This window comes from Lissotriton helveticus, chromosome 11 (assembly GCF_964261635.1).
Source record: "Lissotriton helveticus chromosome 11, aLisHel1.1, whole genome shotgun sequence".
Taxonomy (NCBI): Eukaryota; Metazoa; Chordata; class Amphibia; order Caudata; family Salamandridae; genus Lissotriton; species Lissotriton helveticus.
The window spans coordinates 944,946,761-945,018,849 of record NC_136072.1 but is presented as its reverse complement, the minus strand read 5'-3'; positions in this window follow the sequence as shown (position 1 = coordinate 945,018,849).

Sequence of the window (72,089 nt, the reverse complement as noted above, 5' to 3'; positions counted from 1 at the left end):
AAAAAGTGTGGAATTTCGAAGAACGACGTAAACGCATGAACATGAACTACATACCAATTTGAAATTTATATATTGTAACTTTGGACATAATGACACCTTGTAATGTTTCACTTGTTTGATTCTGTTTAAATGTTTTGCATATTCACTAGTTTGTGCCGAATAACAGTCATTGTGTTAACAGCGTAGCGATTAAACATCCGAGGGTAGGGCGGGGCAAAGAATGGCACTGAAGGTGGTTGGATCACGGCATGACCCGAGTTAGAAGGGATACAATGGGGCCAAGAATACGTGGTATATGGGTAGGTTTCAACCCGGTTAGAAAATACGCAGTTAACAACCAGGTGAATAATGTGGGCGGGATTTAGGTGTTAAAAACAAGAGACGAAACTAGAGAAGGACTAGAACTGGAATCGGGAGAGAGGATTCAGAGCGTTATGTTCGCAGTTGATGAGTCAGGAAAGGTACGTCATTATACCGTTTGTTCATCGGCCGTATGTCGGTAGTAAAGACTGTTATTGAAAATTTAGAAGTATAGAGGGCATAACTTATGAAACCACTCCAGTAGGTCATGTAGACGGCACTTTTTGCACATAGAGGGAAAACGCTGGCTATGGCGAGGTATAACAGGGTATGCAATGGGCTATTAAAAACTGCTAGACAATTTATATTGACATGTGAACATGGGTTCAAAATATAAATGGTAATATATTTGATTTCAACTTTACAGATATGAACCCCTGAGGAAGGGCCAGAACGGCTTGAAATGCATTGGGTTAAATCATATTTCATGGAGCAAGGGATTTTACATGCTGTATTTAAAGGCCGTTGGGCATTATACATGCATTTGAAAATTGAAATCACCTTGGTTTGAACATATCAACAAAAGAACAATAAACTGTTTTAAATTTGGAACAAAAAATGGACTGTGGATTAATCGGTTTATGAGCAAGGTTACCAACCTGTACGATGTGATGCATCCTGGAACTGATAGTACCTTACTCATCAGTGTTCCGTTTTGATTTATATGCTCGGCGCTTTGTGGATGAAAGCGTTCCCCAGGATAGCTCCATAAGTGAATTAATTAAGATGAACTTGTTTAAATAGGTGTGCGAGTCTCCATCTCAACTTATTCGTCTGAACTGTCATCCTACTAGACTCAGCACCCGTAAAAAGTGTGGAATTTCGAAGAACGACGTAAACGCATGAACATGAACTACATACCGATTTGAAATTCATATATTGTAACTTTGGACATTATGACACCTTGTAATGTTTCACTTGTTTGATTCTGTTTAAATGTTTTGCATATTCACTAGTTTGTGCCGAATAACAGTCATTGTGTTAACAGCGTAGCGATTAAACATCCGAGGGTAGGGCGGGGCAAAGAATGGCACTGAAGGTGGTTGGATCACGGCATGAACCGAGTTAGAAGGGATACAATGGGGCCAAGAATACGTGGTATATGGGTAGGTTTCAACCCGGTTAGAAAATACGCAGTTAACAACCAGGTGAATAATGTGGGCGGGATTTAGGTGTTAAAAACAAGAGACGAAACTAGAGAAGCACTAGAACTGGAATCGGGAGAGAGGATTCAGAGCGTTATGTTCGCAGTTGATGAGTCAGGAAAGGTACGTCATTATACCGTTTGTTCATAGGCCGTATGTCGGTAGTAAAGACTGTTATTGAAAAGTTAGAAGTATAGAGGGCATAACTTATGAAACCACTCCAGAGGGTCATGTAGACGGCACTTTTTGCACATAGAGGGAAAACGCTGGCTATGGCGAGGTATAACAGGGTATGCAATGGGCTATTAAAAACTGCTGGACAATTTATATTGACATGTGAACATGGGTTCAAAATATAAATGGTAATATATTTGATTTCAACTTTACAGATATGAACCCCTGAGGAAGGGCCAGAACGGCTTGAAATGCATTGGGTTAAATCATATTTCATGGAGCAAGGGATTTTACATGCTGTATTTAAAGGCCGTTGGGCATTATACATGCATTTGAAAATTGAAATCACCTTGGTTTGAACATATCAACAAAAGAACAATAAACTGTTTTAAATTTGGAACAAAAAATGGACTGTGGATTAATCGGTTTATGAGCAAGGTTACCAACCTGTACGATGTGATGCATGCTGGAACTGATAGTACCTTACTCATCAGTGTTCCGTTTTGATTTATATGCTCGGCGCTTTGTGGATGAAAGCGTTCCCCAGGATAGCTCCATAAGTGAATTAATTAAGATGAACTTGTTTAAATAGGTGTGCGAGTCTCCATCTCAACTTATTCGTCTGAACTGTCATCCTACTAGACTCAGCACCCGTAAAAAGTGTGGAATTTCGAAGAACGACGTAAACGCATGAACATGAACTACATACCAATTTGAAATTTATATATTGTAACTTTGGACATAATGACACCTTGTAATGTTTCACTTGTTTGATTCTGTTAAATGTTTTGCATATTCACTAGTTTGTGCCGAATAACAGTCATTGTGTTAACAGCGTAGCGATTAAACATCCGAGGGTAGGGCGGGGCAAAGAATGGCACTGAAGGTGGTTGGATCACGGCATGACCCGAGTTAGAAGGGATACAATGGGGCCAAGAATACGTGGTATATGGGTAGGTTTCAACCCGGTTAGAAAATACGCAGTTAACAACCAGGTGAATAATGTGGGCGGGATTTAGGTGTTAAAAACAAGAGACGAAACTAGAGAAGGACTAGAACTGGAATCGGGAGAGAGGATTCAGAGCGTTATGTTCGCAGTTGATGAGTCAGGAAAGGTACGTCATTATACCATTTGTTCATCGGCCGTATGTCGGTAGTAAAGACTGTTATTGAAAAGTTAGAAGTATAGAGGGCATAACTTATGAAACCACTCCAGTGGGTCATGTAGACGGCACTTTTTGCACATAGAGGGAAAACGCTGGCTATGGCGAGGTATAACAGGGTATGCAATGGGCTATTAAAAACTGCTAGACAATTTATATTGACATGTGAACATGGGTTCAAAATATAAATGGTAATATATTTGATTTCAACTTTACAGATATGAACCCCTGAGGAAGGGCCAGAACGGCTTGAAATGCATTGGGTTAAATCATATTTCATGGAGCAAGGGATTTTACATGCTGTATTTAAAGGCCGTTGGGCATTATACATGCATTTGAAAATTGAAATCACCTTGGTTTGAACATATCAACAAAAGAACAATAAACTGTTTTAAATTTGGAACAAAAAATGGACTGTGGATTAATCGGTTTATGAGCAAGGTTACCAACCTGTACGATGTGATGCATGCTGGAACTGATAGTACCTTACTCATCAGTGTTCCGTTTTGATTTATATGCTCGGCGCTTTGTGGATGAAAGCGTTCCCCAGGATAGCTCCATAAGTGAATTAATTAAGATGAACTTGTTTAAATAGGTGTGCGAGTCTCCATCTCAACTTATTCGTCTGAACTGTCATCCTACTAGACTCAGCACCCGTAAAAAGTGTGGAATTTCGAAGAACGACGTAAACGCATGAACATGAACTACATACCAATTTGAAATTTATATATTGTAACTTTGGACATAATGACACCTTGTAATGTTTCACTTGTTTGATTCTGTTTAAATGTTTTGCATATTCACTAGTTTGTGCCGAATAACAGTCATTGTGTTAACAGCGTAGCGATTAAACATCCGAGGGTAGGGCGGGGCAAAGAATGGCACTGAAGGTGGTTGGATCACGGCATGACCCGAGTTAGAAGGGATACAATGGGGCCAAGAATACGTGGTATATGGGTAGGTTTCAACCCGGTTAGAAAATACGCAGTTAACAACCAGGTGAATAATGTGGGCGGGATTTAGGTGTTAAAAACAAGAGACGAAACTAGAGAAGGACTAGAACTGGAATCGGGAGAGAGGATTCAGAGCGTTATGTTCGCAGTTGATGAGTCAGGAAAGGTACGTCATTATACCGTTTGTTCATCGGCCGTATGTCGGTAGTAAAGACTGTTATTGAAAAGTTAGAAGTATAGAGGGCATAACTTATGAAACCACTCCAGTGGGTCATGTAGACGGCACTTTTTGCACATAGAGGGAAAACGCTGGCTATGGCGAGGTATAACAGGGTATGCAATGGGCTATTAAAAACTGCTAGACAATTTATATTGACATGTGAACATGGGTAGGCCGTTGGGCATTATACATGCATTTGAAAATTGAAATCACCTTGGTTTGAACATATCAACAAAAGAACAATAAACTGTTTTAAATTTGGAACAAAAAATGGACTGTGGATTAATCGGTTTATGAGCAAGGTTACCAACCTGTACGATGTGATGCATGCTGGAACTGATAGTACCTTACTCATCAGTGTTCCGTTTTGATTTATATGCTCGGCGCTTTGTGGATGAAAGCGTTCCCCAGGATAGCTCCATAAGTGAATTAATTAAGATGAACTTGTTTAAATAGGTGTGCGAGTCTCCATCTCAACTTATTCGTCTGAACTGTCATCCTACTAGACTCAGCACCCGTAAAAAGTGTGGAATTTCGAAGAACGACGTAAACGCATGAACATGAACTACATACCAATTTGAAATTTATATATTGTAACTTTGGACATAATGACACCTTGTAATGTTTCACTTGTTTGATTCTGTTTAAATGTTTTGCATATTCACTAGTTTGTGCCGAATAACAGTCATTGTGTTAACAGCGTAGCGATTAAACATCCGAGGGTAGGGCGGGGCAAAGAATGGCACTGAAGGTGGTTGGATCACGGCATGACCCGAGTTAGAAGGGATACAATGGGGCCAAGAATACGTGGTATATGGGTAGGTTTCAACCCGGTTAGAAAATACGCAGTTAACAACCAGGTGAATAATGTGGGCGGGATTTAGGTGTTAAAAACAAGAGACGAAACTAGAGAAGGACTAGAACTGGAATCGGGAGAGAGGATTCAGAGCGTTATGTTCGCAGTTGATGAGTCAGGAAAGGTACGTCATTATACCATTTGTTCATCGGCCGTATGTCGGTAGTAAAGACTGTTATTGAAAAGTTAGAAGTATAGAGGGCATAACTTATGAAACCACTCCAGTGGGTCATGTAGACGGCACTTTTTGCACATAGAGGGAAAACGCTGGCTATGGCGAGGTATAACAGGGTATGCAATGGGCTATTAAAAACTGCTAGACAATTTATATTGACATGTGAACATGGGTTCAAAATATAAATGGTAATATATTTGATTTCAACTTTACAGATATGAACCCCTGAGGAAGGGCCAGAACGGCTTGAAATGCATTGGGTTAAATCATATTTCATGGAGCAAGGGATTTTACATGCTGTATTTAAAGGCCGTTGGGCATTATACATGCATTTGAAAATTGAAATCACCTTGGTTTGAACATATCAACAAAAGAACAATAAACTGTTTTAAATTTGGAACAAAAAATGGACTGTGGATTAATCGGTTTATGAGCAAGGTTACCAACCTGTACGATGTGATGCATCCTGGAACTGATAGTACCTTACTCATCAGTGTTCCGTTTTGATTTATATGCTCGGCGCTTTGTGGATGAAAGCGTTCCCCAGGATAGCTCCATAAGTGAATTAATTAAGATGAACTTGTTTAAATAGGTGTGCGAGTCTCCATCTCAACTTATTCGTCTGAACTGTCATCCTACTAGACTCAGCACCCGTAAAAAGTGTGGAATTTCGAAGAACGACGTAAACGCATGAACATGAACTACATACCGATTTGAAATTCATATATTGTAACTTTGGACATTATGACACCTTGTAATGTTTCACTTGTTTGATTCTGTTTAAATGTTTTGCATATTCACTAGTTTGTGCCGAATAACAGTCATTGTGTTAACAGCGTAGCGATTAAACATCCGAGGGTAGGGCGGGGCAAAGAATGGCACTGAAGGTGGTTGGATCACGGCATGACCCGAGTTAGAAGGGATACAATGGGGCCAAGAATACGTGGTATATGGGTAGGTTTCAACCCGGTTAGAAAATACGCAGTTAACAACCAGGTGAATAATGTGGGCGGGATTTAGGTGTTAAAAACAAGAGACGAAACTAGAAAAGCACTAGAACTGGAATCGGGAGAGAGGATTCAGAGCGTTATGTTCGCAGTTGATGAGTCAGGAAAGGTACGTCATTATACCGTTTGTTCATAGGCCGTATGTCGGTAGTAAAGACTGTTATTGAAAAGTTAGAAGTATAGAGGGCATAACTTATGAAACCACTCCAGAGGGTCATGTAGACGGCACTTTTTGCACATAGAGGGAAAACGCTGGCTATGGCGAGGTATAACAGGGTATGCAATGGGCTATTAAAAACTGCTGGACAATTTATATTGACATGTGAACATGGGTTCAAAATATAAATGGTAATATATTTGATTTCAACTTTACAGATATGAACCCCTGAGGAAGGGCCAGAACGGCTTGAAATGCATTGGGTTAAATCATATTTCATGGAGCAAGGGATTTTACATGCTGTATTTAAAGGCCGTTGGGCATTATACATGCATTTGAAAATTGAAATCACCTTGGTTTGAACATATCAACAAAAGAACAATAAACTGTTTTAAATTTGGAACAAAAAATGGACTGTGGATTAATCGGTTTATGAGCAAGGTTACCAACCTGTACGATGTGATGCATGCTGGAACTGATAGTACCTTACTCATCAGTGTTCCGTTTTGATTTATATGCTCGGCGCTTTGTGGATGAAAGCGTTCCCCAGGATAGCTCCATAAGTGAATTAATTAAGATGAACTTGTTTAAATAGGTGTGCGAGTCTCCATCTCAACTTATTCGTCTGAACTGTCATCCTACTAGACTCAGCACCCGTAAAAAGTGTGGAATTTCGAAGAACGACGTAAACGCATGAACATGAACTACATACCAATTTGAAATTTATATATTGTAACTTTGGACATAATGACACCTTGTAATGTTTCACTTGTTTGATTCTGTTTAAATGTTTTGCATATTCACTAGTTTGTGCCGAATAACAGTCATTGTGTTAACAGCGTAGCGATTAAACATCCGAGGGTAGGGCGGGGCAAAGAATGGCACTGAAGGTGGTTGGATCACGGCATGACCCGAGTTAGAAGGGATACAATGGGGCCAAGAATACGTGGTATATGGGTAGGTTTCAACCCGGTTAGAAAATACGCAGTTAACAACCAGGTGAATAATGTGGGCGGGATTTAGGTGTTAAAAACAAGAGACGAAACTAGAGAAGGACTAGAACTGGAATCGGGAGAGAGGATTCAGAGCGTTATGTTCGCAGTTGATGAGTCAGGAAAGGTACGTCATTATACCATTTGTTCATCGGCCGTATGTCGGTAGTAAAGACTGTTATTGAAAAGTTAGAAGTATAGAGGGCATAACTTATGAAACCACTCCAGTGGGTCATGTAGACGGCACTTTTTGCACATAGAGGGAAAACGCTGGCTATGGCGAGGTATAACAGGGTATGCAATGGGCTATTAAAAACTGCTAGACAATTTATATTGACATGTGAACATGGGTTCAAAATATAAATGGTAATATATTTGATTTCAACTTTACAGATATGAACCCCTGAGGAAGGGCCAGAACGGCTTGAAATGCATTGGGTTAAATCATATTTCATGGAGCAAGGGATTTTACATGCTGTATTTAAAGGCCGTTGGGCATTATACATGCATTTGAAAATTGAAATCACCTTGGTTTGAACATATCAACAAAAGAACAATAAACTGTTTTAAATTTGGAACAAAAAATGGACTGTGGATTAATCGGTTTATGAGCAAGGTTACCAACCTGTACGATGTGATGCATGCTGGAACTGATAGTACCTTACTCATCAGTGTTCCGTTTTGATTTATATGCTCGGCGCTTTGTGGATGAAAGCGTTCCCCAGGATAGCTCCATAAGTGAATTAATTAAGATGAACTTGTTTAAATAGGTGTGCGAGTCTCCATCTCAACTTATTCGTCTGAACTGTCATCCTACTAGACTCAGCACCCGTAAAAAGTGTGGAATTTCGAAGAACGACGTAAACGCATGAACATGAACTACATACCAATTTGAAATTTATATATTGTAACTTTGGACATAATGACACCTTGTAATGTTTCACTTGTTTGATTCTGTTTAAATGTTTTGCATATTCACTAGTTTGTGCCGAATAACAGTCATTGTGTTAACAGCGTAGCGATTAAACATCCGAGGGTAGGGCGGGGCAAAGAATGGCACTGAAGGTGGTTGGATCACGGCATGACCCGAGTTAGAAGGGATACAATGGGGCCAAGAATACGTGGTATATGGGTAGGTTTCAACCCGGTTAGAAAATACGCAGTTAACAACCAGGTGAATAATGTGGGCGGGATTTAGGTGTTAAAAACAAGGGACGAAACTAGAGAAGCACTAGAACTGGAATCGGGAGAGAGGATTCAGAGCGTTATGTTCGCAGTTGATGAGTCAGGAAAGGTACGTCATTATACCGTTTGTTCATAGGCCGTATGTCGGTAGTAAAGACTGTTATTGAAAAGTTAGAAGTATAGAGGGCATAACTTATGAAACCACTCCAGAGGGTCATGTAGACGGCACTTTTTGCACATAGAGGGAAAACGCTGGCTATGGCGAGGTATAACAGGGTATGCAATGGGCTATTAAAAACTGCTGGACAATTTATATTGACATGTGAACATGGGTTCAAAATATAAATGGTAATATATTTGATTTCAACTTTACAGATATGAACCCCTGAGGAAGGGCCAGAACGGCTTGAAATGCATTGGGTTAAATCATATTTCATGGAGCAAGGGATTTTACATGCTGTATTTAAAGGCCGTTGGGCATTATACATGCATTTGAAAATTGAAATCACCTTGGTTTGAACATATCAACAAAAGAACAATAAACTGTTTTAAATTTGGAACAAAAAATGGACTGTGGATTAATCGGTTTATGAGCAAGGTTACCAACCTGTACGATGTGATGCATGCTGGAACTGATAGTACCTTACTCATCAGTGTTCCGTTTTGATTTATATGCTCGGCGCTTTGTGGATGAAAGCGTTCCCCAGGATAGCTCCATAAGTGAATTAATTAAGATGAACTTGTTTAAATAGGTGTGCGAGTCTCCATCTCAACTTATTCGTCTGAACTGTCATCCTACTAGACTCAGCACCCGTAAAAAGTGTGGAATTTCGAAGAACGACGTAAACGCATGAACATGAACTACATACCAATTTGAAATTTATATATTGTAACTTTGGACATAATGACACCTTGTAATGTTTCACTTGTTTGATTCTGTTTAAATGTTTTGCATATTCACTAGTTTGTGCCGAATAACAGTCATTGTGTTAACAGCGTAGCGATTAAACATCCGAGGGTAGGGCGGGGCAAAGAATGGCACTGAAGGTGGTTGGATCACGGCATGACCCGAGTTAGAAGGGATACAATGGGGCCAAGAATACGTGGTATATGGGTAGGTTTCAACCCGGTTAGAAAATACGCAGTTAACAACCAGGTGAATAATGTGGGCGGGATTTAGGTGTTAAAAACAAGAGACGAAACTAGAGAAGGACTAGAACTGGAATCGGGAGAGAGGATTCAGAGCGTTATGTTCGCAGTTGATGAGTCAGGAAAGGTACGTCATTATACCATTTGTTCATCGGCCGTATGTCGGTAGTAAAGACTGTTATTGAAAAGTTAGAAGTATAGAGGGCATAACTTATGAAACCACTCCAGTGGGTCATGTAGACGGCACTTTTTGCACATAGAGGGAAAACGCTGGCTATGGCGAGGTATAACAGGGTATGCAATGGGCTATTAAAAACTGCTAGACAATTTATATTGACATGTGAACATGGGTTCAAAATATAAATGGTAATATATTTGATTTCAACTTTACAGATATGAACCCCTGAGGAAGGGCCAGAACGGCTTGAAATGCATTGGGTTAAATCATATTTCATGGAGCAAGGGATTTTACATGCTGTATTTAAAGGCCGTTGGGCATTATACATGCATTTGAAAATTGAAATCACCTTGGTTTGAACATATCAACAAAAGAACAATAAACTGTTTTAAATTTGGAACAAAAAATGGACTGTGGATTAATCGGTTTATGAGCAAGGTTACCAACCTGTACGATGTGATGCATGCTGGAACTGATAGTACCTTACTCATCAGTGTTCCGTTTTGATTTATATGCTCGGCGCTTTGTGGATGAAAGCGTTCCCCAGGATAGCTCCATAAGTGAATTAATTAAGATGAACTTGTTTAAATAGGTGTGCGAGTCTCCATCTCAACTTATTCGTCTGAACTGTCATCCTACTAGACTCAGCACCCGTAAAAAGTGTGGAATTTCGAAGAACGACGTAAACGCATGAACATGAACTACATACCAATTTGAAATTTATATATTGTAACTTTGGACATAATGACACCTTGTAATGTTTCACTTGTTTGATTCTGTTTAAATGTTTTGCATATTCACTAGTTTGTGCCGAATAACAGTCATTGTGTTAACAGCGTAGCGATTAAACATCCGAGGGTAGGGCGGGGCAAAGAATGGCGCTGAAGGTGGTTGGATCACGGCATGACCCGAGTTAGAAGGGATACAATGGGGCCAAGAATACGTGGTATATGGGTAGGTTTCAACCCGGTTAGAAAATACGCAGTTAACAACCAGGTGAATAATGTGGGCGGGATTTAGGTGTTAAAAACAAGAGACGAAACTAGAGAAGGACTAGAACTGGAATCGGGAGAGAGGATTCAGAGCGTTATGTTCGCAGTTGATGAGTCAGGAAAGGTACGTCATTATACCGTTTGTTCATCGGCCGTATGTCGGTAGTAAAGACTGTTATTGAAAAGTTAGAAGTATAGAGGGCATAACTTATGAAACCACTCCAGTGGGTCATGTAGACGGCACTTTTTGCACATAGAGGGAAAACGCTGGCTATGGCGAGGTATAACAGGGTATGCAATGGGCTATTAAAAACTGCTAGACAATTTATATTGACATGTGAACATGGGTAGGCCGTTGGGCATTATACATGCATTTGAAAATTGAAATCACCTTGATTTGAACATATCAACAAAAGAACAATAAACTGTTTTAAATTTGGAACAAAAAATGGACTGTGGATTAATTGGTTTATGAGCAAGGTTACCAACCTGTACGATGTGATGCATCCTGGAACTGATAGTACCTTACTCATCAGTGTTCCGTTTTGATTTATATGCTCGGCCCTTTGTGGATGAAAGCGTTCCCCAGGATAGCTCCATAAGTGAATTAATTAAGATGAACTTGTTTAAATAGGTGTGCGAGTCTCCATCTCAACTTATTCGTCTGAACTGTCATCCTACTAGACTCAGCACCCGTAAAAAGTGTGGAATTTCGAAGAACGACGTAAACGCATGAACATGCACTACATACCAATTTGAAATTTATATATTGTAACTTTGGACATTATGACACCTTGTAATGTTTCACTTGTTTGATTCTGTTTAAATGTTTTGCATATTCACTAGTTTGTGCCGAATAACAGTCATTGTGTTAACAGCGTAGCGATTAAACATCCGAGGGTAGGGCGGGGAAAAGAATGGCACTGAAGGTGGTTGGATCACGGCATGACCCGAGTTAGAAGGGATACAATGGGGCCAAGAATACGTGGTATATGGGTAGGTTTCAACCCGGTTAGAAAATACGCAGTTAACAACCAGGTGAATAATGTGGGCGGGATTTAGGTGTTAAAAACAAGAGACGAAACTAGAGAAGGACTAGAACTGGAATCGGGAGAGAGGATTCAGAGCGTTATGTTCGCAGTTGATGAGTCAGGAAAGGTACGTCATTATACCATTTGTTCATCGGCCGTATGTCGGTAGTAAAGACTGTTATTGAAAAGTTAGAAGTATAGAGGGCATAACTTATGAAACCACTCCAGTGGGTCATGTAGACGGCACTTTTTGCACATAGAGGGAAAACGCTGGCTATGGCGAGGTATAACAGGGTATGCAATGGGCTATTAAAAACTGCTAGACAATTTATATTGACATGTGAACATGGGTTCAAAATATAAATGGTAATATATTTGATTTCAACTTTACAGATATGAACCCCTGAGGAAGGGCCAGAACGGCTTGAAATGCATTGGGTTAAATCATATTTCATGGAACAAGGGATTTTACATGCTGTATTTAAAGGCCGTTGGGCATTATACATGCATTTGAAAATTGAAATCACCTTGGTTTGAACATATCAACAAAAGAACAATAAACTGTTTTAAATTTGGAACAAAAAATGGACTGTGGATTAATCGGTTTATGAGCAAGGTTACCAACCTGTACGATGTGATGCATCCTGGAACTGATAGTACCTTACTCATCAGTGTTCCGTTTTGATTTATATGCTCGGCGCTTTGTGGATGAAAGCGTTCCCCAGGATAGCTCCATAAGTGAATTAATTAAGATGAACTTGTTTAAATAGGTGTGCGAGTCTCCATCTCAACTTATTCATCTGAACTGTCATCCTACTAGACTCAGCACCCGTAAAAAGTGTGGAATTTCGAAGAACGACGTAAACGCATGAACATGAACTACATACCAATTTGAAATTTATATAATGTAACTTTGGACATTATGACACCTTGTAATGTTTCACTTGTTTGATTCTGTTTAAATGTTTTGCATATTCACTAGTTTGTGCCGAATAACAGTCATTGTGTTAACAGCGTAGCGATTAAACATCCGAGGGTAGGGCGGGGCAAAGAATGGCACTGAAGGTGGTTGGATCACGGCATGACCCGAGTTAGAAGGGATACAATGGGGCCAAGAATACGTGGTATATGGGTAGGTTTCAACCCGGTTAGAAAATACGCAGTTAACAACCAGGTGAATAATGTGGGCGGGATTTAGGTGTTAAAAACAAGAGACGAAACTAGAGAAGCACTAGAACTGGAATCGGGAGAGAGGATTCAGAGCGTTATGTTCGCAGTTGATGAGTCAGGAAAGGTACGTCATTATACCGTTTGTTCATCGGCCGTATGTCGGTAGTAAAGACTGTTATTGAAAAGTTAGAAGTATAGAGGGCATAACTTATGAAACCACTCCAGTGGGTCATGTAGACGGCACTTTTTGCACATAGAGGGAAAACGCTGGCTATGGCGAGGTATAACAGGGTATGCAATGGGCTATTAAAAACTGCTAGACAATTTATATTGACATGTGAACATGGGTTCAAAATATAAATGGTAATATATTTGATTTCAACTTTACAGATATGAACCCATGAGGAAGGGCCAGAACGGCTTGAAATGCATTGGGTTAAATCATATTTCATGGAGCAAGGGATTTTACATGCTGTATTTAAAGGCCGTTGGGCATTATACATGCATTTGAAAATTGAAATCACCTTGGTTTGAACATATCAACAAAAGAACAATAAACTGTTTTAAATTTAGAACAAAAAATGGACTGTGGATTAATCGGTTTATGAGCAAGGTTACCAACCTGTACGATGTGATGCATCCTCGAACTGATAGTACCTTACTCATCAGTGTTCCGTTTTGATTTATATGCTCGGCGCTTTGTGGATGAAAGCGTTCCCCAGGATAGCTCCATAAGTGAATTAATTAAGATGAACTTGTTTAAATAGGTGTGCGAGTCTCCATCTCAACTTATTCGTCAGAACTGTCATCCTACTAGACTCAGCACCCGTAAAAAGTGTGGAATTTCGAAGAACGACGTAAACGCATGAACATGAACTACATACCAATTTGAAATTTATATATTGTAACTTTGGACATTATGACACCTTGTAATGTTTCACTTGTTTGATTCTGTTTAAATGTTTTGCATATTCACTAGTTTGTGCCGAATAACAGTCATTGTGTTAACAGCGTAGCGATTAAACATCCGAGGGTAGGGCGGGGCAAAGAATGGCACTGAAGGTGGTTGGATCCCGGCATGACCCGAGTTAGAAGGGATACAATGGGGCCAAGAATACGTGGTATATGGGTAGGTTTCAACCCGGTTAGAAAATACGCAGTTAACAACCAGGTGAATAATGTGGGCGGGATTTAGGTGTTAAAAACAAGAGACGAAACTAGAGAAGGACTAGAACTGGAATCGGGAGAGAGGATTCAGAGCGTTATGTTCGCAGTTGATGAGTCAGGAAAGGTACGTCATTATACCGTTTGTTCATCGGCCGTATGTCGGTAGTAAAGACTGTTATTGAAAAGTTAGAAGTATAGAGGGCATAACTTATGAAACCACTCCAGAGGGTCATGTAGACGGCACTTTTTGCACATAGAGGGAAAACGCTGGCTATGGCGAGGTATAACAGGGTATGCAATGGGCTATTAAAAACTGCTAGACAATTTATATTGACATGTGAACATGGGTTCAAAATATAAATGGTAATATATTTGATTTCAACTTTACAGATATGAACCCCTGAGGAAGGGCCAGAATGGCTTGAAATGCATTGGGTTAAATCATATTTCATGGAGCAAGGGATTTTACATGCTGTATTTAAAGGCCGTTGGGCATTATACATGCATTTGAAAATTGAAATCACCTTGGTTTGAACATATCAACAAAAGAACAATAAACTGTTTTAAATTTGGAACAAAAAATGGACTGTGGATTAATCGGTTTATGAGCAAGGTTACCAACCTGTACGATGTGATGCATCCTGGAACTGATAGTACCTTACTCATCAGTGTTCCGTTTTGATTTATATGCTCGGCGCTTTGTGGATGAAAGCGTTCCCCAGGATAGCTCCATAAGTGAATTAATTAAGATGAACTTGTTTAAATAGGTGTGCGAGTCTCCATCTCAACTTATTCGTCTGAACTGTCATCCTACTAGACTCAGCACCCGTAAAAAGTGTGGAATTTCGAAGAACGACGTAAACGCATGAACATGAACTACATACCAATTTGAAATTTATATATTGTAACTTTGGACATAATGACACCTTGTAATGTTTCACTTGTTTGATTCTGTTTAAATGTTTTGCATATTCACTAGTTTGTGCCGAATAACAGTCATTGTGTTAACAGCGTAGCGATTAAACATCCGAGGGTAGGGCGGGGCAAAGAATGGCACTGAAGGTGGTTGGATCACGGCGTGACCCGAGTTAGAAGGGATACAATGGGGCCAAGAATACGTGGTATATGGGTAGGTTTCAACCCGGTTAGAAAATACGCAGTTAACAACCAGGTGAATAATGTGGGCGGGATTTAGGTGTTAAAAACAAGAGACGAAACTAGAGAAGGACTAGAACTGGAATCGGGAGAGAGGATTCAGAGCGTTATGTTCGCAGTTGATGAGTCAGGAAAGGTACGTCATTATACCGTTTGTTCATCGGCCGTATGTCGGTAGTAAAGACTGTTATTGAAAATTTAGAAGTATAGAGGGCATAACTTATGAAACCACTCCAGTAGGTCATGTAGACGGCACTTTTTGCACATAGAGGGAAAACGCTGGCTATGGCGAGGTATAACAGGGTATGCAATGGGCTATTAAAAACTGCTAGACAATTTATATTGATATGTGAACATGGGTTCAAAATATAAATGGTAATATATTTGATTTCAACTTTACAGATATGAACCCCTGAGGAAGGGCCAGAACGGCTTGAAATGCATTGGGTTAAATCATATTTCATGGAGCAAGGGATTTTACATGCTGTATTTAAAGGCCGTTGGGCATTATACATGCATTTGAAAATTGAAATCACCTTGGTTTGAACATATCAACAAAAGAACAATAAACTGTTTTAAATTTGGAACAAAAAATGGACTGTGGATTAATCGGTTTATGAGCAAGGTTACCAACCTGTACGATGTGATGCATGCTGGAACTGATAGTACCTTACTCATCAGTGTTCCGTTTTGATTTATATGCTCGGCGCTTTGTGGATGAAAGCGTTCCCCAGGATAGCTCCATAAGTGAATTAATTAAGATGAACTTGTTTAAATAGGTGTGCGAGTCTCCATCTCAACTTATTCGTCTGAACTGTCATCCTACTAGACTCAGCACCCGTAAAAAGTGTGGAATTTCGAAGAACGACGTAAACGCATGAACATGAACTACATACCGATTTGAAATTCATATATTGTAACTTTGGACATTATGACACCTTGTAATGTTTCACTTGTTTGATTCTGTTTAAATGTTTTGCATATTCACTAGTTTGTGCCGAATAACAGTCATTGTGTTAACAGCGTAGCGATTAAACATCCGAGGGTAGGGCGGGGCAAAGAATGGCACTGAAGGTGGTTGGATCACGGCATGACCCGAGTTAGAAGGGATACAATGGGGCCAAGAATACGTGGTATATGGGTAGGTTTCAACCCGGTTAGAAAATACGCAGTTAACAACCAGGTGAATAATGTGGGCGGGATTTAGGTGTTAAAAACAAGAGACGAAACTAGAGAAGCACTAGAACTGGAATCGGGAGAGAGGATTCAGAGCGTTATGTTCGCAGTTGATGAGTCAGGAAAGGTACGTCATTATACCGTTTGTTCATCGGCCGTATGTCGGTAGTAAAGACTGTTATTGAAAAGTTAGAAGTATAGAGGGCATAACTTATGAAACCACTCCAGAGGGTCATGTAGACGGCACTTTTTGCACATAGAGGGAAAACGCTGGCTATGGCGAGGTATAACAGGGTATGCAATGGGCTATTAAAAACTGCTGGACAATTTATATTGACATGTGAACATGGGTTCAAAATATAAATGGTAATATATTTGATTTCAACTTTACAGATATGAACCCCTGAGGAAGGGCCAGAACGGCTTGAAATGCATTGGGTTAAATCATATTTCATGGAGCAAGGGATTTTACATGCTGTATTTAAAGGCCGTTGGGCATTATACATGCATTTGAAAATTGAAATCACCTTGGTTTGAACATATCAACAAAAGAACAATAAACTGTTTTAAATTTGGAACAAAAAATGGACTGTGGATTAATCGGTTTATGAGCAAGGTTACCAACCTGTACGATGTGATGCATGCTGGAACTGATAGTACCTTACTCATCAGTGTTCCGTTTTGATTTATATGCTCGGCGCTTTGTGGATGAAAGCGTTCCCCAGGATAGCTCCATAAGTGAATTAATTAAGATGAACTTGTTTAAATAGGTGTGCGAGTCTCCATCTCAACTTATTCGTCTGAACTGTCATCCTACTAGACTCAGCACCCGTAAAAAGTGTGGAATTCCGAAGAACGACGTAAACGCATGAACATGAACTACATACCAATTTGAAATGTATATATTGTAACTTTGGACATAATGACACCTTGTAATGTTTCACTTGTTTGATTCTGTTTAAATGTTTTGCATATTCACTAGTTTGTGCCGAATAACAGTCATTGTGTTAACAGCGTAGCGATTAAACATCCGAGGGTAGGGCGGGGCAAAGAATGGCACTGAAGGTGGTTGGATCACGGCATGACCCGAGTTAGAAGGGATACAATGGGGCCAAGAATACGTGGTATATGGGTAGGTTTCAACCCGGTTAGAAAATACGCAGTTAACAACCAGGTGAATAATGTGGGCGGGATTTAGGTGTTAAAAACAAGAGACGAAACTAGAGAAGGACTAGAACTGGAATCGGGAGAGAGGATTCAGAGCGTTATGTTCGCAGTTGATGAGTCAGGAAAGGTACGTCATTATACCGTTTGTTCATCGGCCGTATGTCGGTAGTAAAGACTGTTATTGAAAAGTTAGAAGTATAGAGGGCATAACTTATGAAACCACTCCAGTGGGTCATGTAGACGGCACTTTTTGCACATAGAGGGAAAACGCTGGCTATGGCGAGGTATAACAGGGTATGCAATGGGCTATTAAAAACTGCTAGACAATTTATATTGACATGTGAACATGGGTAGGCCGTTGGGCATTATACATGCATTTGAAAATTGAAATCACCTTGATTTGAACATATCAACAAAAGAACAATAAACTGTTTTAAATTTGGAACAAAAAATGGACTGTGGATTAATCAGGTTATGAGCAAGGTTACCAACCTGTACGATGTGATGCATCCTGGAACTGATAGTACCTTACTCATCAGTGTTCCGTTTTGATTTATATGCTCGGCCCTTTGTGGATGAAAGCGTTCCCCAGGATAGCTCCATAAGTGAATTAATTAAGATGAACTTGTTTAAATAGGTGTGCGAGTCTCCATCTCAACTTATTCGTCTGAACTGTCATCCTACTAGACTCAGCACCCGTAAAAAGTGTGGAATTTCGAAGAACGACGTAAACGCATGAACATGAACTACATACCAATTTGAAATTTATATATTGTAACTTTGGACATTATGACACCTTGTAATGTTTCACTTGTTTGATTCTGTTTAAATGTTTTGCATATTCACTAGTTTGTGCCGAATAACAGTCATTGTGTTAACAGCGTAGCGATTAAACATCCGAGGGTAGGGCGGGGCAAAGAATGGCACTGAAGGTGGTTGGATCACGGCATGACCCGAGTTAGAAGGGATACAATGGGGCCAAGAATACGTGGTATATGGGTAGGTTTCAACCCGGTTAGAAAATACGCAGTTAACAACCAGGTGAATAATGTGGGCGGGATTTAGGTGTTAAAAACAAGAGACGAAACTAGAGAAGGACTAGAACTGGAATCGGGAGAGAGGATTCAGAGCGTTATGTTCGCAGTTGATGAGTCAGGAAAGGTACGTCATTATACCGTTTGTTCATCGGCCGTATGTCGGTAGTAAAGACTGTTATTGAAAAGTTAGAAGTATAGAGGGCATAACTTATGAAACCACTCCAGTGGGTCATGTAGACGGCACTTTTTGCACATAGAGGGAAAACGCTGGCTATGGCGAGGTATAACAGGGTATGCAATGGGCTATTAAAAACTGCTAGACAATTTATATTGACATGTGAACATGGGTTCAAAATATAAATGGTAATATATTTGATTTCAACTTTACAGATATGAACCCCTGAGGAAGGGCCAGAACGGCTTGAAATGCATTGGGTTAAATCATATTTCATGGAGCAAGGGATTTTAAATGCTGTATTTAAAGGCCGTTGGGCATTATACATGCATTTGAAAATTGAAATCACCTTGGTTTGAACATATCAACAAAAGAACAATAAACTGTTTTAAATTTAGAACAAAAAATGGACTGTGGATTAATCGGTTTATGAGCAAGGTTACCAACCTGTACGATGTGATGCATCCTCGAACTGATAGTACCTTACTCATCAGTGTTCCGTTTTGATTTATATGCTCGGCGCTTTGTGGATGAAAGCGTTCCCCAGGATAGCTCCATAAGTGAATTAATTAAGATGAACTTGTTTAAATAGGTGTGCGAGTCTCCATCTCAACTTATTCGTCAGAACTGTCATCCTACTAGACTCAGCACCCGTAAAAAGTGTGGAATTTCGAAGAACGACGTAAACGCATGAACATGAACTACATACCAATTTGAAATTTATATATTGTAACTTTGGACATTATGACACCTTGTAATGTTTCACTTGTTTGATTCTGTTTAAATGTTTTGCATATTCACTAGTTTGTGCCGAATAACAGTCATTGTGTTAACAGCGTAGCGATTAAACATCCGAGGGTAGGGCGGGGCAAAGAATGGCACTGAAGGTGGTTGGATCCCGGCATGACCCGAGTTAGAAGGGATACAATGGGGCCAAGAATACGTGGTATATGGGTAGGTTTCAACCCGGTTAGAAAATACGCAGTTAACAACCAGGTGAATAATGTGGGCGGGATTTAGGTGTTAAAAACAAGAGACGAAACTAGAGAAGGACTAGAACTGGAATCGGGAGAGAGGATTCAGAGCGTTATGTTCGCAGTTGATGAGTCAGGAAAGGTACGTCATTATACCGTTTGTTCATCGGCCGTATGTCGGTAGTAAAGACTGTTATTGAAAAGTTAGAAGTATAGAGGGCATAACTTATGAAACCACTCCAGAGGGTCATGTAGACGGCACTTTTTGCACATAGAGGGAAAACGCTGGCTATGGCGAGGTATAACAGGGTATGCAATGGGCTATTAAAAACTGCTAGACAATTTATATTGACATGTGAACATGGGTTCAAAATATAAATGGTAATATATTTGATTTCAACTTTACAGATATGAACCCCTGAGGAAGGGCCAGAACGGCTTGAAATGCATTGGGTTAAATCATATTTCATGGAGCAAGGGATTTTACATGCTGTATTTAAAGGCCGTTGGGCATTATACATGCATTTGAAAATTGAAATCACCTTGGTTTGAACATATCAACAAAAGAACAATAAACTGTTTTAAATTTGGAACAAAAAATGGACTGTGGATTAATCGGTTTATGAGCAAGGTTACCAACCTGTACGATGTGATGCATCCTGGAACTGATAGTACCTTACTCATCAGTGTTCCGTTTTGATTTATATGCTCGGCGCTTTGTGGATGAAAGCGTTCCCCAGGATAGCTCCATAAGTGAATTAATTAAGATGAACTTGTTTAAATAGGTGTGCGAGTCTCCATCTCAACTTATTCGTCTGAACTGTCATCCTACTAGACTCAGCACCCGTAAAAAGTGTGGAATTTCGAAGAACGACGTAAACGCATGAACATGAACTACATACCAATTTGAAATTTATATATTGTAACTTTGGACATAATGACACCTTGTAATGTTTCACTTGTTTGATTCTGTTTAAATGTTTTGCATATTCACTAGTTTGTGCCGAATAACAGTCATTGTGTTAACAGCGTAGCGATTAAACATCCGAGGGTAGGGCGGGGCAAAGAATGGCACTGAAGGTGGTTGGATCACGGCATGACCCGAGTTAGAAGGGATACAATGGGGCCAAGAATACGTGGTATATGGGTAGGTTTCAACCCGGTTAGAAAATACGCAGTTAACAACCAGGTGAATAATGTGGGCGGGATTTAGGTGTTAAAAACAAGAGACGAAACTAGAGAAGGACTAGAACTGGAATCGGGAGAGAGGATTCAGAGCGTTATGTTCGCAGTTGATGAGTCAGGAAAGGTACGTCATTATACCGTTTGTTCATCGGCCGTATGTCGGTAGTAAAGACTGTTATTGAAAATTTAGAAGTATAGAGGGCATAACTTATGAAACCACTCCAGTAGGTCATGTAGACGGCACTTTTTGCACATAGAGGGAAAACGCTGGCTATGGCGAGGTATAACAGGGTATGCAATGGGCTATTAAAAACTGCTAGACAATTTATATTGACATGTGAACATGGGTTCAAAATATAAATGGTAATATATTTGATTTCAACTTTACAGATATGAACCCCTGAGGAAGGGCCAGAACGGCTTGAAATGCATTGGGTTAAATCATATTTCATGGAGCAAGGGATTTTACATGCTGTATTTAAAGGCCGTTGGGCATTATACATGCATTTGAAAATTGAAATCACCTTGGTTTGAACATATCAACAAAAGAACAATAAACTGTTTTAAATTTGGAACAAAAAATGGACTGTGGATTAATCGGTTTATGAGCAAGGTTACCAACCTGTACGATGTGATGCATCCTCGAACTGATAGTACCTTACTCATCAGTGTTCCGTTTTGATTTATATGCTCGGCGCTTTGTGGATGAAAGCGTTCCCCAGGATAGCTCCATAAGTGAATTAATTAAGATGAACTTGTTTAAATAGGTGTGCGAGTCTCCATCTCAACTTATTCGTCAGAACTGTCATCCTACTAGACTCAGCACCCGTAAAAAGTGTGGAATTTCGAAGAACGACATAAACGCATGAACATGAACTACATACCAATTTGAAATTTATATATTGTAACTTTGGACATTATGACACCTTGTAATGTTTCACTTGTTTGATTCTGTTTAAATGTTTTGCATATTCACTAGTTTGTGCCGAATAACAGTCATTGTGTTAACAGCGTAGCGATTAAACATCCGAGGGTAGGGCGGGGCAAAGAATGGCACTGAAGGTGGTTGGATCCCGGCATGACCCGAGTTAGAAGGGATACAATGGGGCCAAGAATACGTGGTATATGGGTAGGTTTCAACCCGGTTAGAAAATACGCAGTTAACAACCAGGTGAATAATGTGGGCGGGATTTAGGTGTTAAAAACAAGAGACGAAACTAGAGAAGGACTAGAACTGGAATCGGGAGAGAGGATTCAGAGCGTTATGTTCGCAGTTGATGAGTCAGGAAAGGTACGTCATTATACCGTTTGTTCATCGGCCGTATGTCGGTAGTAAAGACTGTTATTGAAAAGTTAGAAGTATAGAGGGCATAACTTATGAAACCACTCCAGAGGGTCATGTAGACGGCACTTTTTGCACATAGAGGGAAAACGCTGGCTATGGCGAGGTATAACAGGGTATGCAATGGGCTATTAAAAACTGCTAGACAATTTATATTGACATGTGAACATGGGTTCAAAATATAAATGGTAATATATTTGATTTCAACTTTACAGATATGAACCCCTGAGGAAGGGCCAGAACGGCTTGAAATGCATTGGGTTAAATCATATTTCATGGAGCAAGGGATTTTACATGCTGTATTTAAAGGCCGTTGGGCATTATACATGCATTTGAAAATTGAAATCACCTTGGTTTGAACATATCAACAAAAGAACAATAAACTGTTTTAAATTTGGAACAAAAAATGGACTGTGGATTAATCGGTTTATGAGCAAGGTTACCAACCTGTACGATGTGATGCATCCTGGAACTGATAGTACCTTACTCATCAGTGTTCCGTTTTGATTTATATGCTCGGCGCTTTGTGGATGAAAGCGTTCCCCAGGATAGCTCCATAAGTGAATTAATTAAGATGAACTTGTTTAAATAGGTGTGCGAGTCTCCATCTCAACTTATTCGTCTGAACTGTCATCCTACTAGACTCAGCACCCGTAAAAAGTGTGGAATTTCGAAGAACGACGTAAACGCATGAACATGAACTACATACCAATTTGAAATTTATATATTGTAACTTTGGACATAATGACACCTTGTAATGTTTCACTTGTTTGATTCTGTTTAAATGTTTTGCATATTCACTAGTTTGTGCCGAATAACAGTCATTGTGTTAACAGCGTAGCGATTAAACATCCGAGGGTAGGGCGGGGCAAAGAATGGCACTGAAGGTGGTTGGATCACGGCATGACCCGAGTTAGAAGGGATACAATGGGGCCAAGAATACGTGGTATATGGGTAGGTTTCAACCCGGTTAGAAAATACGCAGTTAACAACCAGGTGAATAATGTGGGCGGGATTTAGGTGTTAAAAACAAGAGACGAAACTAGAGAAGGACTAGAACTGGAATCGGGAGAGAGGATTCAGAGCGTTATGTTCGCAGTTGATGAGTCAGGAAAGGTACGTCATTATACCGTTTGTTCATCGGCCGTATGTCGGTAGTAAAGACTGTTATTGAAAATTTAGAAGTATAGAGGGCATAACTTATGAAACCACTCCAGTAGGTCATGTAGACGGCACTTTTTGCACATAGAGGGAAAACGCTGGCTATGGCGAGGTATAACAGGGTATGCAATGGGCTATTAAAAACTGCTAGACAATTTATATTGACATGTGAACATGGGTTCAAAATATAAATGGTAATATATTTGATTTCAACTTTACAGATATGAACCCCTGAGGAAGGGCCAGAACGGCTTGAAATGCATTGGGTTAAATCATATTTCATGGAGCAAGGGATTTTACATGCTGTATTTAAAGGCCGTTGGGCATTATACATGCATTTGAAAATTGAAATCACCTTGGTTTGAACATATCAACAAAAGAACAATAAACTGTTTTAAATTTGGAACAAAAAATGGACTGTGGATTAATCGGTTTATGAGCAAGGTTACCAACCTGTACGATGTGATGCATCCTGGAACTGATAGTACCTTACTCATCAGTGTTCCGTTTTGATTTATATGCTCGGCGCTTTGTGGATGAAAGCGTTCCCCAGGATAGCTCCATAAGTGAATTAATTAAGATGAACTTGTTTAAATAGGTGTGCGAGTCTCCATCTCAACTTATTCGTCTGAACTGTCATCCTACTAGACTCAGCACCCGTAAAAAGTGTGGAATTTCGAAGAACGACGTAAACGCATGAACATGAACTACATACCGATTTGAAATTCATATATTGTAACTTTGGACATTATGACACCTTGTAATGTTTCACTTGTTTGATTCTGTTTAAATGTTTTGCATATTCACTAGTTTGTGCCGAATAACAGTCATTGTGTTAACAGCGTAGCGATTAAACATCCGAGGGTAGGGCGGGGCAAAGAATGGCACTGAAGGTGGTTGGATCACGGCATGACCCGAGTTAGAAGGGATACAATGGGGCCAAGAATACGTGGTATATGGGTAGGTTTCAACCCGGTTAGAAAATACGCAGTTAACAACCAGGTGAATAATGTGGGCGGGATTTAGGTGTTAAAAACAAGAGACGAAACTAGAGAAGCACTAGAACTGGAATCGGGAGAGAGGATTCAGAGCGTTATGTTCGCAGTTGATGAGTCAGGAAAGGTACGTCATTATACCGTTTGTTCATCGGCCGTATGTCGGTAGTAAAGACTGTTATTGAAAAGTTAGAAGTATAGAGGGCATAACTTATGAAACCACTCCAGTGGGTCATGTAGACGGCACTTTTTGCACATAGAGGGAAAACGCTGGCTATGGCGAGGTATAACAGGGTATGCAATGGGCTATTAAAAACTGCTAGACAATTTATATTGACATGTGAACATGGGTTCAAAATATAAATGGTAATATATTTGATTTCAACTTTACAGATATGAACCCCTGAGGAAGGGCCAGAACGGCTTGAAATGCATTGGGTTAAATCAGATTTCATAGAGCAAGGGATTTTACATGCTGTATTTAAAGGCCGTTGGGCATTATACATGCATTTGAAAATTGAAATCACCTTGGTTTGAACATATCAACAAAAGAACAATAAACTGTTTTAAATTTGGAACAAAAAATGGACTGTGGATTAATCGGTTTATGAGCAAGGTTACCAACCTGTACGATGTGATGCATCCTGGAACTGATAGTACCTTACTCATCAGTGTTCCGTTTTAATTTATATGCTCGACGCTTTGTGGATGAAAGCGTTCCCCAGGATAGCTCCATAAGTGAATTAATTAAGATGAACTTGTTTAAATAGGTGTGCGAGTCTCCATCTCAACTTATTCGTCTGAACTGTCATCCTACTAGACTCAGCACCCGTAAAAAGTGTGGAATTTCGAAGAACGACGTAAACGCATGAACATGAACTACATACCAATTTGAAATTTATATATTGTAACTTTGGACATTATGACACCTTGTAATGTTTCACTTGTTTGATTCTGTTTAAATGTTTTGCATATTCACTAGTTTGTGCCGAATAACAGTCATTGTGTTAACAGCGTAGCGATTAAACATCCGAGGGTAGGGCGGGGCAAAGAATGGCACTGAAGGTGGTTGGATCACGGCATGACCCGAGTTAGAAGGGATACAATGGGGCCAAGAATAGGTGGTATATGGGTAGGTTTCAACCCGGTTAGAAAATACGCAGTTAACAACCTGGTGAATAATGTGGGTGGGATTTAGGTGTTAAAAACAAGAGACGAAACTAGAGAAGGACTAGAACTGGAATCGGGAGAGAGGATTCAGAGCGTTATGTTCGCAGTTGATGAGTCAGGAAAGGTACGTCATTATACCGTTTGTTCATCGGCCGTATGTCGGTAGTAAAGACTGTTATTGAAAAGTTAGAAGTATAGAGCGCATAACTTATGAAACCACTCCAGTGGGTCATGTAGACGGCACTTTTTGCACATAGAGGGAAAACGCTGGCTATGGCGAGGTATAACAGGGTATGCAATGGGCTATTAAAAACTGCTAGACAATTTATATTGACATGTGAACATGGGTTCAAAATATAAATGGTAATATATTTGATTTCAACTTTACAGATATGAACCCCTGAGGAAGGGCCAGAACGGCTTGAAATGCATTGGGTTAAATCATATTTCATGGAGCAAGGGATTTTACATGCTGTATTTAAAGGCCGTTGGGCATTATACATGCATTTGAAAATTGAAATCACCTTGGTTTGAACATATCAACAAAAGAACAATAAACTGTTTTAAATTTGGAACAAAAAATGGACTGTGGATTAATCGGTTTATGAGCAAGGTTACCAACCTGTACGATGTGATGCATCCTGGAACTGATAGTACCTTACTCATCAGTGTTCCGTTTTGATTAATATGCTCGGCGCTTTGTGGATGAAAGCGTTCCCCAGGATAGCTCCATAAGTGAATTAATTAAGATGAACTTGTTTAAATAGGTGTGCAAGTCTCCATCTCAACTTATTCACTTTCTAAAAGTGGCATTTCTAAAACAGTAATGTTAAATCCAACTTCACCAGTAAGGGAGATTTATCATTACTATTCAGAAAATATCAAACATGAAAAAGTGAATCCTCTCTGATCAGAAATTACAGCTCAAAAGTATATTAAGGAATTTCCAATGCTGCTATGAGAAGGGAAGGCCTCACTGTAGGGAAAAAACAAAATAGGTTGTTTGTCACAACCAGTAAATGCAAAACATACAAGTACATGTCCTACCTTCTACTTACATGGTACCAGTCTTTAGGTCTTATATGTAATAAAAGGAGGGTTTAGGGCCTGGCAAGTAGTTTTAAATGCCAAGTCGAAGTGGCAGTGAACTGCACACCTAGGCACTGCAGTGGCAGGCCTGAGACATGTTTGAAAGGCTACTTCTATGGGTGGCACAATCAGTGCTGCAGCCCACTAGCAGCATATGAAGTCAAAGCCCTGGGAATATGGCATACTACTTTACAAGTAGAACAAATATGCCATTATGGTATACACCAATATCATCATGTTCAAGATAGAAACACATGCACTTTAGCACTGGTTAGCAGCGCTAAAGTGCTCAGAGTCCTAAAGCCAACAAAACGAGTTCAGCAAAGGAGGAAGGAAAAATGTTTGGGATGACCCAGGGAGGGCCATTTTCCAACAATATGGTAAGAAAATGTATGTCTCTCTTTGATGCAAAGCAGGGCAGCAATATTGGTTGCTGTGTTGTCATGCATTAAATATTAGTAAAACCAGGCCTCAATTCCAGCAATGTCCTCTTTTTGCTACTCGCTCTTACTTCCATGCTTCCTTTTGTTTTTCTCTCTCTGTCTCTTATTCCTTTCTCTTCTTCAGCTTTGAATCTCACTTTTATTGCCAACTGTAGTTTAGCAACCACAATTTTGAATCTTTTATTTATTTTTCATCTGTCTCCTGTCTGCTTGTGTTCTGCCTCATATCAACTACTGCTCTTCTCTTTTTGAGGGCTAATCCAATTACCTTACCCTTTCACTGCAGTCTATATATTCTTTGTTACTTTTCTCTCCTACCATGTTCTCCCACTTTGCCCTATGTTCATCAGCTACACTGACTGATGTTCCCTTTGCTATGTAAATGTGGCTTTCTCTTTGATCTTTCAATGATATCATTCAGTCGCCTGTTACTAAGCCTCTCTTATCACTTCTTCTGTTCTTGTTCATAACTTTTGTCTGCTTCTGCTGCCTACCTACTCTATTCCCCATGGCCTCCTTGTGCTTCCTTGAATTTCTCCTTATTTATTCTCCTGGCTCCTTTTTTATTGAATCAACAACCGCGCTCTGTTAGATCTTCTCCCATTCTCTCTTCTTTCCAAACCATGATAACAGAAGTTCTTTAGTCTTCCCAGTCATTATCTTTTGACCAGTGGCTCATCTGTGGCTTAGGGGCAGATGTATCAACATCGAGATTTGTGAATCTCAAATAGCGATTTTTTAGAAATCGCTATTTGAGATTTGCAAATTGGTATGTATGCAGAAAATCGCTTTTTTTTGCGATTTCTTAAAATTCCTTAATTGCGATTAGCAAATTGCGAATCGCAATTAAGGAATAATTTCCCAATCATTTCTATGGGCCAGGAGGCCCATAGAAATGAATGTGAAGTTATTCTCAATTTGCGATTCGCAATTTGAGAATCGCAAATTGAGAATAATTTCAATGGTGCAAGGGTGTCATAAGGACACTCTGAGGCACCCCTGAAATTCACATGTGTGCGCATATGGTGCACATACATGCCCTAAAGGCATGTATGTGCGCCACATGGCACCTTCACAAATGCAAAAAAGTGCTTTTGTGAAAGAAATCGCAAATTACCACCAACTTCAAGTTGGTGGTAATTTGCGATTTCTTAATGAGAAATCGCACAACTTGGGTGCTTCATACATTGCATTTAGGAAATCGCAAAATTTGCGATTCCTTAAATGCAATCGAAAAATAAGGAATCGCAAATTTGCGATTCCTTATTTTTGCACTCAAATTTGCTACATACATACCATTTAGGGAAAATGAGTTCGTAAACGCCGAATTTCGGCGTTTGCGAACCCATTTGAGCTTCATACATATGGCCCTTAATCTGTTACCATTTCTCTATTCCAAAGCACTAGATTTGTCAAGTGCTTTGGATAAAAGTGCTGTAATAAATTCAATTCAGTTGTGTTCTGGGGTATTCAACAGAAAGAATCAAACGATATGTACCTGATGAGAATTTGACAAATGGCCTAAGATGAACTGCAGAAGACTGTTTCACCCACACACGCGTCTGTCACAACCAGCTGTGATCTTTTTCAGAACATTCCGTACTTTTACAGCAGTCTCTTCTTCCAGAACGTTCTGCACTTTCGTGCTGGGATTTGTAGTTCCGAAATCCACCAAGATATAAGCCATCACTAAAGAGCAGAGCCCACTGGGTACTTTGTTCAAAAAAAGTGCAAACACTGCACCAGCAGCTGCTAATAGGCCACGACACCAACCATTGCTTTTCTCTCAACAGACCAACAAGGCCTATTCAATGTCACCTGCGCTGAGGCAGGCGCCTGACTTGGGCTAGCACTGACCTTAGGTTCTTGATAGCTGGGTATGAGTGGGCAATCAGATACTATGATGGAGATTTGTTAGGGCTTTTGTGTCTAATTTAAAAATAATGAAATAGATTTAAAAATTACTATTTGCACCAAGTACAGAATACATAATAATGTACTATAATACATCTTTAAAATATAGAATATATTTATTGGGTAGAGCAAATTTGATAAAAATGTCCATACTCCCAAAAGTTTCTTTCTTATTTAACACCATCCCTCTTTTTTTTTAACCCTCTATGATAGCCAATCTTCAAAGTGATATAAGCTTGTTTATTTGGAATGACTACACTCCTAGAATAGCCTGGAAAGAACGTAGGCGCCGCAGAGAAAAGGGTGGCTTGGCGGCTCCTGATTTACAGCTATACGCGTGGGCTTTTCAATTCTCCCATACCAGGATGTTACTAAATCGCCCACAAACTCTGGATGTGGGTATATGTTTGCAGCATTGCTAAAGGGGGAAAAAATAACTGAGCATGCGTTTTTGTTTAAATTTGGTGACCCCAAATTAAAAAAATAAATAAAACTGAAGGTGTTGAGGGATATAGCTAAAACATGGGTGAAACTTAGGTGTTCAATAAAAATTTACTATTTTACAAGCAGGTCGCCACTGTGGAATTCACCTGGGACCCCGAGTTGGCTTTTAGATAGTCTCGCAACACCACTGAGAGAGGCAGGTATGGAGGTTTGGGGAGACCTTTTTGTGGAGGGGTGCCTGCTCACGTGGGAGGCTTTACTCTCTAAAATAAGGGCGGGACTTTCTCGGTTTAAATACCTCCAAATTAAAAGCTGGGCGCACTCACAGATTTCTGCTAAGGGTAGATTTTTGATAGGGGGCGAAAGCAATATAGTGTCCCTCTTACTGGATAAACCATCTACCAGGAAGGAGGTTTCACTCTGGTATAATCTACTACTGGAAGACGTTGATGGTGAGTTCCATCTCCCAGAGCTGTTATGGGCATCGCATATTACTAATCACAATGTGGAGAATTTGTGGTTTGAGTCCTTTCGGATCCTGTGGAACATAGTGAAACCCTCTTGGTTGCGCAGGAATCACCTTTTCACCCTACATAGGGCCTACTATTCGCCACAGAGACTTTCAAAATTCTCAAATAATTCATCAGTGGCATGCCCTAAATGTGGTTTGCTGGCTGCCTCAGACCTGCATATGTTCCTCTAGTGCCCATTGTTAGTGCCTTTTTGAAATGCGGTATGCTTAACACTCACGACCGCCTTGGGCTCTCAAGTCTCGATATGTCTTGCTCTTATCATTTTTGGGGTTGCACCAGAGTTTCAGGGTCCGGCTAAAAATCTACTTTTCTATAGTATCCTGCTTGCCAGAAGAGAAATTTGCAGAAAATGGAAAGACTCGTTACCCCCTACTTTGTTGGACTGGCGCACCTCGGTGCTACAAACCTCTAAAGTGGATTTATTAAGAACCCGATCAAGAGAAACTTCTGGTTTTTATTAAATTAGTTTTTCCCCAGGCCCAATGATTAAGCTGCTTGGTATTTTTTTTAATTTTTTTTTCATGCTTGGTGTACCCAATAAGGGCGCCATCGGTATAAGAATGGGTATTTGACAGCAAACTACCCTCCTGGCTGTTCCAGTGCGGTGCTCTTGGAGTATGGAGACTGTACTGAGGGGTGATTCAGTTTGTATTGTTCAGTCCCTCTACCAGGTTATATGTGACAATATGTCCCTCTCCATGCACTGTTACTTGGTCACCAAGGGCGAAAATGAGGACAATAAAAAAAAATATATATATATAGAATATATTCATGTCTGCAATCACACTGTAATTTAATAACTAACCCTAACTGATGTCAACGATTATGCATACAATAAAAGCAGTTGTTGTGGCCCACAACGAGTTTTTCTTTGCAAATCTGGATATGGAAAAAAACAGAATGGGAATTAGGCGAAAATCTCCTAAAATAGCATCTATGTTTAGAAACATAATTTCACAAAAAGAACAGTTTTGTTTGTTAAACAAAACGCAGATGGACATATTTTGTTGGTGATGATTTCAGCTCAGAAAAGGCGCCAAGCTTATATGCCACTTCTGAAATCAATTTCGAAGTTAAATGAAAACACACACGTTCTCTAGAACACAATTATATGTAACTAAGAGGTCTTTCCACTGTGGGCACCGCAGAAAAAGTATTTTGGGAAGAACTGATTTTATATTGCTGTGTAACAATACTTTCATTAACGCATAGTAATTATGGACAATGAACTTTGCCAGACAGGTTCAAATGGTCAAACCTCAAAGATTTTAAAGAGGAATCACATCATTATAGGAACGCAGACACAGGCAGTTTAGCTTATATGCTGGTCTGAAATAACCTTGTCTCACTACCAAAAAGGTAAGGATATTCATATGCATCTTTGATGTTGTTTCTGTATTGGGAAACCAAACTCTAACCAATTAACATTTATAGAACAAAGGCATAAAAAATGCGTAAAGTTGAACAAAACCATAGCCATATGTGTATATTAACAACCCAGAAGAAAATAGCAAGCTAAAATAAGTACACTGCGGAAACATCATAGAACATTATCATTGGCTGGTGAGAAAGCCCGCTTGGGCATCAATCTGCCATGTCACAGGTTGAAACCCCAGCAAGGCTGGTACTCTTCTTGTGTCCCGCGACAGTGCTCTGATGCAGAAAGAAGCGGCGTAGTGGCTAGGCAGAGGCATCTCCATGATGCAGTGTGTTTGCTGCACCATCTGCCAGTATAAAAGTGAGGTTACCTGGGGGTTTCCATCATCTGGGGGTATGTATTAAGGGGCCTGAGGGACATCTAGGCTGGAAAAGACTGGCAGACCTTACAAAATTATGAAATACTGGAGGGGAGAGAGAAAGAGAAGGAAATGGTGCGAGAACTATCCTCAACTACTGGGAGATAAGATGATTAGCCTGGGCATCTTGGCCCATGTAATGAGAAGGCTTATATCTCAGCTGCCACCACAAGTATGTTTCTTCTTGCAAAAAAATGAATGGTAAAAAGGCCGGGAAGCCACTTAAAGCCTTTCCAGGTGGTTGCCTGTCTTCTCCTTGATCAATTTTTTAGTTCCTGCATCTATTTCTCCCAGCAACTTTCTAAAACCACCTCTACCCGCTTTTTATTCCAGACTTCTTCTTTTAATGATTTTCATTCCATACTTGTTACTTCCACTGCTAGTCCCACGATATTACTAGGACATTTATCTGCAATTCAGCACTAGGTGCTGAGCACACAATTCAGCAGAAGAGACAGGAGTAATGGAAATTTCAACGGGTAAATTGCAAAATGTACAGATTAAAGTGCAAATCCAGACTCAAGATAAATCTTATTCAATTTGTCTACAATGCTTCCTGCTTGTTTTACTTTTCCATTCTAACGCCCCCGTTGTCCTGCTACCTGTGACTCCATCTGTGCATATTGATTAGCCTTCAGAAAATGCACCTGAGACAAACGTGTGCAAATCTGTGTGCATCACTCTAATGACATGTCTAAGGGCCATATGTATCATAGTTCCGTTTTGCGAATTCTAAATAGCGATTTTTAAGGAATCGCTATTTAGAAATCGCAAAATGGTATGTATGTAGGAAATCGCTTCTTTTTAGCGATTCCTTAACATTCCTTAATTGCGATTAGCAAATTGCTAATCGCAAATTTACCATTCATTTCTATGGGCCAGGAGGCCCATAGGAATGAAGGGGAAATTTGCGATTAGCAATTTGCTAATCGCAATTTAGGAATATTTTCAAGGGTGCAGGGGTGTCTCAAGAACACCCTGCTGCACCCCTGAAAATGACATGTGGGGGCATATGGCGCACATACATGCCCTAAGGGCATGTATGAGCATCATATGGAACCTTTGAATTTAAAAAAATTTTTTTTTTAAAGAATTCGCAACTTACCACCAACTAGAAGTTGGTGGTAATTTGCGAATCCTTATGGGCATTTTTGAATTATTTTTTCTTTTATACATTGCATTTATGGAATCGCAAAATATGCGATTCCTTAAGTGCAATCGCAAAATAAGGAATGGCAAATTTTGCGATTCCTTATTTTGCAGCCAAAATGTTTCATACATACCATTTAGCAAATTAGCATTCGCAAAGGCCCAAATTCTGCGAATTTCGGCCTTTGCGAATGCAAATTTGCTTGATACATATGGCCCTAAGAGACAAAAAAGTTGTCTCTAAACTAGCAGTGTGAAAAACATTGAAAGAAGAACGTTTGGAAAGAGGATGCTTTCTTCTTGTTTTAACTTAGTTGTGCTTCAGGAGTCCTGCTTGACATCAGACAGCATATAATACATTTTGGCTTTGGTACCCACTGACAAAAGGGCGTGTCCTATTTGGCAGCCATGTCTAGTAAATGGATATACTTATATGTGACATTTGTTAGAAAACGGTTATTAAGAGGCATGCACTGTTACATCCACTGTTACCCACTGTTACCCACAGTTATACTATTATAGAGCAGAGAAACTCTATTTATTGCAGGTTGCACTATAACATCTTCTACTGGGAGCATTTTTTTCTAATTTGGCTTACTTTTTTCACGTGAAGATATATGCACTGTATGATATTTGACAATCATTGTTTGCGAGGGTCGATCGTTGTTTTCTACTCTACACTAATCAATTTGAGGAAATAGACATTATACTATTAATATCAAGAGATTACCCCTTCTGATACGTTTACTTCAAAGCCCCATTCAGACCAAGCCACGCAACGCAAAGATCACTGGAGGCAGCGGATGGATATCAAACGTTTGCTCTTATTTTAATGTGAAGTGGCCCATTGCACTGTGAGTCACATTTGCAATTAGTTTGCAGCCATCATATGACAGGTGGACTCTTTGTTTTGGTTCCCTAAAGTTGAGAAATCGTCTGTGACCATTCCTTAGCTCAGTGCCCTAATTTGCAGCACTGCAAACATAAATTACTTGGAAGGTGACACTGCCAAGCTTACAAGAGCAGAGTAAGGTAGGCTTGGTTTGGCTCCAGGTTCAATGGCTTCAATGATTTGAAGCTCTGCATTTTGGCAAAGACTTCATGTTGTTTACACCCCATCATGGAATTTTCCCCTATCCTCAACATATCCATATGATCCTCTCTGGGACACTGATAGGAAGGAGTATTTTTAACCCTTCGTCACCTATTATGGTGACTGGACTTTGCCAATTACGCGGAGGTACTTTGTCGCAGTAAGTGTGGCAGCTAATTTGGGTCTTGCCGGGAGTCTGTTTTTTATTTGCTTACCTGAAAACTAGGCCAGTTAGCCCACTTGCTCAGATAATTAATAGCAGCTAGTTCATCTTACTTGCTGCTTTATCTTGCAATATCTTTCTTGTCACCAGCCTTCCTGAAGCAGCAATCAGAGAGAGACAAAAGGACAAGCCTTGCCTAGAAACTTCCTCACCTTGAACAACAAAAACTGAAGTCCCACATCGTTCATCCTTGCCATCTGCCAAATGACGGTGCTCAAGAAGAACTGTTCAGCAGCCTTTTGTTTTCTTTTTTTTTTTTTTTGAATATTTTTATTAGATTTTTAGCATCATTTTTTACCCCCTAACCCAGGGGTGTGGAGCACATCATTATTTACAATTGATTTTTCTACACAAAAAAAAATAAGAACAAAAACCAGATATGCAGTACATACAGGGAAAATAGAATAATGAATATTGTCTAATATACCGTTATCACTAACCTGTCAAAAAGGAAAATGAGCAGAGAGAAAAGAAAAATCACATATTTAATACAAGCCCGAGAGGCCAATCATCGTATTTCTCTAATCAATCCACCCACTTATTCCCAAATAATGGCTTATACTTCCTCCTTCCAAATTGATATTGGTTCCCATATTTTCAGGCCCAGTTTCCTCCCCTATTTTCCTTTTCTAGCATAGATTGCCTTTTCCAGATTATATATATTTAAAATCTTGGCTAACCACTGTTGAAATGTGGGTGGTGCCTGATCAAGCCACGCTGAAGCAATACTTAATCTCAATACAGCCATTGCAACAAAAATAAAATAACATCCTTCTCCCATAATACCATCTGAATTCACCCCAAGTAATATTACTGAGGGTGTTAAGGTAACTGCTATTTTTAAAGCCCCCTGCAAATTTTTTTTTATATCTTCCAGTATTATTGATAAGTGTGGTCAAGTTGCAAATATATGCACTATATCTGCCTGATTACTTCCACATCTTGGACAATTAACTCCAGTAACCGCCCCCCATTGCGCAAGTTTTGCCGGGGTATAGAAGAGGCGATACAGTGTTTTATAATGCTGGGCCTGCAATGCTGCAGAGCATAGTACATTCTGTCCCAGCTCTAATGACATTTTGAAGCATTCCACTTCGACCTCCAGCTTACTTGCCCAGCTTTCCCCCCACTTATCCATATCATCTTGTCTCGATTTAAGTAGTACAGCATAAAACTTTTTAATTGTACATGTAGCTCCCTCCTGTACCACCTCCAATATGTCATTTTTCTCAAAACCACAGGGGCCCCCCCTTTTATTTGTCAAAAAGCTTCTTACTTGTAGGTATTTAAAAAAATGTCTAGTATCAATGCCATATTTCAGTTGAATCTCAGCAAACTGCATCATACCATGAATATCCATCAAGTCTCCCACCCTCACAATTCCCTTCCTCTGCCATATCACAAACACCATATCTGAAAAAATATCAGGAGGAAATGCTGGGTTATTCTTAATTCTTGTATATCTGTTAGTTTTCCCCAAGCCATACTTTTTACAAAAGGCCTTCCAAATACCGTGTGCAGCCATAAGAGTCTTAAACCGAGTCCTCTTAAAGTAGGCTGTATCAAAATGTCTGAGAAGTATAATATTTACCTCCTCTCCCATTAAAAGACCATATATTGCTAATGTTCCTAGTTCGTCCTCCCCCTCCGCCTCCGCTCCTCCTATCAAGCCGACCATGTATTGTAGGGCAGCAGCCCAATAGTATGATTTCAAATCTGGGAGTGCCCAACCTCCTCGCTCCCTTGGTAATGCCATAAATCTTAATGCTCTTCTAGTCTTACCTTTAGACCAAATAAATCTATTAATCATAAGTTCTAACTTTTTAAACCAGAAATTATCAAACATAAGTGGGATTGCCCTGAAAATATACAAAAATTTGGGAAGTACGAGCATCTTAATAATATTTGTCTTGCCAACTATCGAGAGGTGGAGATTATGGAGTCTATCTAAATCCTTACCGACTTTTGTCATAATAGGATCAATATTTAGTTCCACCACCTTCTCCAAATCTGCTGTAATTGTAATTCCAAGGTATATTCCCGCCTGTACCACTCGTTGATCCTGACATGTTGTTTTGTCATTTTTAATTATTTGAGTCTTGTTAGTATTTAGGGAATACCCGGATATTTTTCCAAATTTCTTGGCCTCCAATTCCACCTCCTTAATAGCCTCTGTGGGTGATGATGTTATAACAGCCACGTCATCGGCATATGCGAGTATTTTACACTCCCCTCTATATGTACTTATAGGTATTATATTCTCGTTCAGTTCCATCCTACGGATTAGTGGATCCAAATACATGGCGAAGAGCAGCGGGGAGCACGGGCAACCCTGTCTGGTTCCCCTATTAATTTGTATTGTTTTAGTTAATCCTGAGTTTATTCTTACAACAGCAACCGAGTCCCTATATAACACTTTTATTGCATTAACAAAACTCGCCCCAAATCCTGCCCTACTTAACACACTCCATAAATAGTTCCAAGAGACCCGATCAAATGCCTTTTCGGCGTCTAACAGCAATTGCGCGATCGGGTCTCCTGTGACTTCCATTTTATCGAAAAGGGTTATAAGTTTCCGTGTATGGTGGGTAGTTCCACGCCCTGGTATAAACCCATGTTGGTTATTAGTGACTAGCGGGGTTATAGTACTTGCGAATCTAGTTGCTAAAGCCTTTGAATAAATCTTTGTATTGGTATTCATAAGAGTTATTGGTCTATATGACCCGGGTTCCGTAGATGTTTTCCCAAATTTCTTGGCCTCCAATTCCACCTCCTTAATAGCCTCTGTGGGTGATGATGTTATAACAGCCACGTCATCGGCATATGCGAGTATTTTACACTCCCCTCTATATGTACTTATAGGTATTATATTCTCGTTCAGTTCCATCCTACGGATTAGTGGATCCAAATACATGGCGAAGAGCAGCGGGGAGCACGGGCAACCCTGTCTGGTTCCCCTATTAATTTGTATTGTTTTAGTTAATCCTGAGTTTATTCTTACAACAGCAACCGGGTCCCTATATAACACTTTTATTGCATTAACAAAACTCGCCCCAAATCCTGCCCTACTTAACACACTCCATAAATAGTTCCAAGAGACCCGATCAAATGCCTTTTCGGCGTCTAACAGCAATTGCGCGATCGGGTCTCCTGTGACTTCCATTTTATCGAAAAGGGTTATAAGTTTCCGTGTATGGTGGGTAGTTCCACGCCCTGGTATAAACCCATGTTGGTTATTAGTGACTAGCGGGGTGATAGTACTTGCGAATCTAGTTGCTAAAGCCTTTGAATAAATCTTTGTATTGGTATTCATAAGAGTTATTGGTCTATATGACCCGGGTTCCGTAGATGTTTTCCCTTTCTTTAGGATAACTACAATTTCTGCAGCTGACCATGAACCTGGTATCGATACCCCCGACTGGGCCTGTTGCATAGTGACCACCATATCCTTCCCCAGCACTTTCCAGAAAACTTTATAGAACTCTAGCGGTATCTTATCCGGGCCGGCTGCTTTCCCAGAGGGGAGATTAATAAGGGCCATTTCTACTTCTTGTAAATCAAGTAGAGTATCTAATCTCTCCCTTTCTTCGTCTTCCAGTTCCACCCTTGGAGTATCATTCAAGTATGCTGTTATTTCACCTATATCTTTCTCTTGCTGCTCTTCATATAATTTCATATAGAATTGTCTAAAAACTTCTCTAATCTCCTGGGTGTCTGTCACCACCTTCCCAGAACTATCTTTAACCGCTTTTATCTCCCCTAGCGCTGTTTTTTGCCTTGCTCGGACTGCTAACGTTCCTCCTACTCGTTCACTTACCTCATGGCACTTCTCCCTGTTGGATACATATATATTTGCCGCCTTAAGTGCGATATGTTCCTCTGCCTCCATTCTTGCCTTAGCTAATTTAATTATGGCAAGCTCCACTAAATTGTCAAGTGATGTTGTTGCTCCCCTCACTACCTTTACTGCACATTCACTCAGCTCTTCCTCAGCTAAAAGTATCTTTTTTCTTAGGGTTTGATTTTTATGTTGTTCCTGCTTCCTTTTTTTTACGCTATAGCTTAGAGTCTCCCCCCGCACTCCAGCCTTAAAGCTGTCCCAAACCATACCTTCAACTGTAGTCCCCCTATTTACTGCCAAATATTCTTCAATCCAGCACGTCATATGTTGAATGTACATCTCGTCCTGTAAAAGTGCTCTCTCAAAAGTCCATACTATGTCCCCTCTTGAGGTTACTGTCCCTTTTATGGTTATAATTAGGGGATTGTGGTCAGCCAATAAGCGTGGTAGCCTTTCAATCTGTAAATTTGAAACATAAATACTGCTAACCAAAAAATAGTCCAATCTTGTACTCACCCTATGAGGTGCAGAGTAGTACGTATATCCCATCTCTCCTGACTTTAAGACGTCCCATATATCTAACAAACCATTATTCCTTGCCAGGGAACAAACTGCTCGGAAAACTCTTTTTTTTCTTCCTTGGTATCTTACAGATGGTCCTAAGCCTAATCCCAGCCCCCAGCCCCATTAATATTAAGGGCTCCTCCAAGCACAATACGGGGTGCCCAAGTAGCCAATTCTAGATCTAACTGTTCAAAAATTTCTGGGTCATCCCCTGTAGAGCCATAAATAGAGCCAAGAGTTATCCATCCCCCCCCCACTAAACATTCTATCAGAGCCCATCTCCCCCGGACATCTTCCAGTCTCTTCCTAGTAGTGACATCCCTCTGTCTTGATAATATTGCAACCCCCTATTCCTGGACATCTGTTTCGAAAAGGCTAAAACAGTAAAGCCCAGTTGTTCCAATAGTTGTACTTCAGATGCCTGGATATGTGTTTCCTGTAGGAGCAAAAAGTCCAGTCTCAGACTTCTTATTAATACAGATACTTTCTGTCTCTTTTGTCTATCATTTAAACCACACACATTCCATGTCATTATCCGTAAAGCCATCAGGGAGAATCAATTGTTTGAACAAATCTTATTTAACCCCTCAAATCAACCATTATATTAGCCAAACATAAATTCCACTTCTGTTTAATATTCAACATCTTTTGATTTCTCTTTTTTGTTCCCCTGTAATAACTTGCTACATTGTGCCCCACAACCCCCTTGCAACCCCTCCCCTCCCCTGTGTCCCCACCCCGACGATCCCACCCCCCCTACTGGCAAATAGGTCCGCGGGACCTATGTGTGACAGCTGTGACCATGTGGGAGCCTCGTGTCCTCCCCCTCCCCTGCCGTAATACCTACCATTACATTCAAAAGAAAGCACACCAAACCCCTAAAACATATACCTCCCTGGAGTTATTATTCATCATTATTCCTTTTTCTCTCATTCCCCAACCCAGGACATCTATATCACATCTAATTCTTTTTACCACCTCGTGGCGCCAGAACCACTGTACTCTCCTTATCCTTATCAGCACGTGACATATTCTGGTAACTTGGAGGATGAAGTCAGGAGATGGCAGGAATTCAAAGAAGAACAAGAGAAGACCACATCGGATGTCTTATGGAAGTTGGAAGACTTCGAAAATAGACAACGAAGGAACAATGTTAAACTCCTGGGTGTGGCGGAGGGGAAGGAGGGGCAGGACGTGCGGGCATTCGTAATTGAATTACTTAAGGGTGCGTTTCCGGAGATGACAGGTTGGAACTGGGAAGCAGAAATACAGCGGGCACACAGGTTCCCATTTTCACAGAGTAAGGGGAACCGATCAGTTAAGCTCAGAGCGATTCTTATATATGTAGGCAACTATCTTTTGAGAGAGGAGATTATGGCAAAGGCAAATCCACAGGCTAAATCTAGGTATATGGATGTCGAATTTTTTGCAAGACCAGACTTTTGCCACACGACAGTGGAAAGGAGATGGAGAATGCGTGAACTGATCTCACCATTTCAAAGGATAGGGTGTGAGGCATATTTATTGTTTCCCAGTAGATTGAAAGTGGTAAGGGACGGCCAGTTTAAGATCTTTCATTCTGAGATCAAAGCCCAAGAATTCTTTACATGGTTAAAAGAGAATATGTCACGAGCCTTTTGTTTTCTAAGGTAAGCCATGTACCCATCCTCCCTGACTTCAGTGTCTGGATCTCCACCCTCCAGCCACATGAATGTAGGCAGTACAGTTCTACTGTCTAGGAAAGCTGTCCTCATCCTCTGTCTTATGTCATGCTCAAACAGGTACAATTGAAATGGAGCCCACTGACATTAGTACTAAGGCTTAAACTACACACATGCCTACTACCATATAAGAGCTACACATTTACTGCACACACATACCACCAACATTCACACTGGATGTCAGTACAAGGTTGTGGGGGTTCACATAACAGCGGCACTTTACACACAAGAAAAAGGTCAGTAGGCTGTACTCTCTCAGACAGTGAGAAAAAGACTTGGTTAAGTAAAGATTCCCAAAACACAGTGCGCGGCAAACGCCACAATTTGTATCTCACTCTGGGCATGGACAGCAGTCCTATGCCCACAGTGAAAGCACACTTTGAGATTCCCCCCAGGTCAAAGAACAGGTTATGGATCTTGCATTACCAGTGACAGGCCTAGGTATCTGTGCACACACTAGAAAAGTGAGATCTTAGGACCAAACGGAAGAAAACAAACTGGATACCAGTTTCACATATAGTTGGGCAATCAGGGAAGACCTAAACATCCATTTACCAAGTAAGGTGCATTCCCATCCTAACTGTTATATACAGAGCTGAATGAAGTGAGAGAAAAATATTTCTATCGGAGAAACTTACCAAGTGGCCTTGATTTTTGCTTCAGATATATGTATGTAAGATTATTTTTCTGTACTGACTCACCTATCCAGGCAGCTTTTTTATTCTTTTTCCTTCCAAAAAATCATATTTTCTGTTTGATGCCAACTGGAAATTTCAATACCATTCTCTTGTCCACGTGCTGCTGTTCTCTTCCATGGCTATTAAAGCCTTAAAAGAATCTTAATGCTCATATCATGAGGAGAAGTTCATCCAGAATTGAGGAGCCTGAAGTGGAAATGAGATACCCCACCCCCACTCCTCCTCTTAACATATGGATCAGATACATTTGGGACTACCAAGTGGCCTTAATTTTTGCTTCAGATATATGTATGTAAATATATATATATATATATTGTTCTAATACTTTATTCGAAAAAAATATTTCATAAAAGTACAAATATTCAACATACAAAATAGATCAAACAAGTTACAAGTATTACAAATCCATAAAACATTAAAAAGAACATGATAAAAAGTTTCTTTACTTAAAGGAAATAATCAAGCATCGGTTAACAATTTCGACCTAATGAACCAAGCATTCGCCACATATTTGGCTACCCCACAAACAATATACATGGAAGAAGCGTTGGTTAAGATGATACGCATTGCTGATCTGTGGTCCCTAACTCCAAGCTCCCTACAAACAGGTTTCAGCCATTTTGCTCTTGTCTGTTTATATGCAGCACATGCAAACAAAAAATGGCCCAAAGATTCTTTCGGGCAAGCACAACCTGGACATTTTTGGTCAGTTTCTCTCCATCCCTTCCACCCTTCCTTAAATGAATTAAGGGGTAGGATGCCATATCTTAGTTTCAGAAACAAAGTTCTGTCACGGGGGGGCTGGATAAAGTCCAAAAATGGCTCTAACTTTCTGAGGGGCTTGTGGTCGAGGAAGATATTCGTCAAGGGGCCCCAATTTGGGTTCTTTAATTCCTTTGCCACAACCCAATCCCAATAAAGGTTTTTAACAGTTTGTTTTGGCGGGGGAGTTTGGGAGATCCAACAATCATCGAGACCTATACATACCACCAACTTCTTTAAATTGTTGAGCCATTTTATTTTATTAGCTACATTCAAACTGATTAGCTCGTCCAATACTAAAGCATAATTAAAAAGTTCGGGGGTCCTTCTAAGCCGAACCCAATATAACAAGGGACGAATTTGGACTAAGTCAGAGATAGTTTTTTTGCCCAAATCTAAAAATAATGGTTTCAGAGGGGTCGATAGAGGCAGCGAGACTATGTCTCTTATAAACTTATTTTCAGCCACTGCCAATGCTTTGGTGTTCTCCGCACCCCAAAGTTCAGAGCCATATACTGCCGCTGCTAACGCTTTCCCCTCATAGACTGCTAGGGTAGGAGCTATGGGTCTGCTAATAGATAGCCGCTGATTCTTTGTTATCACTCCAGAAACCCTTTTGAGGTTTAAAACCATTTTAGCGATATGGGAATTCCAACTCAAGTTGTTACTAAGTCTCACTCCGAGATAATCGAATTCTTCCACCACCTCAAGGGGATTGCCGTTCAACGAGAGGTTAACCTTCCTATGTTTTTTGTTGGCGGACAACACCATCAGCTTTGTTTTGGCGGTATTTACCGACAACCCTCGATCTTTACAAAAAATACAAAAGCGATCAAGCAGTTTTTGCAGGCACATGGGGGATTTGGACATCAGAAGGGTGTCGTCTGCGAAGAGGAGTGTAGGTGTTTTCTCTCCTGCGAGGACAGGGGCATCAGCGGGGTCCTCCCTCAAATGGTCCACCACCCCATTTATAAAGAGGGAGAACAGGGTTGGAGCCATCACGCATCCCTGTCTCACTCCTCTGTTGCCCGGTACCTTCTCTGTCAGTTGGCCCTGACTTCCCCATCGAATCCTAGCATAGTTTCCCTCGTGAAGTTTAATAATAAACTGCAGCAAATAACTGGGGAAACCCATATCAGATAGGACTGACCAGAGTTTGGCGCGTGGGATGACATCGAATGCTGTTTTCAAGTCTATGAAAGCCAAGTATTGACTACCCTTGGCAATTAATACTGACTTCCAACAGACTGCACAGAATCGAAAGACCTGGTCTATTGCACCGACATTGCGCCTGAACCCAGCCTGGAAGTGGGACAGAATGTCTTTGTCCACAAGCCAGGCTTCGGTGCGATTTATGATGACCCTGCCAACCACCTTTGGATAGTGTCTATTAGACTTATCGGTCTGTAGTTGGCAGGGTGATCTCTTTCACCCTTTTTGTATATGGTTATAACCTCTGCGCCCTTCCAGGATTCTGGAACTGGGTGGCCATACTGGATCAAATTCATCCGACATGCTATAAACTCTGCCCATAGTTTGGAATCATGCATTAGCAAATCCCCCAGGAGGCCATCTGGCCCGGGTGCTTTCCCTGGTAGTATTTTAGAGATAGCGTCCTCAACTTCTCGCTGGGAGAATAGGTCTACCTTAGAACCTGGCTTCTCGCAAGCCTTACTTAAAGGGTCAATAACTGGTGATGTTGTCGAGCTTTTCAAACTATCCTCACAATATAAATTTAAAAAATGGGAATACCATTGCTGTTCGGTTATATGATTTGTAATTGGTGCTGCCCCCCTTCTATCAAATGCATTAATTAATTTCCAGAAAATGATGGAGTTTTTCCCACAGGCTGCGGCCTTTAGCTGCTGCCAATGCTCTTCCTCCCAATCTTTCTTTGCTGTTGTTATACTATTAGAGTATTCCTTTCTGGCCACTCGGACAGCTATAGGGTTCTTGCTTTTTATCTCTTGGGTAATTGCTTTCCTTTTATTCCTACAGTTTGCCGTGTACCAGGGGTTACTCTTAGAGAAATCACGGTTAAGCCGTGATTTCACCCGGGGCTTCTTACAGAAAAGGGCTCCTAGTATAATTATTAGATTTTTATAGGAAACCAGCAGGCTGCGTCCAGCATGATTGAATGTTGCTGGTACCATGGCAGTGAGTCTGCTGGTTTCTTCTAAGACTAACTCTTTGATGTTTTGGAGCTTCTCCTCATCACATTTGACCACATTCCATTTTAATTTCCGATTATCATTTGTGGGGAAAACCTCTTTAGTGATCATCTCTGGTTTCCCACTAATATCAATCCCTTTTACCCAGTGGAATTTCATACATAATGGATTGTGGTCGCTATCTGAAGACTGCCTAATCTCCATGTCAATTACGTCAGGCCATGATTGTATATCTAAAAGGATATAGTCAATTCGGGATGGGCAACCAAGCCTATTAAAGGTCGTTGCCCCATCGCGATCCGACATAGTCCGGCCGTTGAGAGCCCTTAAATTATGTTCTAACACCAGAGCATTCAGCTGCATGGCTCTGGCTGTCCATTTCTTAATGGGTGTGAGCGCTAGGGGAGGTATAGTCTGTCTACTGTCCTCCGAATTGAAACCCAATACCTTTTCATCATCTAGGGATTCAAAGGTACAGTTAAAATCCCCCCCAATCAATATTTTAGATCTGGGAGGGAGATGTGATAACCTCACATCTAACAGCTCTATTATTGGGGAGGAAAGCCCACCCTGGAGGCCTCTAGCATAAATACAAAAAAGTTCAAACTTGAGTCCCCCAGATTGATTCTTAAGAGTAATGTGCAGGATGTCATTAGAATCAATTTTTTGGGAAGTAACAGTACAGTTCAAGGACACCTTTACCCATATAAGCAGGCCACCAGAAGGGCGCCCTTTCCCCACCGAAACTGCAGGAATAGAAAAGGTTGAATAACCATTTATATATTGCGGGGAGAGACACCAGGTTTCCTGAAACATACATATATGAAAGGTATTAATAAAATCATTCCATTCTGGATTGGCAAGATTTTTCTTTAATCCAGCTATATTCCATGATAATATGTTGATGGAAGTTGAAGGTACAGTAGGTTCCCTGATTTCAACTAAAGCACTAGATTCCAGTTCTCCTGTGCCTTCACCGATTAATCCAGTATTAACTATTGCTTCCATAGGTAAATTGGATTGTTCCCCAGAGGTGACTGGCATTTCTCTATTACCAGAACGTCCAGAAGCCTGGAATGGAAGTTCCATGGTTTCAACTAAAGTCCTAGGTTCAATTTCTTCTCTACCTTCGCTAAAGAGTCCTGTAATAACTGTTCCTTCCGAGTCCAAATTTGGTTGTCCCCCAGGGGTATCTAACACTTCCCTGTTTCCAAATCGGCCAAAAGACTGGTTTGGGAGTCAATCGACTCCCTCCAGACCATTGAAGCGATTGTAACACGGAATAGGATAATTAAGTTGGGGACCCAACCATCCCTCATTAAACCGGTTACCAGCAATTAAGGGCCTCCCTGCCCCTCTTTGTATTACATTCCAACCTCCGTTTTCATCCCCACCCCAATTACAAGGGTACTGCCTTCCCAGTTGTTCTGGTCTCATCCTACCACTGTCATGGATGGGCGCCCTCAGATATATATATATATAGTTTGAGTTTGGAGAGATATGGTGGTTGTAGTTTATGTACCAGGCAGTCTATCATAAACAAATGTATGCATCTTTGTGTGGCCAGTAACTGATCTTTGTTAACCTTAAATAGAATGCCATTTGTTCAGATCAAAAATGGGTCACACTACAGCATTCTGAAATTGATCTTATGAACAAATCAGGAGCCCAGCATATAAAGCGTTGGAGTAGTCCATCTGAGAAGTTATGGTGGAACCACTAATAAGATTTTGAGGATATGTATAACTATTTTGGAGAGAGACATCAACTACTGGTCACAGACGTATTGTGTATGTCTGGGGTAGTTTCCTTGATGATCCAAAACGTTTCACCTTGGATGAGGGGTGTAAATTAAAGGTGATGATCTTGGGTGGGCTGATTGCTGTACGTAGGCTTTGTTTCTTAAGTAAAAACATATTATTTCTGATTTTGTAGCATTTAATTGTGGTGGGGCAGATGCTATTGATATTCCCTAACATTGAGCCAAGAGCATTGGTGCAATCAGAATGTCGGGCAGCTTGATATAAAACTCAATGTCATCAGCATATGACAGCATATGAACCCATTGGTCTTACACAAGCTCAAAGAGGAAGCATAGATAGATATTGAACAGTGGTGCAGCCAAGGGGCACTGCTGTGGCTCTCTACAGTTAAGTTTACCATGATTCAAAACCAAAAGCCAAATCCCATATTTGTAAAGCATGACTTATCATCCCTAAGGGTATCGAGGCGCTGGTCGCCATCGGGGATATTGAAGTGAGCTATTGCCCAGAGTCACATGATGCTGAGCTCCCGCTGGGGATCAAACCGCGAGCCCCGCCCTCCAGAGTCAGTCGCTCTGCCCGCTGAGTACATTAGATGATTAGATTATAGTATTTTTTGTTTAAGAATTTTATTGAGTTTTTTAGAAAAGCAAGAAAACGAAAAGAAAACACAATTCTCAGAACAATAAAGCAAATTACAAATAATATATGAGCAAATAATGTATAAATGCTACTAGAAAAAGAGGGGAGTAGTAAAAGAAAAGAAGGGATAAAAAACATAAAAGAGAAATAGGAGGAAGTAAGAATGTATGATAAAATATGGTGACAATAAGAACAAAAAAGCAAAGATAAGAAGTATTTAGGACATAGGTGATGTGAAGCACGATAAGTTGTGAAAGGTAACCAAACAAGATCAGATTTAATTTTCTGGGATAAAGTGGAAGAAGAGACAGTAGCAATTCTATGTTCATCACAAATGAAATTCCACCAAATCAATTAGGATAATTTGGAATTATCTTTCCAGCATGACAGAATAACTTTAAAAGCTAATGCTATAAATAGGTCGAACAATAAAGATAGAGGAGTACAATCATCAAAATCAGGTGAAGATGAACCAAGAAAAACATTTTGCAATGATAGCGTTATATTACATTTGAAAATTTTAATACAAGTAGACCAAATAGAACGCCAAAAGCTCAAAACATTAGCACATTCATAAAGTTGATGCTTTAAAGTCCCAGTAAAGCCAGAACCAGACCAACATAAGGGAGATGAGGCAGGAGAAAACTTGGATATACAAACAGGAGTTATCACTGCTCTATTATAAATAAAGTAGAGCGATTGACTAATACGTGCAGCAGCTGAAATTTTGAATAATTTAGACCATAATTTATCCCAATCAGAGACTGGTATTGGATAGGATAAGTCAGCTTTCCAGGCTAATTCTATAAGGGATTTAGGTCTTTCAGTAACACGTAATGATAATAATTTATAACTATGAGCTGCTTTAGGTTTATGTTCTTGTGAAATATTACAAAGCGGTGTAGGTGGAGTAAGTGAGGTGGAGACATTGGAGAGATCAAAGGTAGCTAAGAGAGATTGCAGAGCTGTTGATATTAAAATATATTCATCAAGGAATGTATCTGGTAAATGATAATGCATTTGTAATACAGAAAATGGAATTACAGAATTCTGATGAATGAGTTGATGGACAAAAATAATTCCCTTCTCCTTCTAATGTTTGTAGTAAAACAATTAACTTTTGTATTTAATGTATTTGTTGTACCAGATAGTAGAGGATAAAAAACATTGAAGAGGGTCGAGGCCATCATTGAATATGTTATATAGTAGGTTTAGGGAGTATTTTAAAATAGGTTTATTAGCTATGAACGTACAATTAGACATGTAAATTATATTGCGAAAAGAAAAATCTTTTAATAAGGATCGTTCGAGAGAAATCCATCTAGGTATAGGAGTGTCACCAAATTCATAAGAAAGGGCAAAAGATTGTCTGATTAAAAATGCAGAGTGATAAGCTTTGAAATCAGGAAAACGCACACCTCCTTCAGACTTGGGGCGTTTAAGCTTTGTAAGGGAAATGCGTAGGTGCTTTTTATTCCAAAGGAATTTTGTACAAATGGAGTTGATTTGTGAAAAAATATGATAGAGGGATTCGAAAAGGTAATATAGATAATGTATATAGGATATGAGGGACAATCATCATTTTAATGGTGTCAAGTCTACCCCACCAAGACAAATGAAGAGGTGACCAGGAAAATAAAAGAGATTGAAAAATGCATTAAACGTGTGCTTAATTGTGATGGGTAAAGTAGCGGAACACCAAATACCAAGGTATTTTATTTTAGTAGGGCACCAAGTGAAATAAGTGTCTTTAAACATATATTGATAACATAGGGAATTCAGCGGTAGTACTTCTGTTTTTGAGAAGTTCAATTTATATCCCGAAATACTGGAATATAATCTAACCTCTTCTAAAAAGGGAGGGAGGGAAGTGAGAGGATTAGGCATATATACTAATATAACATCAGCGTAAGCTGACATTTTGGTTTCTAGAGAGTTATGAGTGAGGCCAGAAATATGTATGTTAACACGGATACGCTCAAGAAATGGTTCAAGACATAGAACAAATAACAAGGGAGAAAGAGGACAACCTTGACGTGTACCTCTAGATAGAGAATTTATTTTTGAGAAATGGCTATTTACAAAAATACTAGCACAGGGTGAGAATATAACAGTTTAATATAGGAAATAAACGTTGGGCCGAATCCAAACCATTGAAGTGTTTTGAACAGGAATTGCCAATTGATTCAGTCAAAAGCCTTCTCGGCATCTAGGGACAGTGCTGCTAGATGGGACTTCATTTTCTTACCTAAGGAAATGACATTGTCAAACATTCAAGCATTATCCACAGCCAATCTGCCTTTAATAAAACCTGCTTGATCAGCTTTAACCAATAATGGGATAATATTCTCAAGACGAGTGGCAAGAATTTTTGCGAATATCTTACAATCATAGTTGATTAATGATATAGGACGGTAATTTTTACACAGGGAATGATCTTTATCAGGTTTGGGGATAAGAACAATCAAGGCTTGCATAAAAGAACCAGAGGCTTTGGATTCAGCAATAAAGGAATTAAAAAGTGCCAAGAGTTTGGGAATGAAAATAGAGGAACAGGCAGAATAAAATTGAACAGAAAGGCCGTCAGGTCCTGGTGCTTTTGACTTCTTTGTAGAGATTTAAGAGCATCGGTTATCTCCTGTAAAGTAACATCCTTCTCCAATAAGTCAAATTCATCAGTTAGGAAAGAGGGAGAGGGGAGGCCGGAGAAGAAGGTATTTAAATTTTGAGGAGAGAGATTCGTATCATCAGAATATAGTGATTGGTAGTACTCATGAAATACATAAGCAATATCCTTGTCCGATGAAGCAAGGGTATTAGTAGATTCATTTAGAATGGGTCCAACATTTTTGCATTCAGATTAAATTTTTAAGTAGTTGGCCAACATCTAACCGGCTTTATTTTGACCCCCATCATATTTAGATTTAACTTTAAGAAGGACATTACAAGCATCAACGGTAGCCAATTTGTTAGGTTCAGATTTGGCCTTAATCAATTCATGAAGTGTTGAAGAGGATTTAGAAGTAAAATATGTATGTTTGAAAAATTTCAGTTGTTGTAATAACATTGTATAGTTTTTTCGAGTAGTTTTCTTTTTCCTTGAAAAATATGAAATAATGAAAGCTCAAAAAGTGGCCTTAAAAGCATCCCAATTGTTAGAAGTAGAGGTGTCAGAAGTGTTATTAAGTGTGAAAAATTCAATGATAAATTTAGTATCTTCTGTAATGAAAGGGGTGTCAGACAATAAAAAATATTTAACTTCCATCTGCTAAATTTAGGGGAACTTAAGAAAAGGTCCAAAACAGAAAGAACAGGTGCATGGTCAGAAATGAAAATAGATGCAATCTCAGATGACAAAAGTGATGGGAGAAGGGATTTACCAATCAAGATATAATCAATCCTAGAACGAGTTTGGTGAAAATTCGAAAAAAAGGTAAATTCAAGGGAATCAGTGTTACAAGTTTTCCAAGCATCATATAATGAACAAGAGGCACTGGCAGATTGAAAGGCTTTGTGGGATTTATCCAGATTAAATTTACATTTGGATTGTCTGTCAGAATAAGGGTCTAACCATTGATTAAAATCACCAGCAACTACAATATTCGGACAATCAATGGAAGCAAGTAAAATCTTGATAGAATTCCAAAATTCAGGTTCAGGTCTGACTGGACCATAAATGTTCAAAAGAACTAATTCTTCATTTTGTATAACAACTTTAGCCATTACCCATCGTCAATCAGTGTCGTTGTGTGCAGAGAAAACTTGCACATGTAATCATTTATAAAACAATATTGCAACACCCCCTTATTACTAACTGAAGGAGAAAACACAACTTGACCCACCCATTGTCGCTTTAATTTGAGCGATTCAGTGTTGTTACAATGCGTTTCCAGAATAAAAGAGACCTGAGCATTTGTTTTGATAAATGAGAAAGTACCTTTTGCCTTTTGACGGGGTGTCCAAGACCACGAACATTCCACGTGACAAAATTACACATATTGGAGAGTTGGGAGGGTGGTACATGGAAGGAGATGACACATTGGAAGGAAATGGCTGGAAGGAGAAAAACACCAAATATAAGCTAAGAGTAAAAAATACATCATAAGACAATAAACAGCACTAATGAACACGTAACATAAGAAATATTTTTAAAAGGGAGAAACAATCACAAAAAGAATGATAAAAGAAAAAAAGAAGGAAGAATAGGAAAAAAGAAGGTAGATCAAGGAAAAAGATCCAGATCTAAGAGAAAACAGCAAAGATTGACGCATGGGGCGCAACTGCACAGACGGAAGATGAAACGACAGAGAAGGAGATAAAAAGAATAGAATCATGAACAGCCATCATAGAAAAGATAAGGAACAGATACAAGAAATTTAGCTATGTGAGGAGCCAGTAGCCGAATTCAGAGACAGATTATGTAGGAAAGATCTCAGTTTAGTAGGAACATCAAAAGAATGTGAAGAACCCTCATGAGTAATTTTACAAAGGCAGGGATGTAAAATGCCATAACAAATATTTAACTATCTCATTTGGGACCGAGAGACAAAAATTCCTTTCTTTGTGCGTTAGTTGCGTTGGAGAGATCCTGTGACAGAAATGCGGTATGACCGGACCATATGAGAAGACGCTTTGTTTTAGCTGCTGAGCAGACACGCATGAGGTCTGTAAATTCCAAAAATAGCATATTAATTCCTCTAGGTCTGGAGGCATTTGGTTGAAGATGACCTAACCTATGAGCATGTTGAATATTTAATGAGGGCACTGAAGGAAGTTCTAATAGCTCTGACAGGAACTTCTTAAGGAAAAGAAGGATATTCATACCTTCAATATTCACTTGTAGACCATACAGGCGTAGGTTATTGTGTCTATTTTGATTTTAAAGGTCCTCAGTGTGGAGATTTAGACGATGGATTTCCTGTTCCAAGATTGGAATTTTAGTAGATGCATCATGAAGATCACTAATGCGTTGTTCCATATCCAGAACCTTAGTTTCCATATTAATCCATCTGTCCTCTATCTGTTGAAGTTTCTCATTTGTCGTACACATAAAAGATTTCAACCCCCTCACCTCATCCAGAATGGTGTCCAGAACAGGATTTTTAGAAGATAAGATGGGTGAAATAGGGTCATTTTTAGCTCTCTTAGGTTTAGTACTTGTAGACATGGCTTAAGCCGAAAGTGGTGCTTCATTAGCCATTCTGGAATGTCGTGAATCTTAATAAAGATTTCAGTCTGCTCATAAGCTCAAAGGAAACACATCTTAATTAAGGAAGAGTCAGAAAGAGCAAAAAAGGGACATATGACATTTTTCATTTGCAATCCAGCACATATCAAAAGGGTGGCAGAAGAAAAGAAAAAACAATCTTGGTAAGCATTTAGTGAATCAAATGCCTATAAATTGTTAGGTGCTGGTGGGTATGACAAGAAATAGGTAGTAGACATAACCCTTTATGCAAAAACGTATATATCAGCAGACAAAAACAAGTAGATGTTGGTATTCATCATGTGAAAACTCCATATAAGGTAGTGCAGAGCCTGTTGTATTTGTTCAGAAAATGATAACCACTCTTGATAGATACAGCTTCTGCTAGGGTGATGCAATATGTTGAGGAGAGCTTTACATAATAACAATTATAAAAGTGAGGTATTCCTGCAGCAAGGGTCACATTTTATAAAGATGCAGAAAGGAGTGATGATTAAAACATGAGCAGAGGATAAAAAAAAGAGTCACATTTGCCAAGCGTTTTAATATTCTGAGGAGCGCTGGTTACCTGAGGCAAATTCTGTGGAGATTCTAGCGAGCGGCGGGCAACACAAAATGGCAGCCGCTCGCGTCCGAATGTGAAGAAATTGCCTCCGCTGCCGCCGGCTCGTTAGGTGTCCGAAATGCGGTCAAAGCGGCTCCATGTGCCGCTACTACCTTTCAGGTTGCGATTTCCTGCATTCGCCTGCGATGAAAAGCCAAAAAAGAGGCTTAAATCAGCTTAAGAGCTCCGCGTCCGAGCGGAGCTCAAATCGGAGCAGCCATCTTGCCGCGGCGCTAGACCACGCGCCCCTATTAGATGATAGTATGACCTATACTTTACACCAATTAGAAACCACAGAAGCTTGATAGGAAGCACTCAATGAAAAACAACTTAGGGCCATATTATCAAGAACGGCGATAATGTTATTTATATCCCATAGAAGCCCAGGTTTGATGTCCTTCACACCAGAACCTGGGCTTCTATGGGAATTCACAAGGGCATATTATCAAGCCCCTTATCGCCCCTTTAGCGGCAATTTCCTGCCGTTAAAGCGGCGATAATGTTATCACCGTTCTTGATAATATGGCCCTTAGTATTAGTTGATAGCCTAACTATCCCACTTCGGGGCCTAGTCTCATACAAGACTGGCTGTCCCTACTGAGCTAAACACTTAGTAAGCCTTATAGAAAGTCCCGACCCCCTGATTTGTCAATACTTATTCAGAAAATGTTTTTTTTTTTATCTGCATCCAACGCACATGCATATCTAAAAACTACAGAACTAAAGCTCTCTTCTTGGTGGACCTGCTGGCATTGGGCCTTAATGTTCTGGCCAGACTGGCAAAAATGCTCAAAATATTCCCACTATCTTCATCACCTTGCATAATCTCTCTTTTTTTTCCATCCACCCATTCTCTCTTCTTCTCTACTCTGAGACCTGCCCCTATACTGGATTTCTCTCTACCTGCCCCCTCCCGCCACCTTTTTCTGTCTCCTAAAAACCAGCTTCCATGGGCTCCAGTCCACAGGAAGAGGCCAGTTGAAATAAAAGACTTGTGCAATAGGGTTGTATGTTTTTTCAACGAACTCCGTTGTAACGCATGCCTTTACCACGCATGCGTTACAACGGAATGCTATTTACACGCCTATCTTATTCCACGTATTTTAGCGTGGTGACGTCATAAGTAAAAAAAAAAACGGCCGTTTCCTTCCTCTGCGATGCCGATTGCCTGCACATCACGTCTAAAGGTAAGTGTTTTTTTTGGGGGGGGAAGCCCCCCCCAACCCCCCTTTTTTATATGTACCCTTTACCACACATGCCTTTACTACGTACCTCGTAGTAAAAGTATGCGTGGTAAAGGCTGTCGTTGTAACCACGCATGCGTTGTAATGCATGCGTGGTTAAAGTTTTCGTTGAAATGGCCTCGTTGTAGTGGCCGTTTCCCGAACAATAGATGGCATGACAGAATATGGAAAAATTAGGGTGGTGGAGTTCATATTTGGAGTCGGAGGAGCGAAGGAGCGTGCCGAACTCCAGATAGCCAATTACAGTTACCTGCCTTTCTCAGCGAAAGGTCTTCCCTTCCAATTTGGGCCGATGCAATCAGACCCATAGAGCGGAAATCAAGTTCAAGTTCAAGTTCAAAATCCAGTTGTGAGAATTATATCAGACAGAGAGGAATGAGGAGACAGGTTGATGAATGGATGTGGACTCGTCATTTCTAATCGCCCCTTCATGTATCAAATGGGTTTACCTATTCTGAGAAAATTCAATTCTACATAAGGGCCAATGTGCCTTATGATTAAGTTGGATACATCATCTCCAGTGCATATTTGCCAACTTGAAGAACAATCTCTCAGTGTGAGGAGGGGCGGGGCCTGGGCCTTGAAGGGGGCCAGGCCTCCTGCCGAGAAAATCCTACGAGGCACTTTTGATTCCCATCCCGCCCACTTCTCCCAAAAAAACAGTTATCTTTCTGAGGCTAGTGGTGATGTCTTGAGGCGTTTTCACACCACTCAAAGGACATCAGCAGTTCAAAACCTAGGAAAAGGAGCATAAAACACAATATTTACAGTGGATTTCCAATCATTTTCCCTGCCACCGTGTGATAACAGCTCCTCACTGGGAGACTGCGTGATGGGAGCCGATATCGTCTGTCACAAGTGGCACCATGTGAGTTGGCAGGTATGCCAGTTGAAGCTTTGGTTAATGCGGAAAATGGTTGCTGGAAGTGTGCTGCGGTTGCATGCCCTGCGCTGCGCTAACACCGTTCACCCTGTGTCTTTAGAAACGTGATGGCCAACACATTCCTCAATTACCACAGACCTCAATAGAGTAGTAGTTGATAAGAGAAATTAAGAAGAAATTCGTCCTGATAGCACTGCTTAAATTGTAAATAAAAATGTGCCTGTACCCAAACCTCTCCTCCGAAACACACGGCTGCTGCAATTAAGTGTGCAAGCACAAAATACTGATGCAGAGTAATCCTAAAGCAATCTCGGACCTCTTTATTCCATTTACTCCCTTCCCCTTCAGCTCACTCTTGCAGCTTTCTGCTTTCCCCCATTGTGACTCATTATCGTGTCTCTTCCTCCGTCATTCCTATATGTGTCTTTTGGTTGCATTAAATGCCTGCCTAATAGAGTGAGCCGAGAATGCCCGACTAACGAGATGGGTTGGCATTTTCAACCAGCTTACCCCTTATCCCGTCGCTTCCCCTACCCTTTTTCGATACTATTTCAATTTTTAATCATTCAAATTCTGAAACAACACAATGGAAGTTGTGTAAAGCTTGATGTAACACCAGCTATACTTTCTGCTGCAATCATCCGAAACGATGGATTGTTATCAGTGCCAAAGTGGGTTAATTTTGTACCATGGAATGTACCTTTGTGTCATAATAATTCATGATTGATAAAAGAAAAGCTACAGGTAGAGAACATTATGAAATGTGTTTCCCTTCGGGACTACTCATGTACTCACTCGCTACACTTGCCCAAATTACACAACTAGCGATATATCTGTGCATATTGCTATGTTATTTACATTGAATGGCCATTTAAGCCTATTTCCCAAACAGTAAGTGTATATAATAAACTTGATACGGACCGCACATAGGGCTACAAAAAGAACAGATTTTGATTTTTTTACAACACTTTTACCTGTAAAATAAATATTTGTACAATGATTGGCAAACCATCCCAACCAATTCCTGACTGAATAGAACAGATTGATACACATTCCCACACTTTATACTACCCACGCCAGGACATTACCAGATGAGTGCATACACTGCATGACTGGAAGTTCGTGAGTACCTGAATTTGTACTAAGTAGTGAGTGGTCTCCAATTTGCATTGCATTTTTATGGCCACTCCTATGACACCCACTTGGGAGAGCTCGCTCTACAAATCCCTATAAGTCTCTGCAGTTTCTGCGCAATGATTTTGGGAGCTCCAGGCAAATGCAAGTTTTTCATTTGCTGCTCCCTTTGGTCTAGCAACAAGGTTTTTTTAGGCTATTTGGTGTAATGTATCACAAATCAATGGTTCTTGAGGGCAATGTATGAATAATTAGTAACTACACAGTTGCAAATTGTAACTGTAGATTAGGATGTCAAGGGGAGAAATGGTTATGCACAAACCAAAAGAAGTCCAGTTTTTGTTTATACAAGTAATATTTTAGTTTCATATAATTATTATCTGTGTTAAAAAATAGTAGCGCTTGGTGTCCGGTGTGAAAAAGAACCAAAGAAAAATAAACGTGACATATTACAGTATCCCATAAGGTTTCTTACCATACAAAAACGACCATTCACAAATAAGCAATATTCTAAGGGGGGACTTTTGGAATTCTAAGGGGCCAGAAATGGTTTGTTAAGGCATTAGTCGATGACGTATCGACCTTGTAACAGACTGGGGTCTCATCAGGACCTTAAGATAAGGGACATCTGACAGGATATGCAATAGGGTATACAAAAACTATCCTGCCTGTATATTGCTTTAATCCTTGGAATCTTGCCTGGGCACTCCAACTGGAAGCCACTATGCCAGTCCTCGATTGAGATCCCGCCACAATGGATCAGCAACTCCATATTTGGATGGAACAATCCTTAGACTCAGTTCTGCCGAAGAAATCACTTCCAAACAAAAAGGAAATTTTTAAATCTCCTTGGTTCACTCCAGAGCTGCGTGAACTAAGGAAAAAATTCAAAAAGCACGAACGTTTATGGAGGAAGGACTGGGCAGCAAAAAGCAAAGGGCAATATATAGCTGCCATGAGGCTTTATAAAATTAGTATAAAAAATACCCAAGGCACCTTCTATGAAGGAAAAATTCAAGCTGCTGCAAACTCCTCAAGGGAAACTTATCGGATTATTAAATCACTCATGTAAGTCCCAGTCCCACAACCCACTGTTGACCCCACAGGTTTAAGATGCAACCAACTAGCGGATTTCTTTTCCGCAAAAATTCTCACCATCTTGAAAACTCTCCCGACCCCCAACACTCCGGCAGAGTTTCCTCTCCCCCTCTCGCCATTTAATAATCCCTGTCTGGATTCCTTTTTCTAGATAACAAAGGAAATGTTTGTGACGTCCCTAAACTCAATCAAAAGTGGATCACCGACAGATCCAGTTCCCCTTAACAAACTAACACTGGTCACCGCCACGGTGATCCCCCTCTTCACTGATTTAATAAATTCTTCCCTTAACCAAGACACTGTCCCCCCCAACTGGAAAAGGGCCACTGTAAGAGCATTGTTGAAGAAATCCCATCTTGATCCCTTAGATCTAGCCAATTATAGACCAATTTCACTTTTACCTGGAATTGGTAAGGTGGCTTAAAAGTTGGTCAATCAGCAGCTCTCCACCTTTCTGGAATCCAATGGTCTCCTGCGGCCCTCCCAAACTGGATTTAGACTACGGCAGGGCACAGACACCACCCTCCTAGCAGTGGTCGAACAGGCGAGAACCATCTTGGATGCAGGGGGATCAGTGGCAGTGATCCTCCTGGACCTGAGCGCTGCATTCGGCACGGTGGACCATGCCACCCTGGTCCAGAGGCTAGGGAGGGTTGGAGTTACAGGCTCCGCCCTGGCCTGGCTTAAGTCGTTTCTGGAGCATAGAACTTTTGCGGTGGTTGATGGACATGTACACTCCAAAGCTCTGCCATTGCAGTGTGGGGTTCCCCAGGGCTCCTCTCTGAGCTCCACACTTTTTAATATGTACATGTCACCCTTGGAAGACATCGTGACACCCTTCGGCATGAAGGTAGTCATGTTCGCCGACGACACTCAACTCATTGTCTCTTTAAACCAGTCTGCTCAATGCCTAGACAACCTAGCTGCTGGCCTTCAGAACATCTCAAATTGGATGAGTGAGTCGTTCCTTAAATTAAACGGGGAGAAAACTGAGATACTTTTACTGGGTAATCCCTCTAAACTTCCGGCTAGGTTAGTGTGGCCACCCTGCATGGGTACACACCCTACTCCAAAAAAGGAAATAAAAAGCCTAGGCATCTGGCTAGACCAGGACCTTAGCTTTAAGACCCAAGCCAGGAAAACTGCGGTAACCTGTTTTGGCCTCCTACGTATGGCTCATAAAATCCTCCCCTTGATTCCTCCTCAGGCTAGGAAACTTTTCATTCAAGGTCTTGTTATTTCAAGATTGGACTATGGAAATGCCCTACTCCTGGGAGCCCCAAAATTGGTCGTTAACAAGCTCCAGCACGTTCCAAACCCAGCAGCCAGGCTTCTTACTGGGACAAAACCTGGATGCTCTGCCAAACCCGCCCTGAACTTATTACACTGGCTCCCAATTCAGGAAAGAATTCTCTTTAAAACCCTATGCATTTCTCATAAGATCCTGCACGGTAAAGGCCCTCCTATCTTGACCCCCCTCATAAAACCACACAAAGGCACCAGGCATCTGAGATCTAACACCCTCTCTCTGGCCAGTGTCCCCAGAATCAAAAGAGCTCATACAGGGGGTCGTCTCTTTTGTTATAACGCCACCAAATTGTGGAACACCCTCCCCATCAGTGGCGGTGCGTCCATTGGGGGCGTTGGGGCATTGCCCCACTACCCATGGACGACCGTGATGCTGAACAGGCAGGATTAAAATGTAAATAATAAATCTGAGCGTGAGCTCACTCGCAAACTTCTTTGCGGTAACGCTCGCTCAGCTTACCGGGACGAGCCCGACATTGCGGAAGGTGTGTGGGCGGGGATGTGGCAGTGATTGACAGGACAGCGCAGCACAGCAGTCTGCTGAAACAACGCAGCTGCAGTGTGCGCATGGCAATTTTTGAGCTAGTGAGCTTTAGGACCGGCCCGCGCATGCGCACACTGTACACTGCCTTCCCCTCCCTCCCCTACAGCGAGTCAGAGTTCGAGGATCCCGGGGCCCCCGGTCTCCTTATGGGCAGGCACTAACCCTGCTCTCAGCCAATCCTGGCGCAGTGGTGCTGCTAATGCAGCGCCAGGATTGGCTGAGAGCAGTCACCCAGGCAGCCTGCAGGTCAGACTCATGGTGCCGCGCGTGAGTGGTGGTGGCACTGCCAGTTCCAGTGGCTGCGAAGGCCCAGTGGCAGAGGTGCCCTGACTGATCCTGGGTGGGTGCTGGTTTTACTTTTGCCTTGCTCTCCGCTGGAGTTGGAGGCCGTGGAGTGTCGCTGGCCTGGCCCTTCCCAAGCCGGGAGAGGATCGCACCCGGGGCCTTCTATATGGCGGATTAGCAGGGGCTGCGGACTGACTGTGAAGATCGACCGGGTCATCATCTGCGGGCTCAAGCCTACTCTTCCGGCCTCATCTCCCGCTGCCTTTGGATGATCGCTGCCTAACGAGGTGCTCAAGGTTGCTGGCTGCAGGTGGCTGCGGGCTGGGGTACATTGTGCTTGACAGTAGGTGAGTGTTGTGGGGGAGGCGGTATTTACTGTGGGTTGTTCTGATATTATCTCTAAAGTGGGCATGTGTACCCATGTCTCTTTGAAGCGGATACCGTAACCCCAAATCGACTGGATTCAGCGCTCCCCAATCTCCCCACTCGGTAGTGCAGGCAGACACCCACATATCGCTGGCCTAATTAATATTTGGAAAGTTTTTTTGTAAAATTGTAATTGTATAGTGCTTACTACCTCTGACGAGGCGTCGAAGCGCTTCTCATTTTAACTCATGCCCACCTGTAGTGGGATGGAGGGCACAGAGTGGGTAATATCCTGTTTGGAATCAGAGGGCGCCGAGCAGAACACAAACACGCGCTGCGATTCGAGTGAACTGTCACCTCACATTTAGAGTGGCTTGGCTTCCATTTTCGCCACGGCCCTCGCAGAGCAATCGCCTGGCCTTCAGTGGACCTGGCAGTATGAATCGCATTACGCTCGCGATAAAGCGGGTACACGGCTGCTTAGCTGCGCACGACGGCCTGCCTGGCTTTAGCGCATGCTGGACATGATAAGCTCACATGTTTTCCTATCAGAGAAGTTTAATGAGAGGAACTGGGAATCGGCCAACGAAGGTACATGTTGTAAAGCCAGCTCTTCGGACTGAGCAGCAAGATTCGAAAACAAAACTCTGCTTGGCAGGTTCATTACTGTTACAGAGAGTCCGACATGCTGGTAGCAGTGGCAAACGGTCTGGGGTCGGGGAAGAGGATTACGGTGTTCCATGTAGACAAGCTGATGTTATCAAGGCTAACAATTAAAGGGGAGGTTGACGGGGCTGCCTTCTGTTGTGCAGCTGTAAAAATCATTTCTCAGAGTCAGAGTTTTCCTCGTCACAGTTCTTGCCAAGGTACCAGACAGAGCTTCGTTTACCCAAATAAAGTGAGAAAAAAACCAACAAGAACTATCAATTACCAGTAAGTAACTGGGTGATTACCTCCTCAAACATATTTCTCAATCCAGACTTTACCATATGAGCTTAGACTGGGGCGCAACTAGACCCGAACTTTGGCTGGGGAGGGAAGGGGTGTGTGTGGTGGGGGGGTGGGGGGGTGGTTAAGACTGCCAGCCAGCTAGGGCTGACTCAGGTCCTGCTGGCAGCCATTCTTTTTTGGCACTCTCCTCCCCCATAACCTCCTTCTCTACCATGAATTCCCTCATTGCCACTCTCGAATCAAGGCTGGCCTGCTTCTGTTACTGAATCCTTAAATAAACGGAGGTGGTTCGTTGTACCATTTTCTTGTTTTATTTTGTTCGTAAACCTTGTATCTTTGTAAACTGTAGATTTATTTGCTTTGCTTTTATGTTATATACTACTTTGCATTGGTTTCTAACGCGCAAATATAATCTTGAAACACCCTTGTATTACAATGTACAATATTTCGTTTCTTTATCTGTGGTGTTTGGTTCGGTGCAGGAAAGGTCGTACTGGGTGGAGTGGGTCACGGTTGTTGGTGTTTTTATAGCTTGGTCGTGCTTTATATACCCTACACAATAACATAATGGTTTGGTATATCTTCGAGAGTGTCTGTGTATGAGTGTGCACAGAGAACGCCTGTCGTGTGGGAGAGTTAGACACCTGTACAGGCCCACAGTGATAATCACTGAGCACACTGTGTGGGTCTGGTGCAGCTTAGCTTGACTCGTGTGTGTACTTCAGGAGGTACGTCATCGACGGACCATAAAATGTTATGTTTCCAGAACACACTTGGCTGGGTTATTTTTAAATACCACTAAAGTCAGTTTATATCATCACGCATTTCTAGATGAACATAGAAGAGAGATGTACAGGGCTGTGCTGCTGCTGCAGCTTGGAAGGCAATGAGCAGAACAGAGAGAGATATGCAGGACCTTGCTTCTGTTTGATAGGGACATAGCAAGGCGAAGAACATAGAAGAGAGACATACAAGGTTGTGCTGGTGTTTGACAGGGACATAGCAAGGCAATGAACATAGAAAGGAGATGTACAGGGGTGTGATGCTTCTTAACAGGGAAATAGCCAGGCAATTAACAATTGTTTTATTAACCTTCCTGCTTTCTCAAATTTCCTTGAAAATGCACCATATGTCCACTCCTTTTTCAGCATTTTATCTGGGGGAGAGCCCCCCTCCCCCGAACACACCGTAGGTTGCTGGGAAACGCTCGCTCGCTGCAGTGCAGTACAATAATTATTTTACGTCTCACCACTTTCAAATCTCACCAGCCGCCACTGCTCCCCATTAACATCCGGAGGGAAAACAACACACTGGCCTTCCGCAGGCTAGTCAAAAACTGGCTTTTCCCCTGAAATCCTCCTGCTCTGATTTTATAATAGCAAGTCATAGCGCTGGGACGCCCACGGGTAGCTACGCGCTTTAGAAATCCGACTCAAATCAAATCAAATCAAATCATAACAGCACTCACTAGGAGTCCAGAAAAAGCCAAGGACCAGCAATGACTATAAAGGCAGCCAAGGTAAATACACATATATTAAACAGTAATCATACAATGAAAAAACAAGATGTATATTTTCATTTTTATTGTAAATATTAAATATCAAAAACATAAATAGTGTGTGATCACATCTATAAGTACATATATTTAATTATATATATATATATATATATATATATATATATATAAATGTTAATGTTAATGTTAATGTTATGTGGATTTATATAGCGCACGGCTGCCCCAGCCAAGGGGCGTCCCGGCGCTGCGAGCAGACAAAATGCAGAGTGAAGGTAACAGAAATGGAAGTCAGATTATTGGAAAAGATGGGTTTTGACGGCCTTTCTAAAGGCTAAAAGGTCTTGAATCCCCCGTATGGTTTCAGGCAAACTGTTCCATAGCTTGGCAGCAAGAAAACTGAAGGAACCTATATATTACCTACTGGCGGTCGCCAGTAGGTATATATAGTTAGGATTTTTTCCCTATGGGATTTTTGAAAATTCTATGTCTAATAACTTTGGCGTTTGTGGACGGAATTGGCTGAAATTTTCTGGAAAATGGAACATTTTGTTTCTGAGCAGCCCCTGGAAATTTGGGGAGGTTTTGTCAAGGGGGGGCCCAAAACGTGTTTTCCCCATGCAATTTTCCATAGGGCGGTTGGCCTCACTTTTAGCCCGAACGGCTGAATGGATTTGCATGAAACTTGGCAAAATTGTAGGGACTGGTAGCCCAATGTGCCTTTTGTAGGTCTCAATATATGTGCTCCAGTTGATTTTGAGAAATTAACGTTTAAAAAAAGATATATATCTGTAAGCGCGCTCCAGGCAGCGCTCCGGTCCGCGGACCTTAAGCGTACCGGAACTTCGCGTAGCGAAGCTGATTGGCTCTCCGGTGTCTGTCAACATTCTAAACAGTCCGGAGCGGCCGCCATCTTGTCTCTCGGTAGGATTGAGAGACAAGAGGAGGCCAAAACAAAGGGGGAAATAACCATAAGGGGGCATAGTAGATCCTCCCTGACCCCCTAGGTTTAATGTGGAGGCTTTAAAAGGGCCCCGCGGGGCAAAAAAAATAATTTTTTTTAGTTTTTTTGCGTGGGTAGCGCCCGGTCCGCGAACCGGGAAGCGTTCTAGGCAGCGTACTAAAATGAAAAATGAATGATAGACTTTTCAAATGCTGTATGTTAATTGATTGTTGGTTTTGTTGATTATTTTTTATTTTCTTTATTTTTTAAGCATTTTTTTTTATTGTGATTGTGTTTCATAATTTATTAAATTTTCTAACATTTCATTGTCAGAAATTTCATAATTATCATTGAATATACATTGTAGTCTCTGAGGGTGTAAAATGTCCTCATTTTCAAGGAGGTTATCTACTGCTTGTACACATTGCAGTAGTTCTTTGTCTAAAGTTTCATCGAAAAATTCAATATCATTTTCATCAATGATTTCTTGGCTGCTCTCTTGCAGGACAATTTGAAATTCAACTTTCTGTTCGCCTTCCATTTTGCCTGAAATTTAGATTAAAAAAATATATATTAGTAGAGATAGGGCACTGTTGGGATTAATTTTAGATAGGCAGTTTTTATCAGTGAATTTATCTTTGGGCAGTGTATAGTATCAGAGTGGAAGTAGGAATATAAAAAAGTGTATGTGATTTAACGTAAGTAAATTCATAATTATACAAGAGAAGCCTAACTCCATCCATCCATAACTATAACAGAGAAGTCTATCTAAATCTATAACTACTACAGAGGGATAGTATATAACTATCAGAAACATTTTACCATATTAACTTATAGTGCACAATATACTTCAGTTTTAAAAATAAAAACTTACCTTTAGAAAGAAGTTGAAGGAATTAGTGAAAATCCTATTGAAATGTACACCAAGAAGTAGTAGTCAAAATGGCTGTGTTTTCTTCTCTTCCTTTATATATATTCAGGTATATAACCAATGAAATGTCAGGTAAAAAAAGTAGAAAATGAAAGTAACATATTAATTGGTTGTCAATTCCAACACTTCAGATGTGTTTTGTGAAGTAATTTACCTCACGGTATTTAGAGAGGTCTACAGGCTAAATGGCTAAATGGAATTCCAATCAAATTTGTGAAAATGGTAGGGATTGGTATGTAGTATGAGCTAATCTATATTTGGTGAAATTGTCTCCAGTGGCTTTTCTGTGAACTACTTTCCCACCTTTTTTGATGGTGCGCTTCCCAGGGAGCGACCCGGTACGCAAACCGTTGAGCGCCCCGGTTCGCGAACCTTAAGCGTTACGGGAGTCCACCATTTTGTGTTTCGGTCGAATTAAGATACAAAATGGAGGGCAAATAATGTTCAGAATGGGTAGAAGGGGGCACGGTAGACTTATCTTGACCCCCTAGGTTTTGTGAGGGTGGCTGAGGAGGCTTATATGTGCGAAAAAAACCCATTTTTTTTTAAAATTTCGCGAGGTTAGCTCCCGGTTCGCGTACCGGGTAGCGTCCCAAGGAGCGTACTTTGTTGAAAATTAGTGAAAAAAGTTAGAGGAAAAATAACAATTGTGAGTGATCAGATGTAGGGTAGCTCTGAGAAGAGCTTTTGGGTTTATGGTACATTTAGGTACTTATAAGTAGGTACCAATGCACATTCTAAAATTCAGAGTGAAAATTCTGTTGCCCTCATCTGAGAAGTGAACTCCATCTCCTCTGTAGATATCTTGCATGTAGTAACGCAAGTTATTGTTGTACAGGGAGCCCATTCCATGGTCTCTCATGTAAGCTGAAACAGATTTGTTTACATGCTTCCTCGACTTCTCAATTTGTGGACAAAATTGGTTTGACCACCTCCATTTCTGTCTTTGGCATATATTTGAATATACCAAGGCAGTCTGAGGAAAAAGTGCCATTAATTGCTCAAAGGTGTCCTTTAAAAGCATTTCCAGACCTACACCAGTCAAAGTGCCCAAGTCATTACCTCCACAGTGCACAATTAACAGGTCAGGTTTGGGCAAATGCATAAAGGTTTTCACCAATGGTATCAATTGGTGACATTTTAATCCTCTGTGGCCAAACCACTTAATTTCCACATCTTGTAAATTGAGGTTAGGTAAATTCCTGTTTTCAGCGTACCTTTGAGCCCAGTGAATATAACTATGTCCAACAATCCAGACAGAAAACATGGTGAGAGAAGGTTCTCCTGCAGTCAGATGAAGTGTGGCAATGAAATGGCAGTTGAAAAAATGAGAGTTTAAAATGAAAAAAACTGTGGAGTTTCTGTGTTCATGAAGCAGTAACAGTGATTGGTGGATTTTGATTGCTGAAAACAGAAAGTTAGGGTGCACGGATGAGTTATTTGAAAGATGTATTTTGAATGGTCAATAAAAAATCATTAAATGAAAGAATGCACTGGATATGCAGGTGCACTGAGAGTTCAGAGTTCAATTGCAACATTGTTGTGTGAACTTGCAAACACCAGAAGTCTTCCAAGAGGTGGTTGCCATGCAGAAAAGGCAGAAAGTGCAGAGGGGGGAAGGGTTTTCATTTGAAAAAAAGTGAGGGAAGAGATTTAATTGGGTGACATGAGAGATATGTGTGAAGAATTACAGCATTTCTGTGCTTTTGATAGCTGCAAACTCTGGAGTGCATACCTTTTGCTCTGCTGAAGACAAATTGGTGTGTTTCTGAGACTGTTTTCAAACTCAAAGTATTTGCTAAGGTGAGAAAATATTTCTTTAATTTAGATAGAGAATAGTGTGCTTTAAGGAGAAAATTATGAATTATGTGGCGCAAATTGCTTGTAAATATGCTCCCACCTGTGCATGGAAAATTTAGATTTTGAATGTTTGTGTTACATAGCCATGTTAAAAGTGATACAAACATGCTGCAAAGGCAATTAAAAAACGCTTTTATGTGTCTTAAGGACATTTTAAGTAATTTTCCCATGTGCAGTGTTTTGAAATTATGATTTGAAAATCGTTTTTGGGGAAAAGGAATTGTTTTTAAATTTATGACAAGGACATAATGGTGTATGCTTCTTTATAAGGCAATTGACTGTCCCTGATGTTATTTTTCCCATTTTAATGTAAGACCTTTCTCTGTGGCGCAAATTGCTTGTAAATATGCTCCCACCTGTGCATGGCAAATTTAGATTTTAAATGTTTGTGTTACATAGCCATGTTAAAAGTGACCCAACCATGCTGGAAAGGCAATAAAAAAACACTTTCATGTGTCTTAAGGACATTTTAAGTAATTTCCCTGTGGGCAGTGTTTTCAAATTATGAATCAAAAATCGTTTTTGAGGTAAAGGAATGTTGTTAAAATTTATGTGCGCCATATGCCCCCAAATTTCTTTTTCAGGGGTGCAGCAGGGTGTTATTGAGACACCCCTGCACCTTTGGAAAAATTCCTAATTTGCGATGAGCTAATTGCTAATCGCAAATTGCACCTTCTTTCATATGGGCATCCTGGCGCATGGAAATGAATGGGTAATTTGCAATTAGCAATTTGCTCATTGCAAATTTGGAATGGTAAAGAATCGCTATTTATTCCTTAAAATTCGCTATTTTGGAAATGCAAAATAGTTATATGATACATATGGCGGTTGATGTCTAACAAGATAAGAAGCTTAGGGATACATTTATGATGACTGGCGCAATGAAGTGGACATCACTTACTTCATTGGTAGAGCTTTACATGTATTATGTCCTCTGTATTCTTCATCAAGCGTAACTTTAATCTGCAATCCTGAGTAGGCCTCACCTTAAACAAACCTCTGGATAGGCCACATCTTATCGTCATCCTGAATTAATCATTTAAAATGCTAGGGACAGATTTATGATAGGTGTATGCCTCTTTTGCGCCACTTACAAAACACTGTCCATGGGGAAATGACTTAAAATGTCCTTAAGACACATGAATGTGTTTTTTTAAAGCGTTTGCAATTTTTTTGGGTCACTTTTAACATGGCTATGTGACTCAAACAGTCAAAATCTAAATTCACCATGCACAGGTGGGAGCATATTTACAAGGAATGTGCTCCATGGGGAAAGGTCTTATAATGTAATATGGGAAAAATGACATCAGAGACACTGAAATGCCTTATAGAGAAGCATACACCATTATGTCCTTGTCATAAATTTGCAAACCATTACTTTTCCCCAAAAACGATTTTCAAATCATAATTTGAAAACACTGCACATGTGGAAATGACTTAAAATGTCCTTAATTCAAAATTTGCTATTCCTTATTTTGCGATTGCACTGAAGGATTTGCAAATTTTGCGATTCCTTAAATGCAATGTATCAAACAAAAAATATGTAAAAAATGACATTAAGGATTTGGAAACTACCACCAACTTCTAGTTTGTGGTAATTTGCGAATTCTTTTCAAAAAGCATTTTTTTCCAAAAAACAAAAGGTGCCATATGACGTCAATACATGTCCTTAGGGCATGTATGTGTGCCATATGCCCCCAATTTTCTTTTTCAGGGGTGCAGCAGGGTGTTCTTGAGATACCCCTGCACCCTTGAAAAAATTCCTATTTTGTGATGAGGTAATTGCTAATCGCAAATTGCAACCTTCATTCCTATGAGCCTCCTAGCCCATGGAAATGAATGGGTAATTTGCAATTAGCAATTTGCTCATTGCAAATTAGGAATGGTAAAGAATTGCTATTTATTCCTTAAAATTCGCTATTTAGGAAATGCAAAATAGTTTGATGGTACATATGGTGGTTCATCTGTAACAAGATAAGAAGCTTAGGGATACATTTATGATGACTGGCAAAATAAAGTGCAAATCACTTACTTCATTGGTAGGCCTTTACATGTATTATCTCTTCTGTATTCTTCATCAAGCGTAACTTTAATCTGCAATCCTGAGTAGGCCTCACCTTAAACAAACCTCTGGATAGGCCACACCTTATCGTCATCCTGGATTAATCATTTAAAATGCTAGGGACAGATTTATGATAGGTGTATGCCTCTTTTGCGCCACTGTGCGTCACTTTTATGATGCAGCGGCGGTGCAAAAGATTTGCTATGAGGCGACAAAATTACAAATTGATGCATTTAGGCAGATATGTCATGGTGTAAAAAAAACGTACCACATGAAACCGATGCAGCAGTGATGCAAAAGATGCACCATGTTGCAAGACAGGCCTCACTTGGGGCCATATGTATCAAGCTAATTAGCATTCGCAAAGATCAAAATTCTGCGAATTTCGGCCTTTGCGAATGCTAATTAGACAAATGGTATGTATCAAACAAGTTTGATGCAAAATAAGGAATAGCAAAATTTGCTATTCCTTATTTTGCGATTGCACTGAAGGATTTGCAAATTTTGCGATTACTTAAATGCAATGTATCAAACAAAAAATATGTAAAAAAATGACATTAAGGATTTGGAAACTACCACCAACTTCTAGTTGGTGGTAATTTGTGAATTCTTTTCAAAAAGCTTTTTTTCCAAAAAACAAAAGGTGCCATATGACGCCCATACATGCCCTTAGGGCATGTATGTGCGCCATATGCCCCCAAATTTCTTTTTCAGGGGGTGCAGCAGGGTGTTCTTGAGACACCCCTGCACCCTTGGAAAAATTCCTATTTTGTGATGAGCTAATTGCTAATCGCAAATTGCACCTTCATTCCTATGAGCCTCCTAGCCCATGGAAATGAATGGGTAATTTGCAATTACCAAATTGCTCATTGCAAATTAGGAATGGTAAAGAATTGCTATTTATTCCTTAAAATTCGCTATTTAGGAAATGCAAAATAGTTTGATGGTACATATGGTGGTTCATCTGTAACAAGATAAGAAGCTTAGGGATACATTTATGATGACTGGCGAAATAAAGTGCAAATCACTTACTTCATTGGTAGGCCTTTACATGTATTATCTCCTCTGTATTCTTCATCAAGCGTAACTTTAATCTGCAATCCTGAGTAGGCCTCACCTTAAACAAACCTTTGGGTAGGCCACACCTTATCGTCATCCTGGATTAATCATTTAAAATGCTAGGGACAGATTTATGATAGGTGTATGCCTCTTTTGCGCCACTGTGCGTCACTTTTATGATGCAGCGGCGGTGCAAAAGATTTGCTATGAGGCGACAAAATTACAAATTGATGCATTTAGGCAGATATGTCATGGTGTAAAAAAAACGTACCACATGAAACCAATGCAGCAGTGATGCAAAAGATGCACCATGTTGCAAGACAGGCCTCACTTGGGGCCATATGTATCAAGCTAATTAGCATTCGCAAAGATCAAAATTCTGCGAATTTCGGCCTTTGCGAATGCTAATTAGACAAATGGTATGTATCAAACAAGTTTGATGCAAAATAAGGAGTAGCAAAATTTGCTATTCCTTATTTTGCGATTGCACTGAAGGATTTGCAAATTTTGCGATTACTTAAATGCAATGTATCAAATAAAAAATATGCAAAAAATGACATTAAGGATTTGGAAACTATTGTGGTAAATTGGTGGTAATTTGTGAATTCTTTTCAAAAAGCTTTTTTTCAAAAAAACAAAAGGTCCCATATGACGCCAACACATGCCCTTAGGGCATGTATGTGTGCCATATGCCCCCAAATTTCTTTTTCAGGGGTGCAGCAGGGTGTTCTTGAGACACCCCTGCACCCTTGGAAAAATTCCTAATTTGTGATGAGCAAATTGCTAATCGCAAATTAAACCTTCATTCCTATGAGGCTCCTAGCCCATGGAAATGAATGGGTAACTTGCAATTAGCAATTTGCTCATTGCAAATTAGGAATGGTAAAGAATTGCTATTTATTCCTTAAAATTCGCTATTTAGGAAATGCAAAATAGTTTGATGGTACATATGGCGGTTCATCTGTAACAAGATAAGAAGCTTAGGGATAGATTTATGATGACTGGTGCATCACCAGGGATGTGTCAGTCATCCTGCGCCGCTGTTCCGCCACCCATGGTGTGCTGCATTTACAATGCGGGGCATCATGGGGCAAAAATGGCACAGATGCGTGATGTATCTGTGCTGTAAAGGTAGTGATTGCTGGAGTTGTATCGCAAGTGCGATGCAGCTCAAGCAAGGCTCAGGGGTGCCCCATCTCCACAATGTTGCGTCAAGACCTATGCCTGCTTAAAGCAGGCGCAGGGTTTTGACGCAGCTTTCTCCTATCTGATTGTAAATACGGCACACCATGGGTGGCAGAGCAGCGGTGCACGTTAACTGGTGCATGCCTGGGGATGTGCCATTTAACATAAATCTGCCCCTTTACATTTAAGTATGTGCAGGACACACAGAGTCGGTGAGGCTTATCCAAGGTTAAGAAGAGATGAGTCCTGTTCACTGAAAAATTAGACATAGTCTTCACCTGATCAGCATTGCTGGACATGGCTAAATAATAGCTGCAAAATATTACTCTTGTTAAACAATTTTACTATTATAATCTCTGAGATTTGTCTCTTACTCTGCAACATCTCATTGTTGTTATCTTTCTTTAAAGATAAAGACAACATCAACATGAGCGACAATCTGCAATCAGTTGATTTTGACCTCATCATTGAACTTGTAATTGAAACATCAGTGGATGTTGATCCATTGGATGATTTAAATCCTGAGGATGAAGAAGAGCGTGATGAGGATGCAGATTTGTCCGAATTATATGACATAGGGTGGGAAGCTGACCTGCTTGAGCCTATGGAAATATAAACATTTATTTTTAAAATGTATAATTAATAAAAAGTAAAAATGTAAACCGTTTAATTTAAAAATAAAGACACCTTCAAAAACAGGTTATGTGTAGTGTCTTCAATAAAATATTAAAATATGCTCATAAAATTAGATCAGATTCACATATAAAATAGCACAGGTAACATAAATATAAATGTCATTTCTTTTCTGCTATTTCTGTATTGTAAATTTGCCAAGGACTAAAAAATCTTCTATTTAAAATGTCAAGTAGTGTGTTAAGTTTTTGATCACTGTTATTGATTTACTGTTTGGTAATAATGGTTAATAACATTTTTTATTATATTTTACCACAGATTCAACTGCAGATCATTTCAAGATTTCACCATGCCAACAATAGAAAGACAGAGAAAGGCTGCAAAACGTCAAAGACAGCAGGTGAAACAAAATAAGCAGCAGTCCTCTAACAAAAAGATTTGTCAAGTCACGAAGAAAGCACCGGGTAAGAGCACAAAATATTTCATAAGCAATATGTGTAGTAAAAAAAATATTACTACAGAAAATGTTTCAGTCCATAAAAAGAGAAGCAAATCAAATGGAAAGGAAAGGCCAATCAAAAATGTTACTGCTAGAGCAAGAGATAACTCTGTGCATGATAGTAGAAGGAAACAACAGTTTAGGGACATTCGTAAACGAATGTTCCGCAACAGGATAATTGGCAATTTGTTAAAAAATATTAAGAAAGGTCAACAGAACCTGGTTTTTTATAAGAGAAAAAAAAAAGTTGAGAAAGTTATTGATCAGGCATTTGAAATTAAACGTAAGTTATTTATTTTGATAATCAATAGAATTAGGAAGCTAAACAAGGCAATTTATGATTTCAAAAGAAATAGTAGATGGAAGAGAATAGTTAATCGTAGTAATTTTTGTGAAGTTTTTTCTGGAGAATGGATGCATAGTTCAAGCTGTGAGGCATTTTTTAATGAGGAGAGTTATTTCCAGGATAATGATTTGGTGCATGCAGTTGACACCAGTGGTCGTGCTTATGAAGTGAAAGATGGTTGTCCAGTTGAAAAAGAAAAACTTGTGACAACAGAGACAGAAGAGGTGTTAGGTAATGAGGTTTTAGGAAGACGTGCTAAGGGTCCTGTGTACACCTGGAAGTGTAGTAGTATTTGTAGTGTGCGACAGGATTCCATCAATTTGCTTTGTGATTTTGTACGGTCATTTAATAAGAAAAGTTTGAAGCAGAAAATAAGGTTGTTGCAAGAATTAGATCCTTGCAGAGTGAGAGAAGTGACAGGTTTGCATGGTCATTCACTGGCTTGTCTTTCCAGGAGAGTATGCCAGAGTGTTTTTCATCATTTCAGGATGCTAGCAGTGCATCATAATAAAGTGAGGAAATTAGTTAGAATGTTGTATTATGCTAAGAGTCCAGCAATTATGCTTAAACAATTATGCGCTGCTCTTTTGCATGGTTCTGAAATAGATGTGAAGAACATATGTGAAGAAATTGAGTTTTGTTACTTTGGAAGTAAAGAGGAGAATGTTGAAATTGACCCAGAAGAAGAGGGTAATGTGGAAGATAGTGTACAGGTTTCCAGTACAGATAATTTCCAGAGGGAAATTGCGACGTTTCAGGTGAAATCAAGTGAGAGGCCTAATTTCACTTGTGTGTGTTGTCGACGCACTTATTATAAGAATCAGACTAAGTTAGTGGATTTATATGCAAAAAGTGAAAGGAAAAATAATAGTGAATGGAAGGATTTTGCAACATACTTGATGGTAGAAAATTGTTTTGATTTGGGATTCGATCAACGTTTGTGTACTTATTGTTGTTGCAAATTAAATCAAAACCAGA